General features: G+C 40.3%; 1 protein-coding gene and 1 non-coding gene across 2 annotated transcripts; one reads left to right on the forward strand and one right to left on the reverse strand.

Moving 5' to 3' along the window:
* Positions 1-32,862: 32,862 nt before the first annotated feature.
* LOC136886144 (apolipophorin-3) lies at positions 32,863-56,533 on the reverse strand. The gene is made up of 5 exons (XM_067158886.2): positions 56,381-56,533; positions 46,282-46,428; positions 39,916-39,984; positions 38,926-39,048; positions 32,863-33,277 (listed from the first exon to the last, which is right to left on the reverse strand). The coding sequence occupies exons 1-5, from the start codon at positions 56,423-56,425 to the stop codon at positions 33,095-33,097; spliced, it is 567 nt and encodes a 188-aa protein (XP_067014987.2). The 5' UTR covers positions 56,426-56,533; the 3' UTR covers positions 32,863-33,094.
* TRNAS-CGA (transfer RNA serine (anticodon CGA)) lies at positions 41,243-41,319 on the forward strand. The gene has a single exon. It is a non-coding gene; the product is annotated as a tRNA-Ser (tRNA).
* Positions 56,534-72,089: the final 15,556 nt, after the last annotated feature.

Consider the following 72,089-nt stretch of genomic DNA (forward strand, 5'->3'; position numbering starts at 1 on the left):
AGGTATAACAACATTCTGCCGAAAATCGGATGGGACTTCTCCTGTCTCATACATCTTGCACACTAAATGAAATAACCTTACCATGCTGGTAAGGTACCATCCGTGTTAAATTAAAACACGAGGAAGCGTTTAGAAGAAATGTAAAACATTTGTTTTTGCGGAAGGCGTATTATTCCATAAATGAGTATTCGGAGGGCAACTTAAACTAATTAATTTTAATTTCGTGTGGCTATTACTAGCCGAGTGCAGGCCTCGTAAGGCAGACCCTCCGATAAGGGTGGGAGGCATCTGCCATGTGTAGGTAACTGCGTGTTATTGTGGTGGAGGATTGTGTTATGTGTGGTGTGTGAGTTGCAGGGATGTTGGGGACAGTACAAACACCCAGCCCCCGGGCCATTGGAATTAACCAATGAAGGATAAAATCCCCCACCCGGCCGGGAATCGAACCCGAGACCCTCTGAACCGAAGACCAGTACGCTGACCATTCAGCCAACGAATCGGACACTTAAATTAATGAAATCCTGTTACTGAGTTTGACATAATCTTCTTCTTTTCCTGCCGCTTTTCCCACACCTGTGGGGTCGCGGGTGCGATCTGCGTCGCACATGTGGATTTGGCCCTGTTTTTACGGCCGGATGCCCTTCCTGACGCCAACCCTCTATGGAGGGATGTAAGCACTATTGCGTGTTTCTGTGGTGGTTGGTAGTGTAGTATGTTGTGTGAATATGATGAGGAGAGTGTTGGGACGGACATATACACCCAGTCCCCGAGCCAGAAGAATTAATCAGAAGCGATTAAAATCCCCGACCCGGCCGGGAATCGAACCCGGGACCCTCTGAACCGAAGGCCAGTACGCTGACCATTCAGCCAACGAGTCGGACACTTAAATTAATGAAATCCTGTTACTGAGTTTGACATAATATATTAAGAAAAAAACAACTAAATTTACAACTTCGTATTTTAGTGTTAGAACCTTATATTTTAAATTTTAAGTTAACGAGTCACCACTTTAAAAGCCATGCTGAGTTATGTAAATGATTTAGCCCTCAAAGAGACTTGTCGGTTGGTGAAAGGCTGCTCAAAGTCTACTTTGGTCAACAAGCTCTTTCAGCTTGTAGGAACTGCAGCACCACGTGGCTGATAACAAGGAGAGGACAATAATAGTGCTGATCCATTGCAAGGTCACGTAACTGAAGTCCAGGTACAGGTGGAGCCGCCTAGGTGAGGTACTGATCTTCCTTCCCAGTTGTATCCCCCGACCCAAAGTCTCAGGTTCAGGACACTGCCCTTGAGGTGGTGATCCCTCCCTGTGTCCTAGGGAAAAAACCAACCCTGAAGGGTAAACGGATTAAGAATGAAGAAAAAAAGATGAAGTTGATTTCCTGGAGGTTTGTTTCAATTCCACAAAGCCATTTGTTCTGTCTTTGCTCATTCTGAGAATGTGCCCGTAGAATTTCCATTGATTTTCCTGAATGTGTGTGAGATTTTTTTCGGCATGACAGTAGGCCTATATTTCCTCAGACTTCTTTTTCATCCAGATTCCATCTCTATAAACAGGGCGGAAGAGTTTGCGTAGAATTTTCCTTTCTTGCTTTTCTGTGTTTTTGATTAATGATCTACCACCCATGATTAAGGTTTTCGATGCATATAATGTAATGCCTATGCTTCGGGTTCGATTACAGTATTATTAGTTTTGCTTTCCTAGATAGGCTATTGATTCTTTTGTTAAATGAATTCCAGGTTGAAGATTTCTCCTTGGTATTTAAACTTGTTTTATTATTATTGTACCGGGCGGTACACCCTTACGCCGCAGTTTTAAATCTTGCGCCAATAAATCCTCCTCTACAGGAGACACTCTGAACTTTAAAACTGGATCTACTTAAACTTTTGCTCTGAAGATGTCACTGTGTTAATTTCGACGTGTTTTTGTTTACTATTTATCAAGAAGTTTGGACATTGCCTCATAGATGTCTCTACAAAAAACTATGATCATGCACCCTGGTGCGAAGTGAAGGAACCTTCTTGAAGAAATTTTGTATTCATAAGTTTTTGTTTTTACTAAATTTCGTTCTTTCATTTGTGGGTTGGCAGTATTAATCCTTTCTTTCCGCCTGTTTTGAATTTAGCCAATCCCTAATTTCTATAATTAATTTCCCACCAATCGTGTCTTTCTTCTTCGATTTTGATGTGTAACCTTATGCTGTCCGATAAAAACCTGTGGGTGTGTCTTAATTATTCATGAAAGGTCTCGAACATTCCCCGAGGGTATTAAAACTGCTGATTTTCTTGTCTCTCGGCCACATCCTCAACATCTAACTTAGTGTATGGACGTGTAGCAGGGGGCGGGAAGCGCCTCTTTCTTCAGGCAGCATTTCTTCAGTAAGGTAATGGCCGCTTAACATCTTTATTTCTTGCTAGCTCAGCAGGTTAACCCGCGGGGAAGGTCCGAAACCTTTACCATGTAACCCATCTCTAAAAACATGTAAATTTCTTTCAGTCTATCTAAAAACTGCATATATCTGTAACTGTAAATCGGGGATGGAGAGTGCTTTACCCTCTCGAGCTCCCCTTCATTTTGTCTTGAGGTGACTACATTTTGGTAACTGATTTTCTACTCTTCCTTAATGTGTTAAATTCATTCATTATACGAGTCGCCTCCATAGTTTGGGAATAGCCCCTGTTTCATCGGCCTAGTGCCTCATAGGTTTTAAGAAGTTTCATGTAGGAGTGCAAAGCCATGCCTCCATTCATTTTTGCATTTTGGGCCATTTACTTAACCTATTATTTTTCTACTAAGGCCCAGTAGGCTGGGTACAAGATACCCCCGTTTCATGTTGTGTAAGTTGTGCCTTGATGGCAATTTAATGTAAAGCCTGGTATTGCCTTTAATATGCTCGGAAAACTGAGAGCGGGTCAGCTCTTTTAAGTATTGGAAATGTGCCTCTAGAAGACTTGACATTGCTAGGTGGGAGCGAATGCTCCATATATTTAGCGAATTTCTGCCCTGTGCTAAATGTGTTCGTGAGCTGAGAGCTCAGAAATGGTAAAACTTGGCTTTTCCTGGTCTTGTACCTAATTGTCGGTTATTTGTTAACTTCTTGTTATTTGTTAAACGTTGAAATTCTATGTGAATATTGTTAAGTTTTTTCGAAAATATAATCTTTAATGAAATTTTAATTCATATCTCGGCTCTGTAGTTAGACCCATTCACCCCGGCACCTTCTTTCTCCTCTGCTGTTCCACAGATACCTCGGAACAATTATTATTATTATTATTATTATTATTATTATTATTATTATTATTATTATTATTGTGCTTTTACGGCCGCATTGGACCACTGTAGACCACTGTAGTGAATTTTTTTTCTATTGGCTTTACGTCGCACCGACACAGATATGTCTAATGGCGACGATGGGACAGGAAAGGGCTAGGACTGGGAAGGAAGAGGCCGTGGCCTTAATTAAGGTACAGCCGCAGCATTTGCCTGGTGTGAAATTGGGAAACAACGGAAAACCATCTTCAGGGCTGCCGACAATGGGGTTCGAACCCACTATCTCCCGATTACTGGATACTGGCCGCACTTAAGCGACTGCAGCTATCGAGCTCGGTGTAGTCAATTTCTGTCCGGTCTTCTATGATGTTTTATGTTTTTTTCTTTTCTGATCTTCCAGTATTTCTTCGTTCTATCTGATCTTCGTTGTCGTTCTTCTTCTGAAAAGACCCGTTTAGTTTTATCACATTTTGGTAGGAATCTAACTTTACAGTTCTTCAATGTATTTACTTTGTTTGATTTATTCTTTAAATCCTCCAGTGTTACGTCTAATTCTTTCATGTCTTCTTTTATTTCCAGACAGGTTGTTGCTTTTGTTTCCAAAGCTTTTCCAAAATTCTGCGTATTAGTCTGTCTTGATAGAGAGTGTTTTACCCTCTCGAGCTCCCCTTCATTTTGTCTTGAGGTGACTACATTTTGGTAACTGATTTTCTACTCTTCCTTAATGTGTTAAATTCATTCATTATACGAGTCGCCTCAACAGATGACCAAAGAATGATATTCTCTTCTTTCTCATGAAATCCGTTATAGGTCCTATTTCCTGATATACTGCTGCATTTGGGATGATACACCATTCTCCTTCTTTTTTGATACTTCTTATTAATGCATGTTCTTACTGTTCTTCTTTCAATTTTTACAATTGTGTCTGTTATTCTTTTGCTTTAGTTTAAATAATACCGAGCTCGATAGCTGCAGTCGCTTAAGTGCGGCCAGTATCTAGTATTCGGGAGATAGTAGGCTCGAACCCCATTGTCGGCAGCCCTGAAAATGGTTTTCCGTGGTTTCCCAATTTCACAACAGGCAAACAGGCTGTACCTTAATTAAGGCCACGGCCGCTTCCTTCCCACTCCTACCCCTTTCCTGTCCCATCGTCGCCATAAGACCTATCTGTGTCGGTGCGACGTAAAGCAACTAGCAAAAAAAAAAAAGTTTAAATAACGTTTCACTTCCATAAGTTATTTCAGGTTGGACTACAGTCTTATAGTGTTTCAATTTTGTATTTATTATTATTATTATTATTATTATTATTATTATTATTATTATTATTATTATTATTATGCAAAAATGAAACGAAATGTCGTATGGCTTTTAGTGCCGGGATGTCCCAGGATGGGTTCGACTCGCCAGGTGCAGGTCTTTCTATTTGACTCCCGTAGGCGACCTGCGCGTCGTGATGAGGATGAAATGGTGATGAAGACAACACATACACCCAGACCCCGTGCCGTAGGAATTAACCAATTAAGGTTAAAATCGCCGACCCGGCCGGGAATCGAACCCGGGACCCTCTGAACCTAAGGCCAGTACGCTGACCGTTCAGCCAACGAGTCGGACATTATTATTATTATTATTATTATTATTATTATTATTATTATTATTATTATGAAAAAATGAAATGTCGTATGGCTTTTAGTGCCGGGATATCCCAGGACGGATTCGGCTCGCTAGGTGCAGGTCTTTCTATTTGACTCCCGTAGGCGACCTGCGCGTCGTAATGAGGATGAAATGGTGATGAAGACAACACATACACCCAGCCCCCGTGCCGTAGGAATTAACCAATTAAGGTTAAAATCGCCGACCCGGCCGGGAATCGAGCCCGGGACCCTCTGAACCTAAGGCCAGTACGCTGACCGTTCAGCCAACGAGTCGGACATTATTATTATTATTATTATTATTATTATTATTATTATTATTATTATTATTATATTCACTAGCAGTAGGCAGGAGGAGGGCGACCTTCCGGTCTGACAGTTTTGCGTGGGCCGGACGACATAGGCAGTTCGTGCTTGTGCATATATAAGCGTTTTGTTGTGATGTTCTGGCTATAATCTAGCGACCTTCAACAACGCATTTTATTATTTGCTTCCTCATTTCGTGACTTGGAACTGGAGCATGGATATCATAGTTATCCTTCGCTTTCTGCTCGGAGCCTTCGTCCTCTTCTCTATAAACCTTGTAAGTACTCTAGAACTTGACATTATTTGTACATTTAACCGGTTCATTGTCCGCCTTCATGGCTGAATGTTTAGCGTGCTGGCCTTTGGTCTAAAATCATAGGCTCAATTCCCGGCCGGGCCGGGGATTTTAAACTGAATTGGTTAATTCGTTTGGCTCGCGGAATGTGTAAGCGTGTGTCGTCTTCATCAGTAGAAAGCATCTTAGGTAGGGCACCATCCTCACAGGCATGCAGGTCGCCTACAGGGCGTCTACAAGATAACGACCTGCAACAGGTCTCTCCAGCGGCCAGAGACCACATCAAGAAACTTTAAGGCGTTTCTGGAAGCCTTTTCTTGCAGCCCAAAAACGTTTCGTTCTTTCTCTGTTCTCTCTTCTGTCCAGCTGCTGTTCTGCTTTTGCTCATCGTGGAAGCCCTAAGCCTTGATTTGTATTTTGACGGTTAGAGATATCCTCCTGATTCAATCCCATGTTCTTGAGGTCCTCCCTTAAAGCATTTATCAGAGACGTTAGGCCTGTTGTCCAACACATTAAAAATCTTCTTCGTTAGTTGGGTTACATCCATCCTGAACAGATGACCGCACGACTCCAGTCGTCGTTTCCTTATTGACTCGATCAGCCGATCATTATCCCTGTATAACTCCTCTCTTTCTCGGAGTCTGTGCTGCCAGTCTGTTATCTTAGGACACATTATCTTGCGAAGAATCTTACGCTCTTACTTCTCTAAGTCCAGCCTTTCCTGTCATTCTGAGGCATTCACTTGCGCACGAAAACTCGGGTTTGATCACTGTGTTATAGTGCCTGAGTCTAGCTTTTCTTGAGATTGCCTTTTTCTTGTATAGGACATGCGTCCTACGACAAGCTGCGACCGTCTTCTCTCGCCTGCTGTTCTTAGCTCCTTTTTCACTAGTTTTAATAATAATAATAATAATAATAATAATAATAATAATAATAATAATAATTATCATCATCATCATCATCATCATCATCTGTTTACCCTCCAGGTTCGGTTTTTCCCTCGGACTTAGCGAGGGATCCCACCTCTACCGCCTCAAGGGCAGTGTCCTGGAGCTTCAGACTCTTGGTCGGGGGGATACAACTGGGGAGTATGACCAGTACCTCGCCCAGGCGGCCTCACCTGCTATGCTGAACAGGGGCCTTGTGGAGGGATGGGAAGATTGGAAGGGATAGGCAAGGAAGAGGGAAGGAAGCGGCCGTGGCCTTAAGTTAGGTACCATCCCGGCATTCGCCTGGAGGAGAAGTGGGAAACCACGGAAAACCACTTCCAGGATGGCTGAGGTGGGAATCGAACCCACCTCTACTCAGTTGACCTCCCGAGGCTGAGTGGACCCCGTTCCAGCCCTCGTACCACTTTTCAAATTTCGTGGCAGAGCCGGGAATCGAACCCGGGCCTCCGGGGGTGGCAGCTAATCACGCTAACCACTACACCACAGAGGCGGACATAATTATAATTATAATTATTATTATTATTACCGAGTTTTCGTGGAACGCAGAGGTGAAAGAAGGTGTGGGCTGGAATGGGTCTATCCACGATAGTCAAAGATTAATTTAAAACTTAAAGGTTATATTTCTTTTCAGATCTTAAATTTTAATAAAACTCTTCACTTGGCGAAAGAACAAGATTTCAGTTACAGAGCAATTTTGGTACAAAACAGCAAAACCAAGAATTGGTAATTTACAATTTTGAGCTTCAAGCTCATAATTTACAAAGGTTCCAACATCGCTAATGTTGCATTTAGTTAGACAGACAAGGAGATATATCTCGCAAAACCACAATTTTTAAGAGCACTTTGCTCCAACGGTTACAAGTTACGGCCTTCCAAAGGCACCACTCAGTATTACACTACCAGAAAAGAGCTTAATGCTCTACAAATTCTACCAAGGAGACTGCGCTCCCAAACACTAACGGCCTACTCAACGCAACTTTTAACTTTTACCTTTGCCTAATACTTTACAATTTCTGGCCTCTCTAGGCACAGTCTACATTTGACAAGACTGTAGCATAAGAAGTTATTATATTAATAAAAACCACCTTTCCAATACACAATAGTCCTTTATATTTAGGATAAAACCATTAATAGATATTACCAGTATGACATGTTTCGCTAATTTTTATTGAGCATCATCAGCTAGAGATGAAATGTAATGAAATGTCGTATGGCTTTTAGTGCCGGGATATCCCAGGACGGGTTCGGCTCGCCAGGTGCAGGTCTTTCTATTTGACTCCTGTAGGCGACCTGCGCGTCATGATGAGGATGAAATGATGATGAAGACAATTAAGGTTAAAATCCCCGACCCGGCCGGGAATCGAACCCGGGACCCTCTGAACCGAAGGCAGGTGCGCTGACCGTTCAGCCAACGAGTCGGACATCAGCTAGAGATAATCCATGGTGGGTCAGGGCCCTGATCCCGGTATATATAACGGAGAAAACGTCTAATATCACATTGATAAAATACGAAATTTTAACTATTTAAAAATAATCAATAAGATTAGATTATGTCTATTAAAACAAATATTGATCATTAAAATTGCTTTAAATGTAAGTAGAATGAATGACATGAAAATGTTACTATAATATGTAGTGATTAATTGTTGGGTCCGCCTCTGTGGTGTAGTGGTTAGCGTGATTAGCTGCCACCCCCGGAGGTCCGGGTTCGATTCCCGGCTCTGCCACGAAATTTGAAAAGTGGTACGAGGGCTGGAACGGGGTCCACTCAGCCTCGGGAGGTCAACTGAGTAGAGGTGGGTTCGATTCCCACCTCAGCCATCCTCGAAGTGGTTTTCCGTGGTTTCCCACTTCTCCTCCAGGCGAATGCCGGGATGGTACCTAACTTAAGGCCACGGCCGCTTCCTTCCCTCTTCCTTGTCTATCCCTTCCAATCTTCCCATCCCCCTACAAGGCCCCTGTTCACCATAGCAGGTGAGGCCGCCTGGGCGAGGTACTGGTCATACTCCCCAGTTGTATCCCCCGACCAAGAGTCTGAAGCTCCAGGACACTGCCCTTGAGGCGGTAGAGGTGGGATCCCTCGCTAAATCCGAGGGAAAAACCGAACCTGGAGGGTAAACAGATGATGATGATGATGATGATGATAAATCAATCAAGATAATAATCTTCGCTCAATGGCATTAGACTGTTTGTGATTAAAAACAGTTATTCACATAAGGGTGAGCTCTTCTAATGAACTATGATGCTGTTTCATAAAATATAAACACGACGAGGAATGCTAAAATCACATATAGTGGTTGAAAAACGAACTGCACTGATGGATAAAACGTCATCTGGATCGGCGTAAATAACCTTATGGGACTCCCTCGCGTTGTGTGTAGTAGTGTGTAAATATTGGGCTTCAAATGGAGAACTACTGATCTCGTAGGGGGAAAAAAAACATAAATCGGGTGTATCCCGTGTGTTAATTGAGGGGAGATTAGTCCCTTGGTTGTTTACGGAGGTTTGATGGTCACTAGTGAATAACTGTTTTGAATCACAAACAGTCATATTTGCCCCAATTTGTACTCTTGAATTCCAACTTTATCTTCATATTGTGATCTTTCCTACTTTTAAAGACACCATTCAAACTTATTCGTCTACTGGTGTCACTCCACGCCATCTCTCCACTGACAGCTCGGAACATACCACTTAGTCGAGCAGCTCGTCTCCTTTCTCCCAAGTCTTCCCAGCCCAAAATTTGAAACATTTTTGTAACGCTACTCTTTTGTCGGAAATCACCCAGAACAAATCGAACTGCTTTTCTTTGGATTTTTTCCAGTTCTTGAATCAGGTAATCCTGGTGAGGGTCCCATACACTGGAACCATACTGTAGTTGGGGTCCTACCAGAGACTTATATGCCCTCTCCTTTACATCCTTACTACAACCCCTAAATACCGTCATAACCATGTGCAGAGATCTGTACTCTTTATTAACAATCATATTTATGTGATTACCCCAATGAAGATCTTTTCTTATATTAACTCCTAGGTACTTACAATGATCCCCAAAAGGAACTTTCACCCCATCAATGCAATAATTAAAACTGAGAGGACTTTTCCTATTTGTGAAACTCACAACCTGACTTTTAACCCCGTTTATCATCATACCATTGCCCACCGTTCATCTTACAACACTATCGAGGTCACCCTGCAGCCGCTCACAATCTTGTAATTTATTTATTACTCTGTACAGAATAACATCATCTGCAAACAGCCTTATCTCTGATTCCACTTCTTTACACATATCATTGATATATATAAGAAAACGTAAAGGTCCAATAATACTCCTTGAGGAATTCCCCTCTTAATTATTACAGGGTCAGATAAAGCTTCACCTACTCTAATTCTCTGAGATCTATTTTCTAGAAATATAGCAACCCATTCAGACACTCTTTTGTCTAGTCCAATTGCACTCATTTTTGCCAGTAGTCTCCCATGATCCACCCTATCAAATGCTATAGACAGGTCAATCGCGATACAGTCCATTTGGCCTCCTGAATCCAGGATATCTGCTATATCTTTCTGGAATCCTACAAGCTGAGCTTCAGTGAAATAACCTTTCCTAAACCCAAACTGCTTTCTGTCAAACCAGTTATTAATTTCGCAAACATGTCAAATATAATCAGAAAGAATGCTTTCCCAAAGCTTACATGCAATGCATGTCATAATGGCTGGCCTGTAATTTTCAGCTTTATGTCTATCACCCTTTCCTTTATACACAAGGGCTACTATAGCAACTCTCCATTCATTTGGTATGGCTCCTTTATGCAAACAATAATCAAATAAGTACTTCAGATATGGTACTATATCCCAACCCTTTGTCTTTAGTATATCCCCAGAAATCTTATCAATTCCAGCTGCTTTTCTAGTTTTCAACTTTTGTATCTTACTGTAAATGTCATTGTTATCATAGGTAAATTTTAATACTTTTGTAGTGTTATTCACCTCCCCTATCTGGACATTATCCTTGTAATCAACAATCTTTACATACTGCTGACTGAATACTTCTGCCTTTTGAAGATCCTCGCATACACACTCCCCTTGTTCATTAATGATTCCTGGAATGTCCTTCTTTGAGCCTGTTTCTACCTTAAAGTACCTATACATACCGTTCCATTTTTCACTAAAATTTGTATGACCACCAATTATGCTTGCCATCATGTTATCCTTAGCTGACTTCTTTGCTAAATTCAATTTCGTAGTAAGTTCCTTCAATTTCTCCTTACTTCCATAACCATTTCTAATTCTATTTCGTTCCAACCTGCACCTCCTTCTTAGCACTGCCTTCGTGATGTACAGGCCGTACTGTAGCTCCGATGACGTCACACAAAGAGGCGAACTGTTCCCTCCGTCCGACCTGTGAAATGCAAGGACATGATGCGTCTGTGCTTTGTAATTATTAAATATTCACAAATGTTGTGTTAAAATTACAGGTGAGATCACTAACAACTGTAATCGCATCATAAGTCGTAAGTCAGGTCTATCTAGTTTTAGGAGAAGTAGGTTTGAACTGCGATCTACGCGGTCAAAGCTTGAGTATTTTACTCGTCAATGTACCCAACAAATAATAATTATGCATTAATACAAATATAGGGACAGACGTACAATAATAATAATAATAATAATAATAATAATAATAATAATAATAATAATAATAATAATAATAATAATAATAATAATAATAATAATCTCTCTTTCTTAGCATTAATCCCGACTTGCAGGGTCTGCTGCTTTGCTACATCTCCTCCATTTCTGTCTGTCGTTGACATCTTCTGGTGTTAAGCCAACACTGTGCATGTCTGTCCTGATGTTGTCAGTCCATCTCTTTGCCGGTCTTCCTCGTGGTCTTGTTCCCTCTGGGTTGATGTGGAGCGCTGTTTTGGCAACTGAGTCGTCCTGTTTTCTCATGACGTGGCCGTACCAGCGGAGACGGGCTTCCCTCACTTTGTCTGTGATGGGCGCGACACCAAACCTTTGCCGGACGTCCGTGTTCCTTATGTGGTCACATCGGGTCAGCCCCATGGACCATCGAAGCATCTTCATCTCCATGGTTGTCAACATTTGCTCCTGTTGTTTCGTCATGGGGCGACATTCAGTCCCATAGATCGCTGCTGGCCGTACCACACTCTTATAAACTTTTGCCTTTAGATATTGAGGCATCTTTTTATCACAGAGGACTCCAGTGACCTGTCTCCACTTGAGCCAAGCTGCATTTACCCTCATCCGAGTATCAGGAGTGGTGTCACAGTTTGAGGTGACGACGGATCCTAAGTACTTAAATTGCATGGTCTTCTGCAGGTCTTCTTCACTGATACTTATGGTACCTCTGGTTTGGGGGCCACATTCCAGGTATTCTGTCTTCTGGATATTGAGGTGCAGTCCATTTTCAGCCAGTCTGTCCTTCCAAGTTTGAACCTGATGCTGGAGTTCAGGACGGGTTTCTTGTGCAAGTACCACATCATGGGCATAAAGAAGGGTCCAGGGATGTGAAGTCTGTATGTCAGCTGTTGCCGTATCCATGCAGAGGATGAATAGCAATGGTGAAAGGGCAGAACCTTGATGAACACCCACAGTGATATCGAAAGGCGGAGAGATTCCAGCAGGACTCCGGACAACACTAGTGGAATAATAATAATAATAATAATAATAATAATAATAATAATAATAATAATAATAATAAACACTTCATTAATCATCATAATTAATAAAGATACAGCACACAAATTGTGCATTGTATAAACAAAGTTTGTCATATGTACTGTCACTTCTCACTATTACAAAAGTTCACAATAGATAATCCCCGGTTTTTGCATGAGATTACGTGATATCGACTGCTATGCTCATTGCACAGCTTGCAAACACAGGTTTCGTCGGGGTCATGGAAGTACTCGGTGTTGCACAGTTTATGGACCGCCATCGAGTTAACGAAATGTCGCATGTCTTGATTGGTCTTTGTCCATGTTCTATTCATCATCGCCTCCGTTGAGTAGAAATCGAGCCAGATTTCTTCCCTCTTCTTCACTCTGTCCTGCATTAATTTTCCCCAAGCATCTGTGGATGGAAACCCTCGCTTCATTCGGAAGTCCTCGATGAAGAAGGTTTCCTTTGCAAGCTCATATGCAAGCCTTGATTTTGTGTATTTTGATATTCCCAGTGTAGCTTTCAGGAAGCGCGACTTGACTGCTTCAATTGTCTTCAGTTCAGCCAGACCCAATTTATTCCATATAATGTCCAGTCCATATGTGGCAATTGGCGCAATTTTCGCATCGAATAGTTTGATAGCAGTTTCTAGTGAAAGCTTGGTAATTGTTTTAATATCATATATTGCTTTGGTGGCCGCCGTTGCTCTAGACTTTATGTGAATCCTATAGGTTGTTGCTGTTGTTTGCATGGTCAGTCCTAGATACTTAAATGTATTGACAGTCTTGAGGACTGTAGATCCTAGGTATATCCTGTCACTTGCGGCCTCTCGGCCACCTTTCCGAAATGTCATTTTCACTGTTTTCACTGTGTTAATTTTCATCTTGTTATCTTTTGCCCACCTGTCTAGATTGTCTACAGCTTTTTTGCACATCATGTAGGGAACTTGATCCAATGACCATATCGTCTGCATATAAGTATATTTTCAAATCTTCTATTCCTTGCTGAGTAACCTTTACCACATCGTACGTCACAATGTTAAACAGCAAGGGGCTTAGTGGGTCTCCTTGGAGTACTCCGTTGGTCTGCATGATCAATTTGGAAGTCGCGACTTGGTCATCAATTTGTATGTAATTTGTCGTCAGTATGTTACTTATCAGAGTCGTGAGCTTGTCTTTCCCCATTATTGCTTCCAGCTTCGTGATTATTAGCGGTCTGCTTAACGTGTCGAAAGCTTTTGCCTAATCAACAAATACTGCATGGAATTTGCCTCTTGGGTGTCTGACGGCTTCTTCAATGTCATTGTTGAGGTTGTTAATGGCATGGAGGGTGCTCCTTCCTTTACGGAATCCAAACTGTTCCTCTGGGAGTTTGTGTTCTACTGCGTCTGCAACTCTTTTTGTGAGAAGCTTTGTCATTATTTCTATGGCTTTTAGTGCCGGGAGTGTCCGAGGACAAGTTCGACTCGCCAGATGCAGGTCTTTTGATTTGACACTCGTAGGCGACCTGCGCGTCGTGTTGAAGATGAAATGATGATGAAGACGACACATACACCCAGCCCCCGTGCCAGCGAAATTAACCAATTATGGTTAAAATTCCCGACCCTGCCGGGAATCGAACCGGGGACCCCTGTGGCCAAAGGCCAACATGCTAACCATTTAGCCATGGAGCCGGACCTAATAATAATAATAATAATAATAATAATAATAATAATAATAATAATAATAATAAACTTTACTTCCATACCTCTAGATGGCCATAAATACAGTAGCTTTCTCGGGTTTCCTTTTTGACACGTCTTCCTTCGAAGACTTTCTTGAGACCCTTTCTTCCATACAAACATTTGTATTTTTTTGTTTAGGAATAGCCCATGTTTTCCCAAATATTAATGCTCTGACCAGCAAGATCTACAGTATTAGTTACTTCCCACATTCACGGAAATTGCGGAAGAATTGATTTCACTCGCATTAATTTAGGGGAGAAAAGGCAGCGGGTATTCAACATTATTAACCCAAGAAATAACCAAATGTAGGTTCAGTTGGTTACTGTCCACATTTATGTTTGTTCTGTATCAACAATAAAACGCCGTGCTGTAAATCTGTGTAACAAGAAAGTCAAAAGCAGACTTCATTATCAGCTCTGGAAAATGAGTGAAACATACACCTTTATTCTTCGTAACAGGTATTTTTTCGGTGGGGATTTTCGTTTTTTCATAAAAGTAACGTGTCCTCATGCGAAGAAAATGAAAATATTAATGTATATTTACTTGTATAGTTGTATTTTCGCTGTGGTACGCACAAGTTCTTAGCATTGCGGCAACTGCGAACTTTCACACATTGTATTTAGATTTGCAGCACATTACATTTCCACCAAAACGTGTTATACGATAACAATTACATGAATAAATTCCACGAGAAGTATTACGTCCCTTCAATTTACATTACTCACCACGTGAAGAGACCATACCTAACCTAAACTATAAGGTCTCATTATCTTAATAACAGCTGTTTACGTAAATCCTGATGTGATAAATTAAAAAAAAAACATCCAATGTACTTAAATATAAATTACTGTCTCTCCACAGTCAGTCATCCAAAGAATACCCCCAATCCTTATGGATTACATTCATAAGTACAATTTGTAACATTCGCTTAGCTCGCCTCAATTGTTCAGCTGATGGGCTTGGCGCTTTTTCTGCAGTACGGCCTGTATAACGCAGTGCTCTTAGTCTCTTTACTTCTCTATTATAATATAGTGGATCTTTACCATTTATTATCACCTTTAAAGGTACAAACCGATTTTGACATTCCTCAACAATTGCTTTAAACCCATCCCAGAGTCTGTTTACATTTTTATTTACCATTTTCCAGCAATCGTAGTTATTTTTTAAAAACTCCCTCATGCCTGTTTGATCAGCCATATGGTACTGCCTAATAGTCCTAATTTTAATACCTTCCTTTCTTTTTAACTACGACAAAAACAGCTTCGTGATCTATTACTTCGGTTTCTCTATAGAGCTCATCGAGTTTTATCAGCACCACATCCAAAATATTCTTCCCTCTAGTTGGTTCCATCACTTTCTGAATCAGCTGTCCTTCCCATATTAACTTATTTGCCATTTGTTGTTCATGCTTCCTGTCGTTCTCGTTACCTTCCCAATTGACATTTGGCAAATTGAGATCACCTGCTACTATCACGTTCCTTTCCATATCATTTCCAACATAGCTGATTATCTTATCAAATAATTCTGAATCAGCGGCAGTGCTACCCTTTCCCGGTTTGTACACTCCAAAGACATCAAGTTCAAGTAAGGCATATTAACGTGTAAAAAAAAAAGGATTTAAACATAAATATTTCTACATTTGTAAACGCTTTTCATCAAAATAAAAAAGTGTGTTTTGATAGAGTCTGATTCTGGTTTTTCGTGGTTTCCCATTTTCACACCAGGCAAATGCTGGGGCTGTACCTTAATTAAGGCCACGGCCGCTTCCTTCCCACTCTTAGCTCTTTCCTGTCCCATCGTCGCCGTAAGACCTATCTGTGTCGGTGCGACGTAAAACAACTAGCAAAAAAAAATCTGATTCTGTTTCTTAAGAACGACACATGTCAGCCTTTGTTTAATAGTGTGTTTGTTTACAGGTATGTTATAGTGTTGTTATAGGTGTTGTATTTATCGACAGACAAAAAAATTCAAAGTTACACTAACTGAGTTTTCACTGAAGAGTACGGATTCGTTCTTTTAAAAAATGTTTTTATTTGTCCTCAAAATTTGAATCCTGAGGATTTGTTAAGTGACTGACGAAAATATACCAAATGAATGTATTACTAAATCCACTTACTTTTACAGGAAACCTTGGCAAATTTCACCGAGGAATTGGACTTAACTGTACCAACGACAGAGGAAGAAGAGTCCGACCAGTTGAGGCAATCTCGTTGTCTTGGAAAGGGCCTCTGCATCTTAAAATCGGACTGTGTCATTGATAAGAGTATCGTCAAACCAGCACAACTCACAGTGTACGCTGACATCTACAAGGACTCTCAAAGTCATGAGGATCAGCACAAGAAACCTGAAGATCATAATATTAAAATTTACGATGATAGAGGGAGCCATCATAAAATGAAACATAACACCCATGTAGGCCATCAACCAAAACTTGAAATCCATCACCAGCCGAAAGCTTACGGCACTTATCAAGACTCTGAAAGTCATCATTATGTGGATGAGAATTTTAGTAGTTTTGACGTTGGAAGTCATATCGAACTGGAGAATCACAGTGTTCATAAAATTATAGGAAGCTATAACAATCCGAAGATTTCCGATAGTGTTGAATATACTGGAAACCATGACTGGTTAGAGAATTACGATGTACTTTCAGACGAAACACCAGATCCGAAAACATATCAAATTCCTGAAGATAGTGGAGGCGATTATGAACTGAGGACTCTCCACGTACATCCTGACACGTTCTCCCCCAGTCTCCAAAATTCGAAAATTTACCACCTTCTTGATCCCGTGAAAAAATGCGAGAGACCAGAAAATACTAGAAACATTCCTCAACTAACGAGCTACGAAAATTTCGATGTTACCAAAGGCGACTATGGTTTGAAAAGTTCGGATGGCTACGATCAGACTGGAAGCTACGACTTTCTTGAAGACACTACAGCTCATCATCTAATGAAAGGCTACGATGTCACAGAAGACGAGAAAGTTATAGAAAGACCTTATCAGTTGAGGAATGATGAAGTCTATGAAAATTCCGATATCCAAGACCACCTAGAGAACTACAGCAGCCATGAAGACGTTGAAAATCATGATGTTTACGAAGAAACTGAAGGTCATCAGTTAGGAAATCTTGATATGTATGGAGACAGTGGATATCAACACCAGGTAAAGAATTACAACGTTCACGAAGACATCGGAGTTCATCGCCAGTTAAAGAATTATGATATTCACGAAAATACTGAAAGTCATCACCAGCTAAAGGATTACGGCATTCATGAGGACATCGGAATTGATCGCAAGCTGAAGAATTATAACATTCACGAAGATACAGGGAGTCATCACCAGCTGAAGGATTATGACATCCATGAAGACATCGGAAGTGATCGTAAGCTGAAGAATTACAATATTTACCAAGATACAGGGAGTCATCACCAGCTGAAGGATTATGACATCCATGAAGACATCGAAAGTGATCGTAAGCTGAAGAATTATAACATTCACGAAGATACAGGGAGTCATCACCAGCTGAAGAATTATGACATCCATGAAGACATCGGAAGTGATCGTAAGCTGAAGACTTATAATATTTACCAAGATACAGGGAGTCATCACCAGCTGAAGGATTATGACATCCATGAGGACATCGGAAGTGATCGTAAGATAAAGAATTATAACATTCACGAAGATACAGGGAGTCATCACCAGCTGAAGGATTATGACATCCATGAAGACATCGGAAGTGATCGTAAGCTGAAGAATTATAATATTCACGAAGATACTAGGAGCCATCATCAGCTGAAGGATTATGACATCCATGAAGACATCGGAAGTGATCGTAAGCTGAAGAATTACAATATTCACGAAGATACAGGGAGTCATCACCAGCTGAAGGATTATGACATCCATGAAGACATCGGAAGTGATCGTAAGCTGAAGAATTATAACATTCACGAAGATACCGGGAATCATCACCAGCTGAAGAATTATGACATCCATGAAGACATCGGAAGTGATCGTAAGCTGAAGAATTACAATATTCACGAAGATACAGGGAGTCATCACCAGGTGAAGAATTATGACATCCATGAAGACATCGGAAGTGATCGTAAGCTGAAGAATTATAATATTCACGAAGATACTGGGAGTCATCACCAGCTGAAGGATTATGGCATCCATGAAGACATCGGAAGTGATCGTAAGCTGAAGAATTACAATATTCACGAAGATACTGGGAGTCATCACCAGCTGAAGGATTATGGCATCCATGAAGACATCGGAAGTGATCGTAAGCTGAAGAATTACAATATTCACGAAGATACTGGGAGTCATCACCAGCTGAAGAATTACGATTTCCATGAAGACTTCGTGCCCCATCGTGAGCTATCATATTACAACCTTCATGAGGATACTGGCAGCCATCACCAATTAAAGAATTACGGCTTCCATGAAGACATCGAGCCTGATCATCAGGTAACGAAGTATAACCTTCATGAAGACACAAATAGTCACCACCAGGTGACTAATTTTGACGGCCATGAAGACATTGGGAGAAATCGTCAACTGAAGAACTATAACGTTCATGAAGATACAGGTGGCCATCACCAAGAGACAAATTTTGACGTCCATGAAGACATTGGAAGCAATCATCAGTTGAAGAATTATAACCTTCATGAAGATGCTGGTAGCCATCACCAAGTAAAAAATTACGATATCAATGAACACATCGGAACCGATCATCAAGTAAGGAAATATAAGGTCCATGAAAATGTTCAAAGTCATCACCAGATTAAAAATTACAAAGTTCACGAACAGATGTCCAAGAGTGATGCTGCAATAATAGGAAGCGACATTGGACTGAAAAGCGATGGAGAGCTTGAAGACAGCGGAAGCATTTATCTACCGGAAACTCCTTATTATCAGCTGAAGAATTATGGCTTACAGGAAGATGTTGGAAGCTATTATCGACCCAAGGAACATAAGCACCATGAAGATGTGGAGTTTCATCGAAGAGGAATGAGTCGCGCTTCACACGAAGCTGATGAAGGCCATCATAGACAGACTAGTTACACTTTATATGAAGATGATAGTCGACAACCAAAACATAAAAGCTTAGGTGCAAGACGTAGGTTACGAACAAGGTATCCGCTAGGCGCAAGAGGTTACGACCGCTACGGAGGTGCTTACCGTCATAGATATGGAGGAGATTACCATGCAGGTCACGATGTCGACACCCACAGTGAAACAAATACAGAGAGTACTCTGTATAGCAACGCTGGTTACTTTGAGGATACAAAGGATCAAGATGCTGGTCAGTATCACACGGGAAGTTACTTGGGCGAAGACAGTCATTCTCAGAAAAAGGAAGATGATGATGATTCTTGCTCTTTTGGTTTCTTGAAAACAGCCGCAAAAGTACTGAATTTTAAATATAAACTATTTAAAAATCTTCAGAAATATCTTGGAGATCATTTATTTACTAAAGTGGTAGATTAAATTACTCATTACTAGTTCTTGGCCTGCTTGTTACAGGCTTTACGCTTCCTTGTCGGCAGCTATGGCTGAAAAATAACGTAGCAGTTATTTTGTCACGGTTAGTTAATTCTAACGATTACAATTTGTAACAGATAATACAAAAAGTAACGTGTTGCTTTTACTTTTCGTAACGCAAGTAGTATTTTCAAAAGAAACTGTGAAAAAAACTATGAATGACCATAAAGATCCTGAATGTAGGCCATGATAACCGAAAATGGAGCCTCCTTGGCTTAGGCGGCAGCGCGTCCGCGTCTCATCGCTGGGTTCCGTGGTTCAAATCTCGCTCACTCCCTGTGAGATTTGTGCTGGACAAAGCGGAGGTGGGCCTGTCATCTTTCATTCCAGCAACACTCTTCAATATGATTTCATTTCATCTATCAGTCAATCATTGTCTCAGAGGACTGCGACAGGTTTCGGCAGCCGGCACAATTCCTATCCTCGCCGCTAGATAGGGCTTCATCAAGTCCATTCCTGACCCGGTCATATGATTGGAAACAGGCTGTGGAAATTATTATTTATAATCGAAGATATTAAAATTAATGCCGGGCTGAGTGGCTCAGACGGTTGAGGCGCTGACCTTCTGACCCCAACTTGGCAGGTTCGATCCTGGCTCGGCCCGGTGGTATTTGAAGGTGCTCAAATTCGTTAGCCTCGTGTCTGTAGATTTACTGGCACGTAAAAGAACTCCTGCGGGACAAAATTTCGCCACCTCGGTATCTCCGAAAACCATAAAAGTAATTAGTGAGATGCAAAGCCAATAACATTACCTATTAATAATAACTTTCTTAATGAAGTCCCTGGTGAAAAGAATAACATATGCTTACTTGATTACTCCTAACCGAGAAATAAGGAAAACGTATCCAATTTCGTGTCAGAAAACTTGTGGTGTCATCAAATTTAGATTTGTTTGCTCATTGAGACATGAAGGTCATCAGCATCATCATCATCATCATCATCATCATCATCACATAATCTACCTGTTGGAAGGTTCTTGACGCCAAAATGTCTCCATCTGCTCCTGTCCCAGGCAAACTGTTTGGTAGTCTGGCATATTCCACTTTTCACTTCGTTGAGTGTTGTTTATCTTCTCTTTCCTAGTTTCTTTTCCCTTCCACTGTACCTTCAAAACTGTTGATCCTCTCAATATACAGTATGTCCCATCTAATTAGCTTTTCTCTTTTTAGTCACGTACAGGAGAGTTCTTTGTTCCTTGATTTTTTCCAGTGCTGTTCTTTATTTTATGAATCCATTTTATTTTCTCCATTATCTTCCAAACCCACATCTTGAATGCTTCATTTCTTTCTTTCTCTCTCTTTCTCTTCCTCAAAGTCCAGGTTTCACAGCCGTACAGAAGAACAGTTCACACACAGAATTTAGCCAATCATTTTCTTAAGTCCATCGCCATTTTGCTGCATAGCAAGCGTTAGTATTCATTGTTTAATAATAATAATAATAATAATAATAATAATAATAATAATAATAATAATAATAATAATACAAAGCAATTCAGTATTAATAACTTCACTATGAGCCATTTATAACAGCACTCCTTGTTCGTTTTGTTACTCATACCATTGTAATAAGTGTAATGAGTGGTGGAACGTTATTTTAACTGTTATTTATAACCGTTATTGTTAACTGTTGTTTATAACTGTTATTTTTAACTGTTATCTATAACCGTTATTTTAACTGTTATTTATAACAGTTATTTTTATAACCGAGACACGGGTTACAGTTACAAGTAGTGATGCCCGGAAACGTTATTTCCTCTTAATGTAAAATCGTTGTTCATCTCATAATATACAGGGTGTATCCGTGATGGTGTTACAAACATTCAGGGATGATGAAGGACGGCAAATGGATCAGTCTGAGATGTGGAACCATATTCCGGAAACGATCGAGTCAAAAGTTAAGCAAAATTCTACTCATTTAAGTTCCTTTACCTGCACAAGTTTCACAAGCTGCTCCATTTGCAACAAATATTCAAAATGGCTTCCCCCTGCGTCAATGCATCTCACAAAGTTCTGTCGTACCCGTTCGAATGTCCCCGGTGTCGTTTGAACAGCGACGCAGGCAGCGAGAATTCTTGCCAGGAGTTCCTCTTCAGTCTCGCACACAAGGCTTTTCGCATGGCCCCACAAGAAGAAGTCAAGTGGGGTGAGATCAGGTGAACGAGTGGGCCACGAAACAGGACCTCCTCTTCCTATCCACTTTGCAAGGAATGTGTGATCCAGGTGTTCACGAACCCTCAGTCCAAAGTGAGGTGGAACTCCATTATGTCGGAATCACACCCGTTGACGAAGGCCTAGTGGGATGTGTACCAGGAACGTGGGTACAACTTCTCTAAGCACCACTATCTACATTGCTGTACTTAAGGGCGGGGGGGGGGGGGAAGAACAACTTTAACAAGTTTGTCATCACGGATACATCCTTTATGTATTTCCCTTCTGTGTATCACGTTCGTATTATTTAGTTCATCTCTCACAATTTTTATTTCTGAAATATGATAGTTTATTTTTGATTATTTAAATATTGCCTTTATTATTTATTTTTATCTTATTATTTGTTTTATTTCTCACTAACAAAATGTTTACTGTTGATTAATTCAATCATGCATCCAAATTAAGTGGGATGTTTATCTTGTGTTGACACAACGAAAAGGCTTGCGTTATTATTTTACATTTGTGTGATAATATTTTTGCCTTTCTTCATTATTTCAAGACTATATTTTTCGACTAATCTGAATCCTTGGCAAGTTTGATTGTGAAAGTAGTCTGTAAGACTTCGATTATTTTGACTCAAAATGTATCGTTAATTTCAAATCGTGGATATGGTTTTCTGTAACACTGTAGTTTAATTGGTGATACGACGAACGCTGACTATATTAAATCAACAAAGATATTATTATTATTACCATATAAAATGGATGAAATTGTAAATATATTTTGTAATAAAATCACTGAGTTAAAGTTGAATAAAGCACTCAGTTAAAATAAATTGTTTTCTTTTTTTGTTTGTTCCGTTTTGCCTAGTGCTATTTCTTTTTGTAATATCTGAAGCAATCTCCTTTCAGTTTCGACTTACAACACATTGTAAAAATTGAAATCTATTTAAGGTAGGTTTATGGTTTATTCAGGGTTCGGTTTATGCAGATTTTACTGTATATCAGGGGACGACAGATCCCGCCATGGCGCTTAAATTCTTTTCTATGGCGTCTTCATTTTCGACCTATGTATACTCTCCCTCTTCATATGTTTTATTCCCACTTTTGTGTCGCTGAACTATTAAAAAGTGCATGTAATAATGCACTATCTCTTAATACTCCATACGATTTATCGATCTCTGTTGAACAAGAGATTAAGGTTAGGTAACGGCGGGGTTCTTGGTAAGTATGGGTGATTTGTGCTTTGCTATTAATGATACTGCCTTTTTAAATTATAATCAAGGGCGCATTATATAGGCAATAGAAGAAAAATTAATGTTAAGTACGAACGTTTCGTTGTCGAGAAACCTCTCGTAAATAAAGTATTACCGACATAGAAATAACGCAAATACATTTATCGTGTAAATGACGCGAAAAATACCCTGAGATGCTCCTTCACAATCAAAATACTGTCTCTTTCGATATTACATTGATCATTTTAACTGAGCTGTACTCGCGCGGAATTTATTTCCGAATGTTGGCAGCATACGAAACTTCTATCCGTGTCCATAGACACAAAAGGCACAATAAGGATGCCTTGTAAAGTATGGATTGTTCCTTATATCATATATTTTTAGACAGGTAGGTAAATAATGTTTAAGCTTTAAGTTATTAATCCTTTAACATATCAGACTAATCACATATAAAAGAATTCTACAGTTTGCAATTGTGGACGACAATATTCACTTTGCTATTTACATTTTAAAATTTAGAAGTTTCTTAGAAGTGTATCAAAATATACGTTTGCTACCATTGGCTAGTTTCATAAATTTGTATACATACAGTAGTGCCATGCTTTATTTAGTTCAGTTATCCGCTGTCTTTAAATTTCGTGGTAATCTGTTGTAGTTTATAAAACTATAAAATCACAGTACCTATTTCTATTACTGTACTACCATGTTTTGTTTTTAGAAGGCCAAACGCCAGTATGTTAACGATGCGAGTAGTAGAAAAATTTCCTGGCTCCTAGGTTTGAGTGCTGGCTCACTTTTGTTGTAATATGCAGTATACGGCGGTTGAAGATTAGCTTATATCTTGTATCGCCTACCATAGGAAAAGAGATCCACGTAAGCAAGGTGTTTGTATATCGCTTGCTCCACACAGCATTTGCAGCAAAATACTGTTAACAATGTTACGTACTGTAAAGCGCACACGATGTATTGTTGTAGCTAACTTTATGTTGCTCTCATGCCCTGAAAATGAAACAAATAAATGTTACTAAATAAATTTAATAGAGAATCTGTCTTTAAACCCCTATTGAGAAACACAAATAGTACGTTTTTTTTTTTTTGATCGTGATGCGCAGTGTGTCACGAAATACTACTCCATGTTTTCCATTGTGGTGTTTTGGTGCTCATCCGATAAGATTCTCTTGTAGGCTGAGAAGAATCCGGCCTCGTGATTTAGGGCTAACTTGCCTGCCTCTTACTCTGGAGACCCCGGAATCGATTCCCGGCCAGGTCAGGGTTCTTTTACTTGGATCTGAGGGGTGGTTCGAGGTCCACTCAGCCAACGTAGTTAGAATTGAGCAGCTACAGTATTTGACAGTGAGATAGTGGCCCCGGTCTAGAAGGCCAAGATTAACGGCCGAGAGGATTCATCGGGATGACCACACGGCACCTCGTAATATGCAGGCCTTCGGGCTGAGCAGTGGTCGCTTGGTAGGCCAAGGCCCTTCAGAGCTGTAGTGTCGTGGGGTTAGTTTTTGCAGGCTGAGAATGACCGTTCAACATCGCAGGAAGTCACCTGTAAATATTTTAAAAGATAAAACTAGCTCTGTGAAATATCTTTTGAAATGAATAACCTGGATTTAGTTACGGAGTTTGTTAGAAACTCTGACGAATGAAAGACACCCAGCCATCCCAGATTCTGAGAAAGGATTCGTGTTGTTGTATGCAGTTGAGGCTGTATTTCACAGACAAAGAGTTAGAAATCACAATTTTAAAGGAATTTTAAAGCCTACTTTAGCAATTGAAATATATTCGATATGAGATGCAATTCGCCAATTATTTTAATAATCATCATCATCATCATCATCATCATCATCATCATTTCCCCTTGTCCAGTCCTGCCAGGCCGGGGTGTTGATGGCACTAAGTATTCTCTTCCGTTGCCTCTTCTTCCATCACTCCTCTTCAGTAATCGTATTCCAGTCCAGTCTTCGTTTTCTTATACTATCCTTGACAGAGTCCATCCATCTTGCTCTGAGCTTTCCTCTTCCATCCTCATAACATGTCCAAACCATCTAAATTTATTCTTCTCCGCCCATCACTCAGTTTTTCTACCACTATCTCTTTTCCGACCTCGCATTTCTTATTCTGTCTCTCCTTGTCTTCCCTACCATACTCCTCAGGAACCTCCTCCCTCTGGTCTGAATTTTACTTTAATTTCTTGCTGTCAAAGTCCGATGCAAGCATTAATATACAGGTATAGTACATCTTGAACATTTTCTATGTACATTTCATAGGAACTTCTCAGTTCCACACCAGGTTCCTTACATTCTGGTAGAACGTATTTCTTCTTATACCCTTCTGCTGATTTCCCTGTCCAACCTTGGATCTTGCACTATTTCGCTTCCCAAATATTTAAAGTATTCAACAACCTCTTAGCTTTTGTCCCCTGATACTTAAGATTCCTTTTTCTTCTCTTTCTCCTCTTCTCATCACCACTATTTTGCTCTTCTCCACACTGTTTTTCATACGGTACCATATTTCTCAATACTGTCATTTAAATCCTGTAGTTGGATTTCTACTTCTGTATTGTAAACTCCCCAGATCACTGTGTCATCTGCAAACGACAATATTTTCATATCCCATCCATATCATCAATCAATCAATCAATCAATCAATCAATCAATCAATCAATCAATCAATCAATCAATCAATCAATCAATCAATCAATCAATCAATCAATCAATCAATCAATCAATCAATCAATCAATCAATCAATCAATCAATCAATCAATCAATCAATCAATCAATCAATCAATCAATCAATCAATCAATCAATCAATCCTGACCTGCATTTAGGGCAGTCACACAGATGGCAGATTCCCTATCTGTTGTTATCCTAGCCTTTTCCTAAATGATTTCAAAGAAATTGAAAATTTATTGAACATCTCCCTTGGTAACCTATTACAATCTCTAACTCCCCTTTCTATAAACGAATATTTGTCCCTATTTTTCCTCTTGAATTCCAACTTTATCTTCATATTTTGATCTTTTCTACCCAAACTTATTCGTCTACTACTGTCATTCCACGCCATCTCTCCACTGACAGCTCGGAACATATCACTTTGTCGAGCAGCTCGTCTCCTTTCTCCCATGTGTTCCCAGCCCAAACTTTGCAACATTTTTGTAACGCTACTCTTTTGTCGGAAATCATCCAAAACAAATCGAGCTGCTTTTCTTTGGATATTTTCCAGTTCTTGAATCAAGTAATCCTGGTGAGGGTCCCATACACTGGAACCATACTCAGAGACTTGTATGCCCTCTCCTTTACATCCTTACTACAACCCCTGAACACGCTTATATCCATGCGCAGAGATCTGTACGCTTTATTTACAATTCCATTTATATTATTATCCCAATGAAGATCTTTCCTTATATAAACACCTAGGTACTTGCAATGATTCCGATAAGGAACTTTCACCCCCATCAATGCAGTAATTAAAACTGAGAGGACTTTTCCCCTTTGTGAAAGTCAAAACCTGACTTTTAACCCCGTTTATCACCATAACATTGCGTACTGTCCATCGCACAACATTATCGAGGTCATTTTGCATCTTGCCTTTGTTTCCTGTAGAATCTCATCCCTAACATAAGTGGAGATAATACACTTCACTGCCTTAGTCCAGTTTGGATTCTTAACCAATCTGTTCTCCTTACTAAAATCTATAGTCTGAAAATTAAACGAGATGACACAATTATTTTTAATTTTTTAAAAATTGATTACTTAGATATTTACAAAAATGTTGCATTTTCACATAATATATAAGAATTTGTGATGTAAGTAAGAATACGTAAAGATATTTAAAATGAAACCATATCGAAACCACTATTCGCCGACATTTTCAGCCGTCTACAATTAAATAAATAGAATAAATGTAATAATTACATAAGAATCCATGCGCTGGTGATAATCCTACTACTGTATTTGGAAAAGAGTAATTTTCCATTAATGCCGAAGACAGCGATAATAAATGTTGGTGGAAATCTCTTGTTCTCATCTGAGACATTATAAATTTCGAGATTAGCGAAGTACTGTACTAGTTCTAATTCACTTGGGTGTCCTCTTACTGTAGGACCCGACCTTGCAATTGATCTCATTTGACCTTTAAAATGTCATTCCTCGAGATAAATAACATAAAAACAGCACATTTCTTTGAAACTGTGTGACGCATTTGGAGTTTTCAATCGATGATAATGAGGTCAAGGTTTTCAAGAGAACAAATTGTATAAAATTACTAAGGCTCGTTTGAAACCTTTCTTCTTTATCAGAGTGTAAGGTCACTGAATGACGGGGACTTGATGTCTGTGACGAACAGCCTTGGATGGTCAGTCGATTTTCCACGAGATATCGATATTCTTATTATGTAGAATTTTTCCCTCACTGTACAAATCACAGCCATAGGGCACAAAGAAATGTTTCACTCAGCCTGTGTGACACCATCTTCAGGTCACACGTGCGGGACATAGCAAGGCAGGACGTTAGTTTCTATTCTCTTTTTGACAATAGTTACTAACTAGTCCTGATGTACAATTGAGCAAGAGAACACATTAAAGATCGAAAATATATTTACGTTGTTTTAAAATGTAGACTTTCACGACCTCTAAACGGCATGATAATATAGTGAGGATATTGCGTCATGTTGTATTGTACAGAGTGGTCGAAAAGAAAGTGAACCGGGTAAATGAGCGTTAGATACTGATAAATATTTTGAAAAAAATAATTGATACAAGGAATGATCTTTATTGTGGAAATCACATAAATGGGGTTGTAAGAAAAGATTACAGATTTCTTCACATGGTTATGAGGGTGTTTAGCGGTTTTAGTAAAGATGTAAAGGAGAGGGCGAGTAAGTCACTGATAAGAATCCAACTAGAGTATGGCATCCTCACCAGGATTACTTGATACGAGAAGTGCAAAAGATGCAATGGAAAACCATAAGATTTTCTGAATTTTACTGTATGTACTGCGTAGAGGAATGTTCTGGATTTGGTTACCGGGAGGCCATATGAGTACAGGGTGAACAGTAGAGGAGCCAATACAGAGCCCTGACTGAGTCCACCATTTATCTTATGTACTTTACTTCGGGAGTGGAAAAGATTCAATGGAAAACAACAAGATTTTCTGATTTTTACTGAATTTGTTTTTATTGATGCATTAGGATAATTTTCTTTATTCTGGATTATTTTATATACGTTTATCTTTTTCTTTCCTTTAACGTGTTTTTATAACTATGTGTAAAATTTAGTAATTTGTTATTTAGTTTAGTGTTATAGTTTGTGTCTGTGTGTGATAAGTTATGTGTAATGCATGTTAAACTGTATGTATATTATAAGACATGGTTTGGAAGAACACGGCCTTTATAGCCTCACTCACGCTATGTAAATAAAGGCATAATAATAATAATAATAATAATAATAATAATAATAATAATAATAATAATAATAATAATAATAATAATAATAATAATAATAACGAGAGGACCCGTGTTGTTCCGCAACATTCGTTATAAATAGGTGAGACAACTCGTCTTGATATGCCTGTCGTATTCATATTGTTTTACCTCCCACTTTCAGTAGCTTTATGAACCACTGAAGGGACTAGCGAATGAAAACTACCGAATTATTCGATAGTCGCCAACTACCGTTACAACCGATTGTTTCCGTTTGCAATTCCGTTTTTCATACGGATCGCGATTCCAGTTGTTTCCACTAGTCAGCGCTGACTTCGGACCCTTCTTTCGTCATGGAGTGAATTATAATTGTAATGAGTAAAGGTTGAACAGTAGAGGGGCCAATACAGAGCCCTGAGGGAGTCCACCATTTATCTTATGTACTTTACTTCTGGAGTGGAAAAGATTCAAGGGAAAACAATAAGATTTATTATATTATTATTATTGTGCACTTTATAAATAGATATCATGTTACAATTTTTATAAATAGCCTACTTTCCGTATACTAACCGGGAACCTCTGATGATTGATCATTAACCTTAAATGAATTGTATTGTTTTTAAATTAATACATGCACTATTACAGTACTTGGTACTAGGAAAATGTGTTGTCTTTTCATGTAGTTTAGTTTGTTGTATTTACATTACTTTAATATGTGGTTTCATTACAATAAGGTGTAAATCTAACCTTCATCTGAAAATACCTAACATCTGTAATTTTTAGGACAGAAGATCTTACATTCATTATCTAGTGGCTAGGGACACAATATGCATTTTATTTAAAATGAAACACAATGACCACAATTATTTCGATGGGAACATTAATTTTATCTTATTTTACAGACCAACGTATTTCAGTTTCCAATCACTTCACTCAAACATTGTGTAACATTTGTTACCGGTCTCAATATTTCTGCTTATATCACTACCAACAAAAGAAACACGCTGTAAAAATCGGTAGTAAGTATAATACAACAATTCACATTTCGGTAGTTACTAGCAAATGATGGCCTGCTGCCATTTCATGATGGAGACAGTACTTTTGTATCCATCTCTTGGCACAGGCCAGAGTAAAGTGTAGCTTTCACCGAAGTCCCAGTCTCATCCATGGCTGTGACAATATGGAAGCTGCTGGGATATGGGTGGTGCTGAGTAATGACATTCAGAGCACGACTAGTACATCTGAGTGTTATGAAAGGTGTTGCTCATAGGGTCAGTCGTGCTGCAATAGCACTTTCTGACCCAGTGAGGAAAGCAATGTTAAACTACCTCACTCCTCGTCTTGCCTAGTACGCCTCATTTTGGTGCTGCCATTGGTTTCTGCGGTTTCCTTATAACCGCATAAATTTTGGTGGTGCTATTTGAGGATCCAGCCAGCCTCTGGGTTGATGATCTAAGACAGAGAGAGACTAGCAAATGACGTATTACTAGTGTGGTTTCTAGTACTACCGCAGTACAAAACGAATATTACTACCAATTTCAAACCGAATGAAAACTATCGAATGTTTTCATTCGATAGTCACGCTTCACAATCGGTAGTTTAAAACATTCGATATTCCCATCACTACTCGGCAATTTTCGTGAATGTGGGGAAGGTTTCGAAAATGTGACCAAAAGCTTTAAACTCATATTTATTGCCGCATTGTAATACTTTTTTTTAGGTCATAAACATCCGGGGCCTACTCATCAGTGATCTGCATTTTAGGTGGCAGATTCCCTAACAGAGAGCCTCCTTGGCTCAGACGGCAGCGCGTCGGCCTCTCACCGCTGGATACCGTGGTTCAAATCCCGGTGACTCCATGTGAGATTTGTGCTGGACAAAGCGGAGGCGGGACAGGTTTTTCTCCGGGTACTCCGGTTTTCCCTGTTATCTTTCATTCCAGCAACACTCTCCAATATCATTTCATAGTATTTATCACTCATTAATAAATCACCTTGGGAGTGGCGACCCCATTGTAATAACAGCCTATATATGGTTCATTCATTACATCCCTGACCCGGTCAATGACTGGATAACAGGTTGAAGGTTTTCATTCATTCATTCATTCATTCATTCATTCATTCATTCATTCATTCCCTAACAAATGCTTACCTAGCCTTTTCCGATATTTATCGAACATTTCCCTTGATGAATTATTCTAATTCCCCCCCCCCCCCCCTCCTCGTCCCATAAATGAATATTTACTCCACTTTTTGTTCTCTTGAATTCGAACATTATCTTCATATTATGGTCTTTCCCAGTGTTAAAAGTTCTGCTCATGTTAATCCGTCTATTGATGTCATTCCACGCCACCTCTCCAATGACAGCTGGGCAGCTCGTCTCCTTACTCCAAAGTCTTCCCAGCTCGAAGTTTGCAATGTTTTCGTACCAATACTCCTTTGTTGGAAATCGCCCAGAAAATCGCATTGCTCGGAACATACCACTTAGTCGAGCAGCTCGTCTTCGCAGCCGAAACTTTGCAACATTTTGAAACGTTACTCTTTTGTCGGAAATCATCCAGAACAAATCGAGCTGCTTTTCTTTGCATATTTTCCAGTTCCAGTCTCAAGTTATCCGTACTCTAATTGGGGTCTTACCGGAGACATATAACATCTCCTTTACATCCTTACTATAACCCGTAAATACCCTCATAACCGTATGAAGAGATCTGAAATTGTCAGGCTCCTCACTTCCATCTGTCCCAGGGCCTCACAGAGTGTGTGCACGGTGCAAAAGACGACTCCGCTTGGTTGACCAGAGTGCAGACCCCCCACTCCTCGATTTGGAGCAATAACGCTGTCTCTCTCTCTCTCGTTCCCCACGCCTGTCTCGCTCGCTCCGCCTGTCTCCCTCTTCCTCACTTGCTCCTTGGTGGTCCACATCCGAGCCGAGTTCAGCCGAGCTTAGCCGAGTAGCCCAGCGACGAAGCGTTGGTCCGAGGCGAACCGAGCGGGACTGATGCACAGTGCACGGAGCTCTTGCGCCTCGAATTGCACGCCTGAGATTTTGGGCGTTTGAGAGGCCCTGATCTATCCTATTCGACCTCCCTTGTTCAACTCTTGCTCTTTTCCGACCCCGACGCTATTAGAGCATTCGAAGGCTAGGGAGTCTTTCATTTTCACACGCTTCGTGGCCCTTGTCTTTCTTTGGCTGATACCTTCATTTTTCAAAGTGTCGGGCCCCTTCCTTTTTTTTTTTTTGCTACTGGCTTTACGTCGCACCAACAAAGGTAGGTCTTATGGTGACGATGGGGGTAGAAAAGGCCTAGGAGTGGGAAGGAAGCGACCGTGGCCTTAATTAAGGTACAGCCCCAGTATTTGTCTGGTGTGAAAATGGGGAAACCACGAAAAACCATCTTCAGGGCGCTGACAGTGGAATTCGAGCCCAATATCTGCCGGATGCAAGCCGCGCCCCTAACAGCACCGCCAACTCGTCCGGTCCTTCCCTTTTTTCTCTCTAATTACTGTTATATAGAGTGGTTGCCCAGTTGTACTTCCTCTTAAAACAATCACCTCCTCAACCTTTCTTGAAAATTTTCTGTTTTGTTTTTATACACCCCATATTTTCCGTTCGGTTTGGTCTTAACTAGGGTCTTCTGCTCTTTCTTGGCCCAGTTTTCTAGCTATGTGCCTGCTTCCTTCCATCCGTCCACTGGTCCCTGTACTCATTTTGTTTGTGAGAGACAGTGGGAAGACTCCCTGTGGGATGGCCTGTCGGTACTGAGATCGGTTCCCTGTGGTCTCTAATGGGATCTGCAGTTTGTGTAGGAACCTTATGATGGTTAACAACAATGAAGTATTTAAGCACCGAGCTCGATAGCTGCAGTCGCTTATGTGCGGCCAGTACCCAGTATTCGGGAGATAGTGGGTTCGAACTCCACTGACGGCAGCCCTGAAGATGGTTTTCCGTGGTTTCCCATTTTCACACCAGGCAAATGTTGGGGATGTACCTTAATTAAGGCCACGACCGCTTCCTTCCCACTCCCAGCCCTTTCCTGTCCCATCGTCGCAATAAGACCTATCTGTGTCGGTGCGACGTAAAACAACTAGCAAAAAAAGAAAGGATTTAAGCTCTTTCAATCGTGAAATTACCAACGTTTCGCCCCACTGTGGCAATGGGCTCTTCACTTGCATTGCCACACCTTTTCAAGACACTTAAATTTTTTTTAACATACGCAATCTATAATATTTAAATTATGGATTCCTTCTGGGAACTTGATTTTTGAAATAATGAATTACACACATGTCCGACTCATTGTCTGAATGGCCAGCGTTGAGGCCTTCGGTTCAGAGGGGGCCGGGTTCGACTCCCGGCCGGATCGGAGGTTTTAATCACGTGTGATTAACATTTTTGGCTCGGGGACTGGGTGTTTGTGTTTGTCTCAACACCTTCATATTCAGACAAAGCACTATACTACCAATCACCACATAAACACGCAGTAGTGATTAAATCCCTACATATAGGGTTGGCGTCAGGAAGGGCATCCGGTCGTAAAACAGGGCCAAATCCACATTATGTGTGCGACACAATTCGCACCCGCGACCCCATACATGTGGGAAAAGCTGTATGAGAAGAAGAAGAAGAACAGACATGTAGTTTTTAATTTTTTATTGGAGATGTTAAGCTTTCATTGCACACATAAGATGATACATCTGATACATATGTTAATTTACAATCAAAAGTATTTTTTGGTTGTAAATTGGAACTCTGCCAAGTAAATATTTCCTCAAGAAATAAAATACTTCCTTTGTGAACTTCACGTAGAAGTTCACAATCTTTATGGTGTTAGGAGGAACCTCTACCGCGAAGCTGAAGTGTCCGTCACTTAGTGAGCCGTGGCTTCCTGTAGATGGTGCTGTGCCTGCTCCAACAGCCTCTTGGCGTCATTCAGACCATTCTCGGTGATGGTGGTGATGGTCTGCTTCATGCTGTCCAAGGGGCCCTGGAGCTGATCCTTCACCTTCTTAGTCTCGTCCAACATGGTCTGCATCATGTTCTGAACGTTTTGCTGCAAGAGATAATCATATGATAGAGCAGGGGTTTCCAATTGGTAAGGGCTCGAGAGCCATTTTGGATGCCTTAGTTATGTTCGCGGGCCGCACTTGAATAGACCAATTTTCGTAAAATTCTGCAAACGGTACAGAAGCACCATTATGAAATAATATGCATAGTTCAATTGAAATGAGGGTTTGATCATTACAATTGCTAAAAACATTATTTTAAAATTGCATAAAAGAGTGAAATTTGGAGCCGGGCTGAGTGGCTGAGACGGCTGAGGCGCTGGCCTTCTGATCCCAGTTTTGCAGGTTCGATTCTGACTCAGTGCGCTGGTATTTTAAGGTGCTCAAATACGTCAGCCTCGTGTCTGTAGATTTACTGACACGTAAAAGAATCCCTGTGGGACAAAATTTCGACACCTCGGCGTCTCCGAAAACCATCAAAAGTAGTCAGTGGGACAACAAGATTATATTACTAGAATTTTTTTAAGGGAAGTTAGGACTGAATTTATAAAAATAGTAATTATTGATAGAATTGAATGAAATTTGGTTCGTGGTCTCCCAATGGTAAAATAAGGCCACATACCAATTTTCAGGAAAATAGCAACAGAACTTTCTGAGAAATTAACACTTACAATTTAAATTTTTTAAAAATCGATAAGCATAAAAATTGCTCCAGCTGAACAGTTACTTCGAATATCACATTGAAGACTGGTGTACAGGCACTTCAAGGTATGGAACGAATTTTAACAGAGAGAAAGTCTGCATATGTAGTCCATGAATGTGAGGAAAAAATGTGCTTTATGTGTTTATGTTTTTCTCAAATTATGCTAAAAAAATACCCCTTTGAAGGCTAATATCTTTTAAAGTATCAACATTATAAAAAGTTCCTTCTGTTAATATCAAGACAATACAGGTGTTAACAACCCATGAAATTCTCATGGAATTTGAAACCAAATTGGTTCTGCTGGAACATTTTAAATACCTGAAAATGTATATATGGAAAAACAACAACACATTTTTGTAAGTAAAAGCTAGTGGATGGGGACTCAAACGGACATTTAAATGTCACACTAGTACTTTAAAAATGGCGGAACACGAAAAATACCACCGCCAAATGATCCGAAGGAGTCCGGCGTACAATAATATGCACAAATTGAAAAATCGATAATTTTTACTTTTTTCACCAAAAACTTAGTCCCAGCCTCCCTTAAATGCTTTAAAATAATAAAAAAATATCTGTTGAGAACAAGTGAATACTTGAAAAGAGGAACTAGTATTAAAGAATAATTAGTTCTGACTTGGGTCTATAAGGTGTATAAAAATTAATACGTTTTTGAACCAGCTAATAAATATTTTTCTTCACATTATTTCTTACAGTGCTCTCGCGGGCCGCAAAAGTGGCTTCGCGTGCCACATTTGGAAACCCCTGTGATAGAGTAACTTGAAACTTTCGGTCAGTCAAACACTATAGCACACCTGTAAGAAACCACACTATTAAACATGTCTCGTTCTTGAAAGAACATCATGAGATTCTATCTGTCGTATCACGCTTTTTTAAATGATGAAAATTGTTTAGGAATATAGAAAGAATTGCGTTTAAATTATGTACACCTGTAGACTGGCGAGAGAAAATGGCTACTGCTCATCGCAGGACACATACTTCATACAAGAGGAAAGCTTTATTAAAATAATTACAGGTTTACCAAGATATACAGCGAATAGTGCTGCAAACACTGTGTGCGGATGTTACTCTAAAGGTGGATACAGTATATTTAAGAGAGTACCCCCGTGGGTGGGGGACGCAGACGAAGAATACACCCTTCGGTTTCCCCTGCCTGTCGTAAGAGGCGACTAAAAGGGGCGACCAAGGGATGATCGAATTAGTACCATCACGCGGGAAACACCATGGGTCGCCTTTACTTGCGACTAGTACCACTATGTTAGGTACACAACAGGTTTGTGATCAGTAGCAACAGTGTGTGAATCAGGGTGGAATTTACAGTACCCGTGATTAGTACCACTATGTGAGAAACACCACGGGTCTGTCCGGCTCCATGGCTAAATGGTTAGCGTGCTGGTCTTTGGTCATAGGGGTTCCCGGCAGGGTCGGGGATTTATACCATCGTTGGTTAATTTCGCTGGCATTGGGGCTGGGTGTATGTGTCGTCTTCATCATCATTTCATCCTCATCACGACGCGCAGCTCGCCTACGGGAGTCAAACCAAAAGACCTGCACCTGGCGAGCCGAACATGTCCTCGGACACTATACGCCATTTCATTTCATATCACTGGTCTGGGCGTTGCCTATGATTAGTAGCTTACCCACTATGTGAGGAACACCATTGGTCAGCGTTACATGCGAGTAGTACCATAATGCGTGGAATACCGCGAGTCTTTGCTACTTTTGATTAGTACCGCAACATGACAAATACCACGGTTGCCTTTCACTAGCGGTAAATACCATTATTTATTTATTTATTTATTTATTTAGTTATTTGGTAATACGAAGGTACACAGGCTAAGCCCAATTACGTTCCTTCATGACTTTAAAGTGTAAATACATCAAACAAAAATAATAACAATAGTGACAATAATAGAAAGAAGTACAGAAGAAAACTAATAAGCAGGACAATTTTAAAATTATTACTATTCTACAAATGAAAACATAATAATATAGGCTATAGATCAGCCATAGAAAATTACTAAACAAGTTCAAAAAAACACACAAATAAAAACTTATGAGTACCTAGCATTCCAGCAAAAAGGAATTTAATAATGATTTAGTAAAAAATGGCCTTTATTTGCTTATTGAACAACCTAGAGCCAGGCCGATGACCTGGATTTTGGAAATCTTTACACAACAAGCATCCTCGATTCAGGATTGTGCTTTAGACGCAGTCCCTTGGTCAGTAATACTATTGTTTATGATAGTTTCTGGGAATGTGGGGCATTGCGGGTCGGATCCACTGATTGTTTTAAATTCATATTTACCAATTCCTTCTTCGTCATCGCGTTTTGAATTCTGGTCAGTAGATGATTTTGGACTTTTAAATTGTCTTTACATTTCGTACAATTAGGGGCCGACGACCTACATGTTAGGCCCCTTTAAACAACAAACATCAAGATCAATTAAGAGAGTAATAATACAGGGTGTTTGAAAAAGAACTCTCTAGTTTTAATGTGTCCTAGAATCTGTACAAAGTGACATACACTATTCTAGTTTGTGGTGTGTGATTCATCAACTCTCAAAGTTTGGCTCCCCTGCAGTTCAGGGCTGCTCGACCTGTTCTGCACTGCACGGACGCCTGGACTGAACTGAGGAAACAAACAGCACTGGTGCCGTCTCAAGGTCAAGCAGACCTGCCAACTGCAGGGGAGCCAAACTTTGAGAGTTGATGAATCACACACCACAAACAAGAATAGTGTATGTCACTTTGTACATATTCTAGGACACATTAAAACGAGGGAGTCTTTTTTCGAACACCTCGTATATTGGTTTATGTTAAAAAGAGGAGGAGGAGGAGGATAAATTAGAGAAAGCATTTGACACTGTCAACACTAGGCTGAGACCGGTTGGAGTATCATGCAAAATGATGAGAGAGATAGAAGAGAGAGAGAGATGTATACTGAAGTAAATTGCACAGTGGGAACGAAGGAAGGAGTAGAGTAGAAGAGGATTTTATGTCTGTTGTTTATACTAGAATTTGAAGTGGAGGAGAGATTTGCACTGCCATGTTTAAGGAAATCAGGATATTCCTGGTCTTGTCCTTACTGACGACATTCTTCTATTCACACTAACGTCAGTGAAAAAAAGATATTGATGGTATCGGGAAGTACTGTAAATAGAGGAAAAGTAGAGTAAGTAAGTAAGTTTGGAAGTAGTTAACAAGTCAGAATATTTAGGAATAGTAGTATCAGAAAATGGTCTGAACACATCAAGTGGGCAAGAATGATTGGTGCAGCAGCTCTAGCTTGTAGGTATACGAATGTTTGATAACAGAATGCCTAATATTGATGTTAGGGCTCAAAGAAATGTATTCATTGCTGTAATTATATCTAAAATGTTATACGGTTGAGAAGTATGGGGTATGGAAAAGGAAACCGAAATGCTTGACTCAGTTACTAGTAGATTTATTAAATTATTTACAAGTTTACCAAGATGTACCAGGTGTACGAGGAAGGCCATCATGAGGCGAGATAAACTAAGACACGGCAGCACAGTGTTTAAAACAAAGTGTCTCTATGCTAGTGAATGCCTCTGAATGACAGAAATGTCAGGATTAAGAGAAATCAAGACATACGAGTGAAATATATTGCTCAAGATAATGGGTCCAAAAATCGTATAAAGGTCAGTATAGGTTAACAGTAAGGGGGGAACTAAATCAAGAAAGCGGAAGATTGATTGAGTCAATGAGGAAAAGAAGACTCAAATTTTATGGACATGTGTATAGAATGAATGAGAAGAGGCTGACAAAACAGATTTTTAACACACTTAAGTTTCTTACAAATGGTTCAGTGAGGTATGAAAGGATTTTGAGCAATGTGGATTAAATCGGAAAGACATCTTAAACCAAATAGAGTATAGATTAGTTATAGACAACGTCAGAGGCTTCCATGATGAACAAAACTGAGTAGGGGATGGGCAAAGGAAAGAAGGCTTGCAGTAATGTGTGATTGTGCCTGAACGTTGTATCAAATGGCTATAAACTAATAAAATAATAATAATAATAATAATAATAATAATATTAATAATAATATTATTAATAATAATAATAATACAGGGTTATTCAGCTAAGTTGTCCACCTCAATTATGTTCTGATCCGTTAAAGATAGCCGGGCTGAGTGGCTCAGACGGCTGAGACGCTGGCCTTCTGGTCCCAACTTGGCAGGTTCGATCCTGGCTCAGTCCGGTGGTATTTTGAGGAGCTCAAATACGTCAGCCTCGTGTCGGTAGATTTACTGGCACGTAAAAGAAACTCCCGCGGGACTAAATTCCGGCACCTCGGCGTCTCCGAAAACCGTAAAAGTAGTTAGTGTGACTTAAAACAAATAACATGATTATATTATTATCGTTAAAGATATAAACATTTTGGTTTTAAATTCTTAAATTGTATTAAGGGGTTCATGAAATGCTGTCCAATTCGCCTCCATTCACAACTGCTTTATGTCTAATGCCCACGCATATGAACCCCTTGTATCTGCAAAAGTACTCGTCGGATTTGCGAAATAAGCACATCACTGAATTTGTCGCTCGATTCTTAGTTGTTCTATTGGGTGAAATTAGTATAATTACATTAAAAATCAAGGTTGTTACCGTTTTCTTGGTAATTACGTACGTAATGCAGTGAATTAGACAGTATTTTATGAGTCCCTTAATACAATTAAATAATTTTAAAACGGAATGTGTATATTTTTAAGGTATCAGAAGATATTTGAGCTGAATAACCCTGTATGTATGTGTGTATTCATTTAGGTCATACCTGAAGAACTGTAAATTAGATTGTTAAAAAAGACAATGATAACAGCCTCGTCTAACCATTGCAATTACTTTGAACCATCAGCTAACTCTACCATAAATCTCACTGCGACCATAAAATACCGTGGTGTCTGCTATCAAAGAAGTTTGGAACTATAAAATGACTAAATTGCACGTACCTTGAAGACATCAGCCTGATGAGCAGCATCAGGGTGGTTAGCTCTGATGTTAGTCAGAGTGGTGTTGATGTTGGTGGCAGCAGCAGTCAGAGCTTCACTCAGGGTACCAGTAGCGGTGTGAGCCTGTAAAGAAACATGGAGATTACAGTAAAACTTGACCTGTTACAAGAACCTTCCTCACAACTACACCGCCACTGTTCTAGTAATGCTGAAAGGTTTGAAGCCTTGTGTCCTGCCTTGAAGACAAGTGTGCACTACTTGGAGATGGAGTGTCATCAATATAGCCGGCGTGTTAATGTATTTATAGGTTAGACTGCAAACTTACTGAAGTGAGCAACTAGTATCCCTACTACTGTTTATAAGTTCGTGGACTGGTGCCTACAGTGTAGGCAACACAGTGTACACATATGTTCTACAGTCAGTAAGTTCGTGGACTGACGCCTACAGTGTAGGCAACACAGGGTACACATATGTACTACAGTCAATAAGTTCGTTTACTGGCGCCTACAGTGTAGGCAACACAGTGTACACCTATGTACTACAGTCAGAAAGTTCGTTTACTGGCGCCTATGGTATAGGCAACACAGTGTACACCTGTGTACTATAGTCAAGAAGTTCTGCTATGAGATTTGGATAAATACATTAGGGGCACAGCAACCGTCACTGGACCAAGCAGAATATATATTGTTATGAATTATGAACAGTGTAGCACGGTAGCTGTGCTATTTGTGAATGAAATTTAGTCCCTATGAATATACATTCAGTCATTTAGAATGTATCCACCCTGAGTAAATGGAAATAACGGACATTGTAGTATTTAGGAACAGTTCTCTTTCCTTCTAAAGAAGTGGAACAAGGTCTTAGTGAAGCTTCAAAATTTCTAGAAAATAATTCCATTAAAAAAAATTACCGTCTCGACTACTTCGAGATATGAAAGAATATTTCAAAATATTGAAGCAATGACATTGAAATAATATTGCGGTACTGTACCTGTTCGGTCATCTGGGTAGCGACTTGTTGGAGTTTCGTGGCCAAGCTCTCAGCTGTGCTTTTTACTTGCTGAAAAAATCAATGAAACAACCAAAGTTATTAAAGAAAACCAACAATATTTTAATAAACACATACATTCTACAGTTCCTGTGTTGTTCTTTATTGCATTTAGAATAGTCAACATCTCTCGGGAATGTGTGGAAGCCGCCGGAAACGATTTGCAACGTTAGAGAGCTTTTGCTAGCCATTCTTCCTTGCACAGATCTACTAGTACAATTAGTAAGTTCGTGAACTGGCGCCTACAGTGTAGGCAACACAGTGTACACCTATGTTCTACAGTCAGTAAGTTCGTGGACTGACGCCTACAGTATAGGCAACACAGTGTACACCTATGTTCTACAGTCAATATGTTCGTGAACTGGCGATAACAATTGAAGGATCACATAGCCTTTTGACCTACCTTTTTGCGACTTTTCCCCCTCGTCGTGGTGATATGGACGATTTCGGTTTCATACTGTCAAACGTTACGCTAGCGGATTTGCGTAACTTTTGGCAGAACTTGAAAGTTGCCTGTTGCTCAAACTATGACATTCTTTAACTCCCCCGCTTAACATTCAACTACTCTTTACAACAGAGACCATGGTTCTACTTGCACCAATTTTCAAAATAGCCGTGTCAGTTCCCCTGTTTTTCATTCTAAATTATACACATTTGTTATTTTTGGTACGAAGTAGTACAAGCAAGAACAAAGTAATCTCCATAGAAGCCATGAAGGGATGGCAGGTAAATGCTTCCACCTCGGCACTTGGTGAGGGAGACTGGTTAACTCTACGCCCGGCCGTCTTTGCCCCCCAGGAATTAACTCGGAACTCATTTTTGGTGTAGGCTGAATGATCCTCAGGCCCATTCGGGAAGTGAAGATCTCATTTCTTAGCCCTTTAATTGGCAGTCACCTACATTTTCAGGGAAGCATTTTCACAAGATATTTCTTTCATCAAATGGATACTCTGACTGCTCTGCTGTGTTGACAAACATTTATTTGAATATTGAAGAGCAACCGACGCGAAATCGGGAGGTTGTGGGTTCGGATCCCACTGGTGTCCGGCTGGCCATTATTGTTCTGTACTTAACATCTCTTCAACACGTACTACATGTACGTAACACGACCTAATACGTTGAAAGTCTGTTTCGATTACAATGCGGTCGTGAAAATTCAATATTCATTGACATGCCCCACAACGGGCGACTTAAACGCACTCTACAGTGTGCTAGCAGCAGTGCCAGACCTGTAGCTCAGATCCTTTCAAACAGAACAAAGATGGCCTAGGCCACCATAGCTCAATTGGTAGAGCAACCGACGCGAAATCGGGAGGTTGTGGGTTCGGATCCCACTGGTGTCCGGCTGGCCATTTTTGTTCTGTACTTAACATCTCTTCAACACGTACTACATGTACGTAACACGACCTAATACGTTGAAAGTCTGTTTCGAAAACATTTATTTACATTATGTACAGAAATTAGGGAATGTTGCTTGAGAGCAACACTGCCTATTCATTAAAGAGTTAAACTTTTCGTCTTCCTAAGGTGGAATTGAACCCACGTCCCTCCGGGTGAACCGAACACGCCTCGGCCAGGCAGCCGCTGCTACAAGTTGGTATTGCTCGAAAGTTTCCATTGAAAATATCTAATTGTTTCTAGGATCATTGTAGTGTTTTGTACCGAATTAATGTAAGTAAAGTCTAGCAAATAAGCTAATCGGATAACGTTTCAGAATCGTGTGTCACGTGACCGAATTCAAGCACTGTCATTGGCTGTCAGTGTATATATTCAGTATTGAGAAACTTATGCCCGGTTGCAGAAAACCTAAACCGCGATCAATTTTCTCCAATTTACTGATTGAAGATCCGAGAAGGATATAAATCTGACAACTGCCGTGTCTATTCTATCTAGCAAAGACATCAAAGTGGCAGTGAATCAGGGAACAGCCGATCGTTGTACATGAGCTAAACATTACGAAAATTACAAAACAGCAAACAACCATGCTGCGGATGGAACGAAGTTTTGTCACGTTGGCTTATTAATTCTAAAAAGTCTGGGTATTAATATGCCAGAGATAAGTATCTATTTCAAGATTTGATTGATATAAATTAACTAGTTCTATGTTCAAGATTGAGGTTATATGTAAGAATAATGACTACGGAAAACAAAACAGTGCGTCACTCAAATCGCACTTCCTACATGAACTTGAATTTATTTATCATTGAAGCGTTTAGTCAGATGTATTTAATGAAAGAAAGGCATCCTTGAGTTTGAAGACTGCAAGCACTGACTGGAGAATCGGTGCTTGATAAACATGAAACTATAAATTTATTATATTAATAAATGCAGGATATGTTTTATCAGAGAACCTGTCTTTGTTGGCGAAACCTGGAATTCAAAGTCCATTATGTCTTCTTCTGTGGGCTAGAACAAATTTGTTGTTTTCATTGACATGTCTCAGTCTCATCCTTGGATTTAACAACATGGAGGAGTGTATAGTGTGTGTAGAGTAGTGCATAAGTCATAGGATTGTGAGCGACTCCATGTTTAGATAACAGTTCCCATATGGAAAGGGTCTGCACAACACCATCACGGGAAAACGGCGGCACATAAATTTGTGAAATTCAGTATTTAAGTTCAAGATAAAAAGCGGAAGAAACTAAGCTGCAAATTATTCTTATGAACTAAAGGGGACGGGGTGTTTACAGGGGCTATTTTTAGTTTGTAGAGAACCAGAGGTAAACTAAGTCACACAAAAACCATCATCATTGAAGTGTGACGCTAATTGGGGCAGAAAATAGAAAAATAATATTTTTATGGGCTCGAGGGGTGAGGGATGCATTTAATTGCATTTAATAAATTTCCCCAGGCAACGTGGGGTACTACTGTGCTGTCTTATCGCTCACAAAAACAATAGTAAAAATGAAATGCGGTCGTAAAAAGTGGTAAAATTAAAATACGATTAAGAAAGAACAGCTAAGTAATACAACCAAGCACAAATAAAACACACGCCTTTTTTATCAGTACAAGTTATGCCATGACGTATCGCTCACCACAACACCAAAACCTTCAGTAACAACTTCTGTACAGTACGAAAATAATAAAACACACACAAATACTATGCAGTATACAACCAACTCTCATTCAACACAAGACAAAGAAGCACTGATTTAAAGTCTAAAAACACACACGCAACAAATAAATACTGTAGAAGGGAGCTGCCTGCAGTTCACAGAGTGGGGGGCTACACGAGCCTTGTACCAGAGCAGCACAGAAGAAGGAAGGCAACGAAGCGATGGCTGTTCCTGCCATTGTGCTTCCTCCCTACGAATATATTTATATTTATATTTATGAAAAATAAAATGTTATGGAGTTATTTTAATAACTCAGGGCAAAAATGCTTCATCCTTTTTATCTGTCTTTCATAATACATTACAAAGTAGAGTATAATATCCCTCAATCCCGAGAAGTTATGGGTGTCTCAGAGGGGGTATGTTCAGGCCTTGGAGGTCTGTAAGAGCAACACTGTTTTCTTAACGTGGAATGAGCTATAGATAATTAGTGAGATGGACAGCGGACGATGGTATGATATCAAACGGGAGGAAAACTCAAGAGGGAAAAGCATTTCAGGTTTCTAATAAGAATGTAAAAGAAAAGGCGTTTAAGTCTCTGATAAGACTCAGGTTAGTGTATGGGATCGTCACCAGGATGACTTGACAGGAGAATAGGAAAATATCCAAAGGAAAGCAGAATGAGTTGTTGTGGTTGATTTCCGACAAAAGAGTAGCGTTACAAACTTTGGAATGTAAAGACTTGGGAGTAAGGAGACGAGCTGCTCGACTAAGTGGTATGCTCCGAGCTGACAGTGGAGAGATGACATTAGCAGACGAATAAGCCTGGGTGAAGCTTTTAAAGGTAGAAAGATATGAAGGAAAAATTGGAATTCAAGAGGACAAATTGGGGAAAATATTAATTTGTAGAAAGAGAAGTTGTCTGCCATTGTGGTGTAGTAGTTAGCGTGATTAGCTGCCACATCTGGAGGCCCGGGTTCGATTCCCGGCTCAGCCACGAAATCTGAAAAGTGGTACACGAGGGCTGGAATGGGGTTCAAAAAGTCTCGGGAGGTCAACTGAGTAGAGATGGGTTCGATTCCCACCTCAGTCATCCTCGAAGTCGTTTTCCGTGATTCCCGCTTCTCCTTCAGGCAAATGGCGGGATGGTACCTAACTTAAGGCCACGACCGCTTCCTTCCCTCTTCCTTGTCTATCCCTTCCAATCTTCCCCCCCCCCACCCCCTCCCCCAACAAGGCCCCTGTTCAGCATAGCAGGTGAGGCCACCTGGGCGACGTACTGGTCATCCTCCCCAGTTCTATCCCCGACCCAATGTCTGACGCTCCAGGAGACTGCCCTTGAGGTGGTAAACGGATTAAGAAGAAGAAGAAGAAGAAAAATAAGAAGAATAAAAAAAGGAAGAGACATTACCGAGGATGCGCGGTTTGTGTCACGTAGCTGTCAGCTTACATTCGGAGGATAGTAGGTTCGAACCCCACTGTCGGTAGCCCTGAAGATGGTTTTCCGTGGTTTTCCCATTTTCACACCAGGCAAATATTGGGGCTGTACCTTAATGAAGAGCACGGTCACTTACCTCCCACTCTTAGCCCATCGCCACCATAAGACCTATCTGTATCCGTTCGACGTAAAGCAACGTGTAACCCCCTCCCCTCCCCATGGCGCAACAGTCACGAAGGGCCTTGGCCTACCAAGCGACCACTGCTCAGCCCAAAAGCCTGCAGATTACGAGGTGTCGTGTGGTCAGCACGAAGAATCCTCTCGGCCGTTATTCTTGGCTTTCTAGACCGGGGCCGCTATCTCACCGTCAGATAGCTCTTCAATTGTAATCATATAGGCTGAGTGGACCTCGAACCAGCCCTCAGATACAGGTAAAGATCCCTGGCCTGGCCGGGAATCGAACCCGGGGCCTCCGGGTACCAGGCAGGCACGCTACCCCTACACCGTGAGGCCAGCAACGTGTAAAAAAAATCTATGAAAGTATATCTTTCAATAAAACTTACTTAGTTTTGAATGCAAACGCCCTTATTTTCTTTAGCATAACTGAAAGTCGGAGAAAAGAGGTTAATTACTCCGTCTGTTAAAATGTAATACGATTGTTTAATCCCAGGTAATTGTAAAATGAAGTTGATACTTGAGATACACGTGTGAGCAGTTAAATGACGTTTCTATCGGAGAAAATGGAATAAAGGAAGAACAGTGATAATGTAGCTTAGTAGTATGAACGGTTTATTAACCTCTTAAGGGATATTGGTACATATATGGGCATTACATTTTTAGGGTGATTATTCCTCTTTGAATTGGTTTATAACCACACAATCTGCGTAAACCCGAAGTTAAAAATCATAATAATTCTGTGCTCTGTGGAATACCTTTGTCGGAGAATTGTACACATTCAATGACACGATTGAATGTTCAAAGTGTTGCCCGTTATTTTCCGCACACACCTGTTATCGGCGGCGTAATGAATGGATAACACGCCGCAGCAAATATGGCTGCCTCTATGAGATGTTTCACGTTGCGCGCTGTAGGGGAAGCGTGAACCCGGAGGCTCTGGGTTCGATTTCCTATCGACTCAGGGCGGGTTCAATCAATTACAACTGAGGAGCTATCTGACGGTGAGATAGCGGTCCCGGTCTAGAAAGCCAAGAAGGCCGAGAGGATTAGCCGTGCTGACCACATGACACCTCGTAATCTGAAAGCCTTTGGGCTGAGTAGCGATCGCTTGGTAGGCCAAGGCCCTTCGGGGCTTTTACGACATGGCGTTTTACTTTGTAACGGAGTACATTATTAATCTGTTTTTTGGCCTGCATTCAATTATGTTAAATATAATAGGGGTTTTCATTTTAAAATACCTAAATTTGTGTTGAAATATGTAATTAATTAATTAATTATAATTAATTAATTGTAGCCTCTCTCCTGTTGTTCAGAAGTTGTTTTTCCAAAATATCTAGCTGTTTAAGAAATGTTTCTTGTGCTTATCTTAGATGACTCAGCGTGTATATTCCAAAGCGATTCATTTTATTGACTGTGATGTGATGAACCTGAAGATGTTCGCTTTATTGGCCGAAACATTAATTTATTTCTACCTTGGTTTCGTGCATTTATACGTTAACTTTCTGCTTATATTCCGAAATCTGTTCGACAAGTATGCAGCTTTACATTCTGGGTTTATTTTACGTCTTAATTGAACCGGAAGGAACTAGAAGCTACTGTGTCCTCCAGGGAGTTGTTTATCTCGAGAAAGCCTCTGCTTACCTTGACAGCCTCATCTGTGCTGGGGGTGTTCCTCTGGATCTCGGCGGTGAAGTTCTGGAAGAAGGTCTGGGCGTTGTTCCAGATGTCTTCCAAGCTATTTTGCAGATTGGTGTCACGCCTGTGCTTTACGCCAGCGGCGCTCAGGCCCTGAACAAATAAAGACATTGCGAGTTAGAAACAGCTCTGAAATATACTTGCTCTGTGTTCAAATATTTTCATCAACTAGTTTCATTAAACCTCTCTTTCTTTATGTACCGCCCCACAAGACACTGATGGAGTCGCGGTTATGTGGATTGGGGTGAAAATCGTCATAGGTAGCCATTAGCAGTGCAAGTCCAACTATCATTGTGCTTTTTCACTCTGTGAGAGAAACTTCACTGAAGTAGATGACGGGGGATGGGGAGAATGAAACGAAATAAGGAGCAAACCAAAATAAATGTACCTGTTGCATCCTTAAGCGTGGACCACGTGCGTGAGGAAACAGATTCTGTTACTAATTCACTTACTCCAGGCTCGTGTGTATTTCAGTACAGTGCCGGTTAAAATTTAGGACCACATAAAAAATCATGAAATGACATATAGAACCTAAATTTGTGCTACTAGATCTCTGCATTTTTTCCTAAGCTCTCGCATCTAATGTGATGTACGTGGCGTGATTCCATTGAGTTACGCCAAGTATTGTAGAAGTTAAACATTTTTAACTGTTGGAAGGTCACATCAGAAAGTCATAATTCTTGGAAATATTATGTGCTGTATACTCTAACCGTCTTACTAATAAAAAGTCCTTATACAGTTGTTTAACTCTTGTATAGTTATACAGTGAGTAAACCCTGTATAAGCGTTTTACATTTTTCTTACTAATAAACGAGGTATACGCATTGTATTACTATACAGCGCGTATACACTCGTTCCAAGGCGTAGGAATTTCTTCCTGCAGTTTACTGACGTATTTCGCACGTTCACCGCCTTCATGATCGCTTCTGCTGGTTATCTACGAGCAAAACTTTACGGAAAGTCGCGCAGTAGCACGGAAAGGCAGTGGCAACGCTAAGTGAGACAGCTGGAAATTAGCTAATACTGATACCAACATTTCTTCAGCTTGCTTGTGTAATGAACGCTAAAACAGAAATGGAAAAGCTTAAGAAAAGATCAAAAGCTCCTAACTGGGATAGTACGGAAAATGTAGGCAATTGTAATTGAATCGGCAAGTTGAAAAGGGTACACATTCCAAAATCCTTACTTTTCAGGAGAAAGGAAAAACTGTTTTGTAGCTTAAAAGAAAGGTTTGATCAAAACAGTTTCTATTAGGCATTTATACATCATATTTCTGCGTATTCAAGTACAAAGTATGGAAATCATATTACGTATGGTTTTCAAGTTATGCCATTTTTTATCTCGAGGAATATGTCCCCTTCTATAGGTACTCAAATTTGAGAAAGATTTTTATAGGGGCAGATAATGCATAATAAACCCACAATATCAAAAGTCTATTAAGCAGTAACACATTATTACATAAAAATACGCCCAACCATAATTTCTTTTATAGTTATTCATTGTCATTCCGTCTCTAAAAAGTGTTTTACTTTACAAAGATGTCTAGCTTCCATAACCTCTGAATGGTGTACGCCTTCTATGTTTAAAATATCGTGAATATCGTCCATTCTTTCGATGTGTGTTAAACGGTTAAGTCGAATATTTCACCACGATTATATTACTGCAGACAGTAAATGACACGAAAATAAACTGCTCACTCTTTTCTTTTTCCGCTACTCGCTGCTATACAACGATTATACAAGGGTCCTGGTCTGTATAAGCAATTCAGTAAATAGTTGTCCGACTCGTTGCTTGAACGGTCAGCGTACTGGACGGTCAGCGTACTGGACGGTCAGCGTACTGGCCTTCGGTTTAGAGGGTCCCGGGTTCGATTCCTGGCCGGGTCGGGGATTTTAACCTTAATTGGTTAATTCCAATGGCACGGGGGCTGGGTGTATGTGTTGTCTTCATCATCATCATTTCATCCTCATCACGACGCGCAGGTCGCCTAGTCAAATAGAAAGACCTGCACGTGGCGAGCCGAACCCGTCCTGGGATATTCCGGCACTAAAAGCCATCCGACATTTCATTTCAGTGAATAGCTATAACAGATGTATACACAGGAGGCTTATACGCGGTTTATTAGTAAGACGGTAATTGTTTGCAAGTATCACCACCATGGTTCTTTTGTAGACTTAGCAATATAAACATTCTAAAAAATGTGGCACCGATAATTGTGTTTTTATTTTTTTTCAAACCAGTGCTAAGATGGTCAATTTTTCCTTCTTCTTTCATAGGTCTCGATATGAGCTATCGGCATCAGACATGTTTTCTCGGATGTCATCTGCACAGTACACGTGAAACTATTAGGGAAGATAAATCTGACGCCGATAGCTCGCCCTGAGCTCTATATGACAAGGAGAAAGAAAAATCAACCATCTCGGCACTGCTTCGAAAAAAAAAATACACGCAAAAAAACAGTGCCACATATTTTCAGAATTTTTATATTTGTACTTAAATGGCCCCATCCTGTTGCTAAATCTACGAAAAATCTTGGTAGTGAAACTTGCAACCAATTATACAGTACATTCTTTTTTTCCTTCTTTTTCTACCGCTTTTCCCACACGGGTGGGGTTGCGGTTGTGAACTGTGTACCACATGTGGATTTGGCCCTGTTTTACGGCCGGATGCCCTTCCTGACGCCAACCCTATATGGAGGGATGCAGTCACTATTGCGTGTTTCTGTGGTGTTTGGTAGTGTGGTGTAGTGTATTGTCTGAATATGAAGAGATAAGTGTAGGGAAAACACAATAACCCAGTCCCCGAGCCAGGAGAATTAATCAGAAGAGATTAAAATCTCCGACCCGGGATCCTCTGAACCGAAGCTCTCAACGCTGAGCATTCAGCCAGTGAGTCGGACTAGAGTATAGTACGCTCACCTTTTAGTGATAGATTGACACCCTAGTGCTGAATCGATCGACTTCGGTTATCTTCGACATTCGTATTGGCAACCTTTGAAACACAAACTAAGAATCGCTTATGCATCGCTGTGCGACATCTGGTGTACACTTTACGTACTCGTACTGTTGTTGTTTACACAGCAAAGCCACACTATAGAATTCATGCTAGGAACAATATTTGCTTCGAGAAATGTTATATACAGTTGTTGACTTAAGATAATGAAGGTTTAGAAAATTCATCATATTATCGATTCAGTTCAGATTTCATTTCCATTCAGTTGGCAATATTACCGGAACCGGCAGTGCTCCCTCCTTACTCCTCAATCCAGTACAAACATCTATCACTAAAAAGTGTGCGCAGAATATACAGTACATTATATAACCAAAATACTTTATTTTTTTGTGTGACCTTCCATGAATTAAAAATTCATACCTTCTACAGTACTTGGAGTAACTCAATGAAATCAGGCGACAAATATCCTATTAGATGTGAAAGCACAGACAGAAAATTACAGAGGTCTATTGGCACACTTTTACGTTCTAGATGACAGTTCGTGATGTCTCTATGTGGTCTTAAACTCTTTATCTGTACTGTACCTTTCAATAACCTTAACTAGAACCCGGATGTTTAGGCTGTAATGAATGCAAACATACTAAAGGAAAATAAGTATACTCCACCCGGACAACAGTTCTGCTTTGAGGTCTGCATAAACCGGAGGGTCCCCGCCTATTAGAACTCCTACAACTTATGTTACTCACGCTACATTGTGGAGGAGCGGGTGCACGGCAGTCCCTACCAGGTGAGTTGCTGTGCATTCTAACCTATTACTATTTACACATCCGGGCTGTAATTATCAACAATAATATCTGTAATTTTGACTGATGCTTTCACGTAATAACAGACATGGTAATAAGCTTCCGGGCTTTAGCCATGTCAAGAACAAACGTGAAATTCTTTACCTTTCGCTCCACGCCTTCAGAAGAAAATTTCTTCTAACCATGATGATGATGCTGATGCTTGTTGTTTAAAGGGGCCTAACATCGAAGGTCATCGGCCCTTCTAATCATGAGGAAGACTTCTGTAATATTATAAACTAGGGGACCCGTGCGAGAATCTGGCATTTTCATGAAGTATGTGATGGAGTAGCCCGCTGGTGAACTAAGGAATACACAGATCAGTACTATATTAGACAGTCTTACTTACCACTTAATGTAACATGTGTTTTTTTAAAAACATTTATGGTATCCAGTTGAACGGAAGCAAATGCAAGTGCAATACTATACTGACGAATGTTCCGAAAATAATTTTTGGTTTTATTATCATTATTTTCTTAACTGATAATTACAGCATATTATAATGACATAAAACAGGCGCCCCTAGCGGCCAAAATGTGAACTGGACAGCAATGATGGCGCGTATTTTCCTACAGCAACAGTATTTGCAAATCGCACACTTCGTACATTAAAAAAAACTCCTTGTTTTGAAGAAATTATCGATATTTATGAAATGAGAGTGAAATTCTTCACTACTAATGTCTATTCTATTTCGTTTGACTGCTCATTTGCCACGATCGGTTACTTGTGAGGGCCGCAAAAGGGATCTATACTACTGAAATAATATATATATGATGAAGAAAACTATGGCTCAATTTGAACACTGTGTACTGAAATTAAATAAGACTATGATAAACCTCAATATAGAGAGACTCCTTGGCTAAGGTGGCAGCGCGTCGGCCTCTCACCGCTCGCTTGGTTCCGTGGTTCAAATCCCGGTCACTCCATGTGAGATTTGTGCTGGCCAAAGTGGAGGTGGGACAGGATTTTGTCGGGTACTCCAGTTTTCCCTGTCATTCCAGCAACACTCTCCAGTATCACCGTTTCCACTCACCCTCGTCTAAAATCAGTCGTGCCGTAACAACCTCATGAATGTAAGGCCCTCTCTGCAAAATATGTAAATATGTGTTTGTAAATGTTTCTAGATTTACTTTAATAATGGGAGTTATTTTAGGAGATTCAGTGTTTATTTATTTATTTATTTATTTATTTATTTAAGGTGTTGTAAATATGCATATATAAAGGTCTCTAGATTTAGGAAATTAGTGTTATTTATTTAAGCTGTATTTGTTGTATATATGTTTTATTGAATGATCTTTAATTGCTCCAATAACCTGCTGATGATAAATCTATCTATATATCTAGTTATCATTTCATTTCATCTGTCAGTCATTAATCATTGCCCCCAGAGGAATGCGACAGGATTCGGCAGCCGGAACAGTTCCTGTCCTTGCCGCTAGATGGGGGCTTCATTCATTCATTCATTCAATTCCTGACGCGGTCAAATGACTGGAAACAGACTGTGGATTTTCACGATACTTCTCAAAATACGGCAGTGCTTATCACTGATTTCAGAGACTGTCGTGTCTGGCTACATTTCAGAAGGGCTGTTACCGAGCTCGATAGCTGCAGTCGCTTAAGTGCGGCCAGTATCCAGTATTCGGGAGATAGTGGGTTCGAACCGCACTGTCGGCAGCCCTGAAAATGGTTTTCCGTGTTTTCCCATTTTCACACCAGGAAAATGCTGGGGCTGTACCTTAATTAATGCCACGGCCGCTTCCTTCCCACTCCTAACCCTTTACTGTCCCACCGTCGCCATAAGACCTATCTGTGTCGGTGCGACACGTAAAGCAAGTAGAAAAAAAAAGAAGGGCTGTTCCTATGTAAATACAGTATATCATTGCTCTACATGTTTACATGCACGGTAAAGTTAGGTCATGTCTCTACTGGCCAGAGAGAAGGCGTTACCTTTTCACGATGATGAACGGTTATGTGAGGTCGGAGGTTGCAGAAGGGGCTTGGCTTACAGGTGCCCACGCCTGGTCCGTGATTCGACCGACTGACCGACCAACCGCGGCTCTGCTGTGCTTCTACGCCTCTGTATTTGAGAGACGGAGAGGGGCTGTACCCCACCGTCGGCTGTCAACAATGGTTTTCCGAGACCTTCATTCTCCTGCACTAAGTCTAATGCCGGGACAGTTCCTAGTACAGACCACGGGTGCCAACCCTCTCACCATCCCCTTCACCGTAACAAATCTCCTGGCCTGAGAGACAGTGTCCCCGTCTAGGAGGCCCGCCTCACCCCCTCGGGGGAGGAATGAAAACATTTTAGCACAGAAGCCTCTGGGGTGATGCTATTACAATTTTTAAGAATGAGGCTAAACATGCTCGTTCACAAAGTGTCGAACCTAGAAAATCTTGCAAATAACGAGTATCGAAAATATCCGCAAAACATTGTGGAAAAACTGATTGCTCTTTCACACCAATGTTATTTCGTATCGTTTCCAACTTTTACGGAAAATCGGATGAAAGTAATAATAGATCGACGTGTTAGAACTAGCAGAACAAACAGGCTTACAAATTTTCTTTCAAAAGACAGAAGTAATGTCGAATGCGGCACAACTAAACACCAAATATGGCACGATAAACCGTGTTAGTAAATTTAAATACCTTCGGGAATGGATTCAGCAAAATGGACTGGACAAAAAGGCCATAGCAGCAAGAATCAAGAAAATGGAAGTCACTTTCCAAACCACCCGCAACGTATACAACAAAAAGTGCATTTCCCTGAACACAAAACTTCGTCACTACAACACTGTCATCAAACCAGTATCGCTGTATGCATCTGAATGCCTTATCCTGTCCGAGAAATGTTTGTTTGTGGATTTAGAGAGGAAAAAAAGAAAGATCCTATACACCATACTTGGCCCAAACTACAAAAATGGCCTCTACATTAGAAAATCCATGCAAGAAATATACTCTAAGATAGAGAAGATCACGGACACAATGCGTAAAGGCAGAGTTCGCTTCTAAGGTCATATACGACGGATGATCGACTCTCGATGGACGAAACGTATCTTCAGTAGGCTGTATTTGACTCAAAACCAAAAACGGCAATGCCATGGTACGTTAATGTCAAGAAAGATCTTAAAGAACTGGGCCTACAAGCAGAAGATGCACAAGAGCGAAATCTTTTCAGAGCAGCCATCAAGACTTTTGCGACTTTCCGGGACGAAAAACGGGCAACTGGTGCTAAATGGACAGAAGAACGTCGTGCTAAACACAATGAGCTAATGAAGACGATGTGGATCAAGCGAAAGATGAACAAATGCCAGAATGTAAAGTGAGGCTTATCGTGGTCCCTACTTAGCCGACTAACGAATAATAATAATAATAATAATAATAATAATAATAATAATAATAATAATAATAATAATAATAATAATATGACCTCAGCTACCGTGTGCAAGCCATCTGGTTGCCTGCTCGTCAATTTCGGACGTTTCGTTTTTCTCTAGGCCTACTAGAGAGCAGAGTGCTACGGCCGAGTTTTAATTAATCTTGTATGGTAAGCACCGAATGCCCCAGGGGCTCTGAACTTGTCTGAGCGTGGGCTGGCGACGACAGGGCCCTTAGCTGAGTACTGGCATTGATTCCACTTACTTGTGCCAGACTGCTCACTTTCATCTATCCTATCCGACCTCCCTTGGCCAACTCTTGTGCTTTTCTACCCTGACGGTATCAGAGCACTCGAAACCTAGGGAGTCTTTTATTTTCACGCCCTTCCAAGCCCTTTTCTTTCTTTGGCCGATAATTTCATTTTCCGAAGTGTCGGACCCCTTCCATTTTTACCCTCAGATTAGTGTTATAAAGGACTGTTGCCCAGTTGTACTTCCTCTTAAAAACAATAAGCACTACCACTGAACACAAAATATGTCAGCAGAGATCTTTTAAATGCCGGCATCGTAAGAGATGGAGTGTCGAATGGACGTTTATCCGTCATTCAAAAACCCGCTACCTTGGGATCCGGAGACCGACACTCTGACACAGATTAATAAATCGGATATAACGAGAGTATGCTATAGCGAGTAAATTAATCGCCTTTTGAATTCTCGTTATAATAGATTTCTAGACATAAGACGAAAGAGTGAATTTGGAAACGACTGAAATAGCTGAAGTTTAATTAAGGCCGTGCTCGCTTCTTTCCCGCTTCTATCCCTTTCTCACCCCATTGTCCCCATCGTGTCGGTGCGACGTAGGGAAAACAGTAAAGTATTATTATTATTATTATTATTATTATTATTATTATTAAGTTGAAAAATCAGCTTTTCCGAGAGTAAATGCATGTCAATCGGTAAGAAATCCAAGAGAATTGAATGTCAGATTGGGAATACAAAGCTGGAATACGTAGATAATTTCAAGTATTTAGGTTGTGTTCTCCCAAGATGGTTATATAGTAAGTGAGATTGAATCAAGGTGTCATAAAGCTAATGCAGTGAGCTCGCAGTTGCGATCAACAGTTTTCTGTAAGAAGGAAGTCAGCTCCCAGACGAAACTATCTTTACATCGGTCTGTTTTCAGAACAAATTTGCTTTACGGGAGTGAAAGATGGGTGGACTCAGGATATCTTATTCATAAGCTAGAAGTAACGGACTTGAAAGTAGCGAGAATAATTGCTGGTACAATAGGTGGGAACAATGACAGGAGGGTGCTCGAAAGGGGGGAGATAAAGACAAGTTAGGAATGAACTCGATGGATCAAGCGGTACACATAAACCGGTTCGGTGTTGGGGTAATGTGAGGCGAATCGAGGAGGATAGGTTACCTAGCAGAATAATGACTCTGTTATGGAGGGTAAGAGAAGTAGAGGGAGACCAAGAAGACGATGGTTAGACTCAGTTAAGCGGTATAGAACTAAACGAAGTCATAGAACTAGTTACAAATAGAGGATTGTGGCGACGTTTAGTAAATTCACAGAGTCTCTATTTGCAACTAGTGCTGTGGCCTCATTTAGTTCTATACCTCTTATCTTTAAATCGTTAGTAACTGAGTCGAACCATCGTCGTCTTGGTCTCCCTCCACTTCTCTTACCCTCCATAGCAGAGTCCATTATTCTCCTAGGTAACCTATCCTCCTCCATTTGCCTCACATGACCCCACCACCGAAGCCGGTTTATGCGTACAGCTTCATCCATCGAGTTCATTCCTAAATTAGCCTTTATCTCCTCATTCCGAGTACCTTCCTGCCATTGTTCCCACCTGTTTGTACCAGCAAACATTCTCGCTACTTTCATGTCTGTTACTTCTAACTTATGAATAAGATATCCTGTATCCACCCAGCTTTCACTCTCGTAAAGCAAAGTTGGTCTGAAAACAGACCGATGTAATGATAGTTTTGTCTGGGAGCTGACTTCCTTCTTACAGAATACTGTTGATCGCAACTCCGAGCTCACTGAATTAGCTTTACGACACCTTGATTCAATCTCACTTACTATATTACCATCCTGAGAGAACACACAACCTAAATACTTGAAATTATCTATCTGCTCTAGCTTTCTGACATTCACTTCTGTTGAATTTCTTACCTACTGACATCAATTATTATTATTATTATTATTATTATTATTATTATTATTATTATTAAAAGTACCTTTGGGAAAAGAAAACAACCACCACCTGGATGCAAAAAGTCAAGAAAGAGCTGGAAAGGAACAGCATACGAGAAGAATTATTGGAAAGAAATATTTTTAGGAAGAAAGTCTTACAAATGGAAGGATTCCAAGGGAGGAAGGAAAAGAAAACCGGCACAAAGTGGACTGAAGACAGGAAAAAGAAGCACAGTGAAAAAATGAAAGAATACTGGAAGAAAAGGAAAGAACAACTAAGGAGGAAGAATTGAAATTGTAACGTGGTCCTTAGAAGGCCGGAACGCAAGAAGAAGAAGAAGAAGAAGAAGAAGAAGAAGAAGAAGAAGAAGAAGAAGAATTTTATCCAGCCCTGTGATGTAGAGATAGCGTGGCTGTCTCTTATTCTAAGCCCCTGGAATCGTTTCCCGGTCAGGTCAAAGATATTAATTCTGGACTGAAGAGTAGAACACGGTTCACTTAATAAGAGATTTTCTCAAGCTCTTAGTTACGGGATGAAAGCGCACAATGAGGTGGTGACGCTACTATACACAGATGACAAGTGGTTACTATGGTTACAATGTAATCCACCCCAGTTACTTTTCTTGTCCTTTCCCTGTCACTGACTGTTAAACGAGGTATTTCCTTACCTGGAACATGCAGAGAGCAGCGATGAGAGCGATGAAGACCTTCATGTTTGTTGATCGATGTATGTGTGCTAGTTAGATGAACGCTGCTAGTCTGTTTCCCTTGGAAGAGTGCTGTTATCAGCTGCAAGTCCCCCATTTATACCGCGCCAGCTCGAGAACTTTGATCCGGATCGTCTTTGGCCTGACCTTTGACAACGTAATAGCCCACACTCCTCTCAGCTAGACGAGGATTTTTCCATCTGACTCGCGTTTATCGTCATCTTGAGGTAATTTTTAAAGCCAGGCTCCTTCCGGCGTTAGTTTTAACAAATAAGAAAGAACACTCCAAGTTTAGGTTCCCGAGGCCTAGAGTGTCTTTCATTTCCACGTCTTTCGCAATCCTTAGCTTTCCCTTATTATTATTATTATTATTATTATTATTATTATTATTATTATTATTATTATTATTATTATTTCACAAGTTGTTTTTCGTCGCACCGACACAGATAGATCTTATGGCAAGATGGGGTAAGAAAGGGCCAGGAGTGTGAAGGAAGTAGCCCTGGCCTTAATTATAGTACAGCCCCAGCATTTGCGTTCTGTGAAAATGGGAAACTACGGAAAATCATCTTCAGGGCTGCCGACAGTGGAATTTGAACCCACTATCTCCCGATGCAAGCTGACAGCTACGCGACCACTCGGTCGGTGCACAAACAAACTTTTCTCCAGTCGCAATCTTTCTGAAAAGATGTCTCAGTAAGATTTAAATTCAGCAATAAGAAACGAAGTCCACCTCTGTGGTGTAGTGATTAGTGTGATTAGCTGCCACCCGCGGAGGCCCGGGTTCGAATTCCGGCTCTGGCACGAAATTTGAAAAGTGATACGAGGGTTAGACTGGAGTCCACTCAGACTCGGGAGGTCAACTGAGTAGAGGTGGGTTCGATTCCCACCTCAGCCATCCTGGAAGTGATTTTTCGTGGTTTCCCACATCTCCTCCAGGCAAATGTCGGGATGGTACCTAATTTAAGGCCATGGCCGCTTCCTTCCCTCTTCGTTGTCTTCCCATCCCCCACCAAGGCCCCTGTTTAGCACAGCAGGTGAGGCCATCTGGGCGAGGTACTGGTCATTCTCCCCAGTTGTATCCCCCGACCCAGAGTCTGAAGCTCCAGGACACTGCCCTTGAGGCGGTAGAGGTGTGATCTCTCGCTGAGTCCGAGGGAAAAACCGACCCTGGAGGGTACGGTAAGCAGATTAAGAAATAATAATAATAATAATAATAATATAATAATAATAATAATAATAATAATAATAATTTCTAGCCGAGTGCAGCCCTTGTAAGGCAGACCCTCCGATGAGGGTGGGCGGCATCTGCCATGTGTATGTAACTGATCCTTATATGGTCAAAAAATTAAACTTGTGGGAAACGAAGAGTCCAGCACCATAAGGCGCAGTTTATTTTTTCCTGTCACTAGACAGCCTTATTTTTACACCTTTCATTCTTTGTCTGGCTTGCCTCTCACGCTCCTTTACTTTCAGCAATCAGTTTTCTCGACATCATTGCAGTGACCATGTATTTTTCCCATCTTGCGCAGCACACCCGACTTTGTAACGTTACCTTTGTTATATGTAGCAATGGCATCATGGATTCTGGTCCAAATTACATTATTTGTTACATTGCATCTGAAAATCTACCCGATAAACAAGATTTATCCGTTACTATAACGGTGATGGTTACATTGTTTCCCAGTGTCAATCTACCTTATTCAACAGACACACAAATAATCGAATATAAGGAAAGATCTCCAAGGAACACAAACTTATGGGTGCTTTCTATTTAGTGTCTAGATGTGACAATGTCATTCTGTTTTTGAAGTCCATTGTCTCGCTTGACCTTTAGTGATATAGGTCATTTTGCAACATTCATTGCACAATACTGAATTCTCTATCACCTTCTACAGCAATGAAATGTGAATTATTTCGTTCACATTATCATCAATACACTGTTCCATGATCGAGTCCATTATTCTCCCAGGTAACCTATCCTCCTCAATTCGCTTCACGTGACCGCACGACCGAAGCCGGCTTATGCGTACAGCTTCCTTAGCCGAGTTCATGCATAACTTAATCTTTATCTCCTCATTCCGAGTACACTCTTTCCATTTCTATCTGGTTAGGGATTCTTCAACTCTATTCTCTTCTATCAGTTTTACAATACCTATTTTCCAAATCTCAAAATTTTCTCCATTGAAGTACTCTCTGAATTCTTTTTTCTTTTTGCTATGGGCTTTACGTCGCATGGCGACGATGGGATAGGAAAGGCCTAGGAGTTAGAAGGAAGCGGCCGTGGCCTTAATTAAGGTACAGCCCCAGCATTTGCCTCGTGTGAAAATGGGAAACCACGGAAAACCATTTTCAGGGCTGCCGATAGTGGGATTCGAACCTACTCTATCTCTGAATTCATTCCCTAATTCTTCTCTCCAACGATACCTGGGTATTTCCCCCTCCTTTACGTTATCGTAAACGATCTCTTGCGCTCTTATATCTTGAATCATTAGTTTGATAGATACTGGCATATGGTTTGCCTCTGCCCAATCCCTAATGCGTATAATTTGCAAACTATCCCTACAGCATACAACTAGGTCAATTGTACTGCCCCCATTTTCTACTATATAAGTTAGTTTTCCACTCTCATCTCCGAACCACCACCCATTCAATATATAAAGCTCCTCTACAGCGCATAATTGTAGTAGTTTTCCTCCATTTCTGTTACATTCTTTATCCTTCTATTAACTGCTAATACCCCGTCCTCAATTTGACTGTAAACTGGCCAAATGCACTCTTTCCATTGTTCCCACCTTTTCGTACGTTACTTTCATGTCTGCTTGTATTGGAGAGATAGTGGGTTCGAACTCCACTGTCGGCAATTCTGGTGATGGTTTTCTGTGATTTCCCTCTTTCATACGAGGCAAATGCTGGGGCTGTATCTCCCTTACTTCCCTCTCGTAGCCGTTTCCTCTCCCATCGCTGCCATAAGACTTATCTGTGTCGGTGCAACGTTAAGCAAATTCTAAAAATGATACAAACAAACTGAGGAAGATCCGAGATGCGCAGAAGTGCGCTGGTGAAGGTTATGTTGAGTTCTACCGGACTGTATTAACTGTGCAAACAATTCACTTCAGTGAAATTCTATGGACACATAGCACGTTAGCCAAGAAAACTTTCCTTATCATCAACGGTACCCGATAAACCAAAGTTCACTGGCTAGAAGACAATATTGACCTACTAACAACTATACGGACCACGTATTCAAAGAAAATGAATTCATATAAGTTCACACTCAAGAAACTCAAAATCGCGTGACACAAGAAAGACGGCAGACTCATAGCTGCGGGATGAGGAAATTTCGGGAAGACAAGGAAAAAAAATATTTTTTTTTCTTATACAAGCTGCCTTTACGTCGCACCGACACAGACAAATCTTTGGCGACGATGGGACAGGAAAAGGCTAGGAGTGCGAAGGAAGCGGCCATGGCCTTAATTAAGGTTCAGCCCAGTCACTACCTGGTGTGAAGAAGAACTAAAGAATGAATCTACGAGGCCCTTGGAGGGCCAAATGAATAATAATAATAATAATAATAATAATAATAATAATAATAATAATAATAATAATAATAATACCGGGCGAGTTGGCCGTGCGCGTAGAGGCGCGCGGCTGTGAGCTTGCATCCGGGAGATAGTAGGTTCGAATCCCACTATCGGCAGTCTTGAAAATGATTTTCCGTAGTTTCCCATTTTCACACCAGGCAAATGCTGGGGCTGTACCTTAATTAAGGCCACGGTCGCTTCCTTCCAACTCCTAAGCCTTTCCTATCCCATCGTCGCCATAAGACCTATCTGTGTCGGCGCGACGTAAAGCCCCTAGCAAAATAATAATAATAATAATAATAATAATAATAATAATAATAATAATAATAATAATAATAATAATAATAATAATCGTCGAGCTAAGTGACTCAGACGGTTGAGGTGCTGATCTTCTGATCCCAACTAGGGAGGTTCGAACCTTGCTCAGTCCGGTGGTAGTTGAAGGGGCTCAAATACGCCAACCTCGTGTCGGTAGATTTGCTGGCACCTCAAAGAAATCCTGCGGACTAAATTTCTGCACTTCGGTGCCCCCGAAAACAGTAAAATCAAATAGTGGGACGTAAAACCAAAAACATTATTATTATTATTATTATTATTATTATTATTATTATTATTATTATTATTATTATTATTATTATTATTATTATTCAGATGACCGCCAGCTGTAAGACACTGCCTGCACGGTTGCTAGGTAACATTGTCTGACCATCCATCCATACCTTACATCACAGCCTGCACGGTTGCTAGGTAGCATTGTCTGACCATCCATCCACACCTTACATCACAGCCTGCAGGGTTGCTAGGTAGCATTGTCTGACCATCCATCCATACCTTACATCACAGCCTGCACGGTTGCTAGGTAGCATTGTCTGACCATCCATCCATACCTTACATCACAGCCTGCACGGTTGCTAGGTAACATTGTCTGGCAATTCCGCAAGCAGTTCATGTTAACGGGGGAAGGGAAACTATCTTCAATCCACCTTGATGCGGAAAATGTAGTTCTTTCGATTTGAGGCCCGCAGGTAACTCGTGATGATGAAGAGGGCACATACATCCAGTCCCCATGCCAGGGGAATTGACCAATTATGGTTACAATTCCCGACACTGCCGGGAATCGAACCCTGGAACCCTGTGACCAAAGACCAGCACGCTAACCATTTAGCCATGGAACCGGACAGCGAACACGATCATACCGTGGGTTTCAGTTGGTGTCGCTGTGATTCTGTCAAGTCGGTGGTCCATGTTGAAATCCCTCCCAGGGCGAAGATGTTTTCAGGTTGATCTTAAGCCCTGTGGATGTTTAGCAACTCCATCTGAGTTCATGAGCAACACTGCAAGTGTGTGACTTGTCGACTGTGAAGTGGAATGGATCCTCGTAGCGAGTTTTAATGCTGACAATAGCCCGTACAGTACTCGGAAAACGGAAAATTAAGCAATTTCCTCAATTGTGCCGAAAGATGAAGGGTTATGGGGTCCGAAAAGGTTTCAAAATGTGAATTCGTGATAGTTCTATCAAACGAAAAAAAAAATTTCGAAAATGACTTCCGGCCTCAATGCAGTTCCGGAAAAACAGCCTAAATTCGATTGTTTCCTTATTCGTTTCCTTGTTTATTCAAATCCTAGCCAAATTAAGTCATTTTCACAATTCTTTCTGTAATGAGTTTCTTAGTTCAATACCCTCAAGGCATTTTTTTTAAATTTTTATTTTTTGAAATATTTCCACACTGAATGTAGTTATAAGGGCTTAAATGAAACTCTGCAATGACTCACATTAGCGCTCGTAATGATAGAAAAAAAGGGCAAACTGCTAATCTAATCAACCGCATAACGATGATTTACAAAAGGATTGTGATTTTTTAGGAATAAATAAAGAATATATTCTCATATTTTATTTTATTCATCTAAAATTCGTAGCTCATATCCCTATGATGTTTTCAACATTGAGTTGCTTGCCTCAAGGGGTAGAACTGCCGAGTTACTGAATGACGTGATGACAGTAGGAAGGGAGAAGGTGAAACCCGGTACCGACATATAGCCTCTCCAGTTTCAGTTATACTGTATCTTCGTCTTCATTTACTAGCACTGTTCACACATCTGTGGGGTCGCCGGTGTGAATTGCGTAGCGCATGTGGATTTGGCCCTGTTTTACGACCGGATGCCCTTCCTGACGCCAACCCCATATGGGGGGGATGAAATCACTATTGCCAGACGAATTAATCAGAAGCGATTAAAATCCCCGACCCGGCCGAGAATCGAACTCGGGGTCCTCTGAAACAAAGGCCAGTACGCTGACCATTCAGCCAACGAACTCAGTTAAACTGTATATGATCATATAATGATTAAGACCGAGGCTGAGCAAGGCAATATTACTGGACCTCAATTTTTCTTATAAAAAAGAATCTATGAATGAAAAACTGGAAATATACAATTTCTGTTCAAGGCTTAACGTCCCCATTCGACGGACGAATCACGCCATCAACAGCATCATATGCCTTCGCTCCATATGATGACTGCAGCGAGGTTTGGAATTTAATCCAGGCTTTTGGCACACAATCTAGTGATCAGAAACTGTATACCACCACCTCTCCTAGCCTCCCAGCCAACATTCTGGTGGTGAATTCTTTTTCACCAACGGGACTTGAACCGCGTAACCACGACCATATAGACTTGATGCTTTAACGATCGTGGCCACCAAGCGATCGCTGCTCACCCCGAAGGACTGCAGATTACGAGGTATCGTGTGGTCAGCACGACGAATCCTCTCCGCCGTTATTCTTGGCTGTCTACACCTGGGCCGCCATCCGTAGGCTGAGTGAACCTCGAACCCATCAGGTCCAGGTAAAAATCCCTGACCTGGCCGGGAACCGAACCCCGGGCGTCCCGGTAAGAGACAGCCACGCTACCCCTACACCACGGGGCCGGTTTACCTAGCTGTTAATTTAAGGAAATATCTTCTTTGGGGTAATCATATCAATGAGATTGTTAACAAATTTACAGATCTTTTATATGGTTATGAGAGTATTTATGGGTTGTAGTAAGAATGTAAAGGAGAGTGCGTATAAGTCTCAGGTAAGACCCCAAGTAGAGTATGGGACCATGACCAGTACTACTTGATACGAGAACTAGAGAACATCCAAAGAAAAGCAGCTCGATTTGTTCTGGGTGATTTCTGACAAAAGAGTAGTGTTACTAAAATGTTGTAAACTTTGGGCTGGGAAGACTTGGGAGTAAAGAGACTAGCTGCTCGACTAAGTGGCATGTTCCGAGCTCTCAGTGGAGAGATGGCGTGGAATGTCATTGGTATACGGATGAGATTGAGTGAAGTGTTTAGAAGCACAAAATATCATAATATGATGATAAATTTGGAATTCGAGATGACAAACTGGGGCGAATATTCATTTATAGGAAGAGGCATGAGGGATTGGAATAATTTACCAAGTGAAATGTTGGATACATTTTCAATCTTTTTGAAATCATTGAAGAAAAGTCTAGGCACATCAGTGACAGCTATGGAACATCAGTATTTTAACACTTTAGAATCTGTCTCACGACGTAGCACGTGTTAGAAGTACATCGTATTCGTCCTGTATTTCTCAGTCTTTTGTTGCCAACAGCAGTAAATACCAGAACTACTTGACTCATACGCGGACCATGACCTATGTATTCATAATGCATTATGTCAAGACGTTTCTCCTTTCCTTTGTACGATAAGAGAATATCAGATTTAGGTTAGTGAGTCAGGAGACCATAAAGGAAATTTCTTAAGGACCGATCACAAGAGCTGACGGAACATTTTTACTTGTTGCGTCGTCTGGTGTTATCGTGTATAAGAAAGAAATTATTTACATATTGCTGTTGTTTGCGTTATCAGTTCATAGAATGGTTTGATGCAGCTCACCATGTCACCCTATCCTGTGCTAATTTTTCGTTTCTACGTAAATATTAATCCTGAATCTGTTTGTTATATTCATACTTTGGTCCACCCCTATCGTTCTTACTGCCTAAACTTCTCTCAAAAACCAGCCGAACCAGTCCTTGGTGTCTTAAGATATGTTCTATAATTCTATATCTTCTCGTTAAATTTAGCCAAATCGATCTCTTCTCACCAGTTCTATTCAGTATCTCTTCAATCGTGATTCGATCTATCCATCTCGCCTTCAGCATTCTTCTGTAACACCACATTTCAGAAGCTTCTATTCTCTTTCTTTCTGAGCTCGTTATCGTCCATGTTTGACTTCCATACAATGCCACGCTCCAGACAAAAGCATTCAAAAGTATATTTCTAATTCCTACATCAATGTTCGAAGTGTGCAAATTTCTTTTCGTAAGAAAGACCTTCCTTTCTTCTGATAGTCTGCAATTTATGTCTTCCTTCTTCTGCCGTCATTAGTTATTTTACTCGATAGCTGCAGTCGCTTAACTACGGCCAGTATCCAGTATTCGGGAGATAGTTGGTTCGAACCCCACTATCGGCAGCCCTGAAGATGGTTTTCCGTGGTTTCCCATTTTCACACCAGGAAAATGCCGGGGCTGTACCTTAACTAAGGCCACGGCCGCTTCCTTCTCACTCCTAGCCCTTTCCTGTCCCATCGTCTCCATAAGACCTATCTGTGTCGGTGCGACGTAAAGCAACTAGCAAAAAACAAAAAAGAGTTATTTTACTACCCAAGTAACAATATTTTTCGACTTCCTTTAAGACTTCATTTCCTAATGTAATATTTGCTGCATCACCCGACTTCAACTGCACTCCATTACTTTTGTTTTGGACTTATTTTTCATCTTGTACTCCTCACCCAAGACTGTATCCGTAACATTGAGCAATTTCTCCAGATCTTCTGCAGTCTCAGACAAAATAACAATATCATCGGCAAATCTCAGGGTTTTGATTTCCCCTTCTTTTATTGTTATTCCCTTTCCAAATCCCCCTTTGATTTCTTTTACCGCCTGTTCTATACAAACATTGGAAAGGAGGGGGACAAACTGCAGCCTTGCCTTACTCCTTTCTGTATTGCTGCTTCTTTTGTAAAGCCCGTGATCCTTATCACTACAGGCCGATTTTTATACAGATTGTCGATAATTCTTCGTTCTCGGTATCTTATTCTGATCACCTTCGGAATCTCAAGTTGCCTGGTCCAATCAACATTATCGAAAACCTTTTCTAGATCCTACGAACGCCATGTATGTAGGCTTGTCTTTCTTAATTCGGTCTCTAGGATCAGATTTAAAGTCAGGATTACTTCATGCGTTCCTACATTTCAAACCAAATTGATATAATAATAATAATAATAAAAATAATAATAATAATAATAATAATAATAATGGTCTTAAGCCCCACTAACCTCTTTTTGGCAGTTTTACGAGTAGCTGGGGTGCCGGAATTTTGTCCCGCAGGTTTTCTTTTACGTGCCAGTATATCTGACGTATTTGGCCACCTTCAAATACCACCGGACTGAACCAGGGTCGATCTTGCCAAGTAGGGTGAGAAAGCCTGCGCGTGATTCACTAGGACTAATAGTTTAGGCATTGTATTCATTTTTAAGGTGTTGACGTTTTACTTCCATGAGCGGCCCCCTTAAGATACGAATACAATGTGACAGTAAGCAGCCTGTATGTTAACCAAAGATTCCAGCTGTTCGCTTGCCTAATTTGAGCACGGCCGGTCAAGTAGTTCTTATGTGAAAGAAACAAAGACAAAGTCAGCAAGCAAAAACACGAAAAAAATAATCTCGAAAACCATTAGAGGCACAAAGAAAATTCAAATTTTTTTCTGGGAAGATTTTAAACACACTCGCTGACTTCATTGTTCAACAGAACTAACAATTTCGGCAGTGTATTGAATTTTAAGGGGCTCAGGCGTACACTTTCCTGTGACTTGCTCCCCATTTTCTATCAATACGTGCCCCGTTTATAAGATAGCGAGACAGCAGGTGCCAGCTGTACAGTACACCGCACGTAAGCTTTTACATAGGGCCTGGATTTTTTAAAATGCATATTTAGAACCTAAGTGCATAACAGATATATTTTTCTCTTATGTTGTGATCGATTATCTAAAATTTCTGAACGAAATGAAAAGTCTAATGAACTCTATATGTTGTACATCCAATGGCAACACGAGAAGCCTTTCTCGATCAATATATAGCAAGATATAGGAGGTCAAATGGACTGTATCGCGATTGATCTGTCTAAAGCATTTAATAGGATGGATCACGGGAGACTACTGGCAAAAATGAGTGCAATTGGACTAGACAAAAGAGTGACTGAATGGGTGGCTCTGTTTCTAGAAAATAGATCTCAGAGAATTAGAGTAGGTGAAGCTTTATCTGACCCTGTAATAATTAAGAGGGGAATTCCTCAAGGCAGTATTATCGGACCTTTATGTTTTCTTATATATATAAATGATATGAGTAAAGGAGTGGAATCGGAGGTAAGGCTTTTTGCGGATGATGTTATTCTCTATAGAGTGATAAATAAGTTACAAGATTGTGAGCAACTGCAACGTGACCTCGAAAATGTTGTGAGATGGACAGCAGGCAATGGTATGTTGATAAACGGGGTTAAAAGTCAGGTTGTGAGTTTGACAAATAGGAAAAGTCCTCTCAGTTTTAATTACTGCGTTGATGGGGTGAAAGTTCCTTTTGGGGATCATTGTAAGTATCTAGGTGTTAATATAAGGAAAGATCTTCATTGGGGTAATCACATAAATGGGATTGTCAATAAAGGGTACAGATCTCTGCACATGGTTATGAGGGTGTTTAGGGGTTGTAGTAAGGATGTAAAGGAGAGGGCATATACGTCTCTGGTAAGACCCCAACTAGAGTATGGTTCCAGTGTATGGGACCCTCACCAGGATTACCTGATTCAAGAACTGGAAAAAATCCAAAGAAAAGCAGCTCGATTTGTTCTGGGTGATTTCCGACAAAAGAGTAGCGTTAAAAAAATGTTGCAAAGTTTGGGTTGGGAAGAACTGAGAGAAAGAAGAAGAGCTGCTCGACTAAGTGGTATGTTCCGAGCTGTCAGCGGAGAGATGGCGTGGAATGACATTAGTAGACGAATAAGTTTGAGTAGCGTTTATAAAAGTAGGAAAGATCACAATATGAAGATAAAGTTGGAATTCAAGAGGACAAACTGGGGCAAATATTCATTTATAGGAAGGGGAGTTAAGGATTGGAATAACTTACCAAGGGACTCGTTCAATAAATTTCCAATTTCTTTGAAATCATTTAGGAAAAGGCTAGGAAAGCAACAGATAGGGAATCTGCCACCTGAGCGACTGCCCTAAATGCAGATCAGTATTCATTCATTCATCCATTCATTCAATGAAAGTGTTTTCAGTGTCGCAATACAAGCAGGTAGTCGGATAGACCCTTTTCACAACAGCTGCAGTATTTCCGCCGGAACCTTTTCTCACAAGATGGGGAACTTGGTTATCCGCATTATCATTCTACCAGCAGAACTTTAATCAAGTAAAAGATGTACTTAAAAGTATTGATGATAGTCATAGCGAGTGTGTTTGTGAAGCAAAGTGCGCATTTGAATCTGAAACTGTATATAAAGATATCAGTTTCATTCATGTGAATTCTTCAACACTTTAGATGGCGATTAAGTGCCTAGAAACTCGCGAATCCCTTCAGTTAATTCAAAACACCGTTAGTTCTTTAAATGAGTGCCTACGACAGGGTTGTATTCCGGATCATTGGAGAACGTCTACTCTAACGCTCTTGTTCAAAGGGAAAGGGGATCCTTGTGATCCGGATGCTTAGGGGTATCGCCTTATGCCTATTGCTCACGGTAAAATGTTTCGTAAAATTTGCTGTACAATTAATTTTATAAAAATTTGGTGAAAACAAATTGTGTTGCTCACGGTAGAGTGATTTTATAAAATCCGTCGAAACATCAGGATGGCCATCTGTGAAGCTACTTTTGAACTAAGAGGTGTATGTGCTGCTATCTATCGATAAACTTTTAAACCAAGAATCAGCTGTTCAACTTACAGTACAATGTGTTTGAGAGTATGGCTCCGACAAACAAAGCAAAAGTTGCTGCTTTAGCTGCAATTATATGTTGTACAGTGGTAAAAAGGAAGAAAAGAAATGCTAGGAAATGCTGGACTCGGGATTGGATCAAAAGAAGAGAAAAAGGTAGAGGATTGCTGTCCTTGGTCGAAAATTAGTTGAGGTTAGAAGAGCAGTATTCATATAGGAATTCGGCGATTGTGTTTTCTGCCTCTCTTCTTGCATTTCTGCTGTGGTAGAGTGGCGTTTTAACTTCGTACAAACAAGGATATTTCTGGTATTTGTCCAGTAAAACACTAACAGCTTCCTTAATCCACCTGGGTCCTGCCATTTTAGAAAGAAGTGTTTGTTTACAATCGAGCTTCACAATCTTCTCACGACGTAGCGCCAGCATCATCGTGATGTCAGCTTCGCTGATTGCTTCGTTTCGTAAAATTAATTTTACGGAATAGAACGTGTCCTATTTTATGAAAAGTTTTATCAACGGTTTTATAAAACTTGAATTTGACCGTGAGCAACAGAAATTTCATAAAATTAAATTATTGTACAATAAATTTGACAGAAAATTTTACCGTGAGCAACAGGCATTAGAATGTACTCTTTTGAAACTATTAACCAAACTTATAACAGGAAGGCTAAAGACTCTAGTAGAAAAATTTCCTTCCTGAGGAGCAATTTGGCTTCAAGAAAGGTCCATCGACTATTCACACGCAATTCGGTGTTTACAAAATGATATTCAGAGGTGTTTGTGGACTACCGAGTAAAACTGATGGATAAATTAACACATTTATTGGGTGAGAACAACCCTTTAGTTCGTATAATTAACAACATTTTGGCAGAAAACAGACTTCAAATTAACGACTCTGTATCCATATCCATAGGAATTGATCAGACAATTGGTGTAATACAAGGGGATCCTTTGAGTCCTATGTTAAACATGATGTGATGAAAGCAATTAAGACGAATGGAGTACAAACTTACATCTATGCTGATGATATGGTCCTCGCTTCAGCTTCTAGAGATGCACTTCAGGAAGCCTTCGACAAGTTACTAGTTTGGGCTCGAATCAACGAACTGAATATAAATAAAAAGAAAACAGTAATGATGACATTCAAACGAGCTGGGAGACCATTACGTACGAGGGTGAAGAGCTGGAAACAGTAAACAAATTTAAATACCTACGCATAACGTTTCAAACTCACGGAACAACTTTCACTATCCATGTCAAGGAGAGGTTGTCGGCAGCGATTCTTCCTATTCACGATATTCAGCACCTGCAAAAATTATCTCTGAGAACTGCACTAGCGTTATTTCAGATGAAAGTAAAACCAATAATCACATATGGACTTCATTTAATATGGCAACATCTCACTAAATCAAATTTGAAAAATATCGAGAAGCTTAAGGCTACTTTTCTGAAAAGGGTGCTTTATGTTTCTAAGTGGACACCATCCAGACTGGTCTATGAATTATGTCGAGAACCGATGTTCTTGGAAGACCTGAGATTCAGCCTGTCACTACCTTCAACGACGCCTTATCACAAACTACTGCAAGAGCATTATCGAAAAAAAGCAGAGATTTGGAGTGACTTTTACTCTACTGACGCTATGCTCAGCAGAGAATGGTCAGTTTCCAACTACGAGTTACGTCATTTTGTTACCAGATTTGCGGTACGTGGTTTACAACATAAAGTTTGCCGCACAACCAAGTTTCATAGACCTCTCTCTTCGATAATACTTGTGATCGATACCATCTCGATAAGTGCCCGAAGAGGAAGTCTTTGAAAGAATTATGCGAGTAATTATTTTGTTGTAACATATGACCATTGGCTGCAATAAATTGTGTCTCTGGTGAAAGTGGAGAAAAAGTTAAGCAGAAACTCATTGCGGTGTTGGTCTCAACCCCAGGAATGAAGAAGATAAGTGGAATCACAGTCTTTAGTAGAATAATTTTCCGAGCAGTCAGTTGTCCAGTTACGGCCGTCGACGTAGAACGATCATTTTCAGCGTATAGATTAATTCTGTCCGACAACAGAAAGTCACTGACCGCTGAAACCATTGAAAAATAGTTGATAACCTATTGAAATACATCCTTTTGCAACTGTTTATCAATTTAACACTGAGTTAAAATTAAATAACGCGTATAACAAGATTATTTTGTTTTATTTTTAGTGCACATTTTCTTGCATATTTTCAACATTTTTAATGCATATGTGCATACATATTTTTGGAGTTTTTAGTGCATATGAATCCGGGCCCTAGTTATACATTAACAACCAAGTATCCCCAGCCCTATTCTCTTATTTTTAATGGCTCCATCACTGCTGCCGACTTGACTAGTTACATATTGAAATCATGAGACAAACCCATACAACAAACTAACCTCAATGTAAGTATCAATAATGGAGGTTTACCCAAGTCAATGATCAGTCAGGATATTCATAATTAAGTCGGTTTTCTAGCGTAATGAGGAAATAAGTATATAAATACTCTCTCTCTCTCGCCCTCACTCACTCACTCACTCACTCACTCACTCACTGATCTGCATTTAGGGCAGTCGCCCAGGTGGCAGATTCCCGATCTGTTGCTTTCCTAGCCTTTTCCTAAATGATTTCAAAGAAATTGGAAATTTATTGAACGTCTCCCTTGGTAAGTTATTCCAATCCCTAACTCCCCTTCCTATAAATGAATATTTGCCCCAATTTGTCCTCTTGAATTCCAACTTTATCTTCATATTGTGATCTTTCCTACTTTTATAAACGCCACTCAAACTTATTCGTCTACTAATGTCATTTCACGCCATCTCTCCGCTGACAGCTTGGAACATACCACTTAGTCGAGCAGCTCTTCTTCTTTCTCTCAATTCTTCCCAGCCCAAACATTGCAACATTTTTGTAACGCTACTCTTTTGACGGAAATCACCCAGAACAAATCGAGCTGCTTTTCTTTGGATTTTTTCCAGTTCTTGAATCAGGTAATCCTGGTGAGGGTCCAATGCACTGGAACCATACTCTAGTTGGGGTCTCACCAGAGACTTACATGCCCTCTCCTTTACATCCTTACTACAACCCCTAAACACCCTCATAACCATGTGCAGAGATCTGTAATCTTTATTTAAAATCCCATTTATGTTAATACCCCAATGAAGATCTTTCCTTATATTAACACCTAGATACTTACAATGATCCCCAAAAGGAACTTTCACCCCATCAACGCAGTAGTTAAAACTGAGAGTACTTTTCCTATTTGTGAAACTCACAACCTGACTTTTAACCCCGTTTATCAACATACCATTGCCTGCTGTCCATCTCACAACATTTTCGAGGTCACGTTGCAGTTGCTCACAATCTTGTAACTTATTTATTACTCTGTACAGAATAACATCATGTGCGAAAAGCCTTATCTCTGATTCCACTTCTTTACACCTATCATTGATATATATGTAAGAAAACATAAAGGTCCGATAATACTGCCTTGAGGAATACCCCTCTTAATTATTACCGGGTCAGATAAAGCTTCACCTACTCTAATTCTCTGAGATCTATTTTCTAGAAATATAGCAACCCATTCAGTCACTCCCAGTCCAATTGCACTCATTTTTGCCAGTAGTCTTCTATGATCCACCCTATCAAATGCTTTAGACAGGCCAATCGCGATACAGTCCATTTGACCTCCTGAATCCAAGATATCCGCTATATCTTGCTGGAATCCTACAAGTTGACCTTCAGTGGAATAACCTTTCCTAAAACCGAACTGCCTTCTATCGAACCAGTTATTAATTTCACAAACATGTCTAATATAATCAGAAAGAATGCCTTCCCAAAGCTTACATACAATGCAAGTCAAACTTACTGGCCTGTAATTTTTAGCTTTATGTCTATCACCCTTTCCTTTATACACAGGGGCTACTATAGCAACTCTCCATTCATCTGGTATAGCTCCTCCATCCAAACAATAATCAAATACGTATTTCAGATATGGTACTATATCCCGACCCATTGTCTTTAGTATATCCCCAGAAATCTTATCAATTCCAGCCTCTTTTCTAGTTTTCAACTTTTGTATCTTATTG

This window comes from Anabrus simplex, chromosome X (genome assembly GCF_040414725.1).
Source record: "Anabrus simplex isolate iqAnaSimp1 chromosome X, ASM4041472v1, whole genome shotgun sequence".
Taxonomy (NCBI): Eukaryota; Metazoa; Arthropoda; class Insecta; order Orthoptera; family Tettigoniidae; genus Anabrus; species Anabrus simplex.

Excerpts from the sequence above, each read along its gene's own strand:
- LOC136886144 (XM_067158886.2), bottom strand. The coding sequence starts at position 56,425 with ATGAAGGTCTTCATCGCTCTCATCGCTGCTCTCTGCATGTTCCAG. Across the intron at positions 46,429-56,380 it reads CTGCTCTCTGCATGTTCCAG|GGCCTGAGCGCCGCTGGCGT; the intron begins GTAAGGAAATAC and ends TTATTTGTTCAG. Across the intron at positions 39,985-46,281 it reads GCACAGATGAGGCTGTCAAG|CAAGTAAAAAGCACAGCTGA; the intron begins GTAAGCAGAGGC and ends TGATTTTTTCAG.